The sequence below is a fragment of the Bidens hawaiensis genome, unplaced genomic scaffold (assembly GCF_021521415.1).
Source record: "Bidens hawaiensis isolate Kalapana, Puna unplaced genomic scaffold, B.hawaiensis_p1.1 tig00046690_1, whole genome shotgun sequence".
NCBI lineage: Eukaryota > Viridiplantae > Streptophyta > Magnoliopsida > Asterales > Asteraceae > Bidens > Bidens hawaiensis.
In genome coordinates this window covers 1-70,373 of record NW_027498327.1, presented here as the reverse complement: position 1 = coordinate 70,373, position 70,373 = coordinate 1, and the positions used below count along the sequence as shown (strand labels likewise).

At 34.4% G+C, this 70,373-nt stretch overlaps 1 protein-coding gene, 1 long non-coding RNA gene and 4 pseudogenes across 5 annotated transcripts; 1 reads left to right on the top strand and 5 right to left on the bottom strand.

Moving 5' to 3' along the window:
• Positions 1 to 3,682: 3,682 nt before the first annotated feature.
• Positions 3,683 to 4,937, bottom strand: LOC143596551 (uncharacterized). Its single transcript, XR_013146730.1, has 3 exons — positions 4,764 to 4,937; positions 3,950 to 4,274; positions 3,683 to 3,761 (listed from the first exon to the last, which is right to left on the bottom strand). It is a non-coding gene; the product is annotated as an uncharacterized LOC143596551 (long non-coding RNA).
• A 3,739-nt stretch (positions 4,938 to 8,676) lies between these two features.
• LOC143596548 (protein STRICTOSIDINE SYNTHASE-LIKE 12 pseudogene) lies at positions 8,677 to 10,229 on the bottom strand (annotated as a pseudogene).
• Positions 10,230 to 17,743: 7,514 nt separating this feature from the next.
• LOC143596552 (protein STRICTOSIDINE SYNTHASE-LIKE 12-like) lies at positions 17,744 to 37,035 on the bottom strand (annotated as a pseudogene). Its single transcript, XR_013146731.1, has 4 exons — positions 36,594 to 37,035; positions 35,418 to 35,671; positions 34,833 to 35,331; positions 17,744 to 17,823 (listed from the first exon to the last, which is right to left on the bottom strand). The product of XR_013146731.1 is annotated as a protein STRICTOSIDINE SYNTHASE-LIKE 12-like (transcript).
• On the bottom strand, positions 17,750 to 20,673 carry LOC143596547 (protein STRICTOSIDINE SYNTHASE-LIKE 12 pseudogene; annotated as a pseudogene). Its single transcript, XR_013146729.1, has 3 exons — positions 20,652 to 20,673; positions 18,403 to 18,660; positions 17,750 to 18,325 (listed from the first exon to the last, which is right to left on the bottom strand). The product of XR_013146729.1 is annotated as a protein STRICTOSIDINE SYNTHASE-LIKE 12 pseudogene (transcript).
• A 3,669-nt stretch (positions 37,036 to 40,704) lies between the features above and the next one.
• On the bottom strand, positions 40,705 to 42,217 carry LOC143596546 (protein STRICTOSIDINE SYNTHASE-LIKE 12-like; annotated as a pseudogene). The gene is made up of 4 exons (XR_013146728.1): positions 42,203 to 42,217; positions 41,864 to 42,101; positions 41,331 to 41,585; positions 40,705 to 41,254 (listed from the first exon to the last, which is right to left on the bottom strand). The product of XR_013146728.1 is annotated as a protein STRICTOSIDINE SYNTHASE-LIKE 12-like (transcript).
• A 21,526-nt stretch (positions 42,218 to 63,743) lies between these two features.
• LOC143596549 (uncharacterized) lies at positions 63,744 to 64,435 on the top strand. Its single transcript, XM_077075298.1, has one exon. The coding sequence runs from the start codon at positions 63,808 to 63,810 to the stop codon at positions 64,246 to 64,248; it is 441 nt and encodes a 146-aa protein (XP_076931413.1). The 5' UTR covers positions 63,744 to 63,807; the 3' UTR covers positions 64,249 to 64,435.
• Positions 64,436 to 70,373: the final 5,938 nt, after the last annotated feature.

Genomic DNA, 70,373 nt, shown 5'->3' with positions numbered 1-70,373 from the left:
ATAATTAGGTGGACCGCGTTCAGTTGTGTCAATTCTTTGAATTAGTTTCTGTGAATCATCATGACCAAACTACTATGTCTAATAACTATTTATATGTTCTAATAAACAAATCATGTATATGTGATTTCTCAATTGGTATAAATTATCGCCAGTCAATTTATTGCATATCCCCCGAACCCATAGTGTAGCCACCATTTTCTTAAATTGATTTACAACCAAATCAATATTTAAACTCCTTGAAATCGTTTGTCTATCATAACATGACTATTTAGTGAACAATGAACTATATTATCACTTTCCACTGATTTCCTATGAAGACGACCGTACTTGTCCATACTAGTTATAGGTATTTAAATCTTAAATCATTTGTTTTTATTAGAACATGACATCTACATCAAATAACATAGAAGAGTCTATTCAAGATGTTATGGACTCTCTAGAGCAGATGAAGACAAATCAAGAAGTTCAGAATATGGCTTTAAATCAAATGTTAGAGCTTCAGGAAGCGTTTAATGATGCCCATGACGAATTAATGAGCCAACTAGTAGATGATTTGGCTCAAACAAGACAGTGAAATTTCAGCCAATGATAAATTTGATGATCTTGAAAAGGAGCTTATTTAAATTATATAGTTTTTAAAAATAAAATATTGGTAACTAAAATAAATGTAAATGGTTATAATTTTATGGTAATGTTTATAGGTGTTTTTGGGTTTCCTTATCGTGAAGGTTTTTAAAAATTTTGAAGAATGAATGTTTTTCTGTTGTTAGAATAGAAGGAGAGTTTTTTTTAATCTCATGATTAAGGTCTAAGAATCCATTTAAATAAGATGGGGGCAAGTATGAGGATCAAGCGGTAACGCGCAAGGGGATTGCTTTTTCCTTGAACAGTTTTTCCACTATTGAATATATCTTATTCATGAGTCATAAAAAAACAATTTATGACAGCTAACAAGATATGTTTTTGAGTGTTTTTAGATTCCTTATCGGTGATGGTCTAAGAAAAGAAAGAGCTTCTGGAACACGTTTTCTGATATTTCTTCAATAGAAATGCAAATTGTAATTTAAATAAGGGTAAAGTTTAAATACAAAGAGAGACAAAAAATGAGAAGTGTGAGAAGGATTTGTGACCACAAAAAAACCCCTTAAAAATAAATTCAAAAATAATAATAAAAAATCATAACTCAAAATATAAATAGAAAACGGAAAAACTTAAAAAATAAAAAATTTTCCGCTATCATTCATGTTCAATAAAACTAAAAAAAAACATTACAAAAAAATAAAAAAAAATTGACGAAAAGACACAATGCCGAGATAAAAAACACAATGACGAAAATGAACAAAAGAAACAATTATAACTAAAAAAGACACAATCGATCGGAAAATATAACACAATGAAGAACAAAATATAGCACAATGTTAAGTAATATAACACAATATAAAGAAAAAAGACACAATGTCAATAAAAAAGACACAATCAATGACGAAAATGAACATAAAACACAATGATAAACAAAAAGACACAACGACTTTTTCATTAACCATTGTGTTTTTTTTAAACGAGAAAGACGGTTAGAACATTTTTGTGTTTTTACTTTGTTCGTTTTTTTATTAAATTTTGAGTTATGATTTATTTATTTATATTTTTAAATTTTTTTTAAAAATTTTTTTGTATGGCTACAAATTATTATCATCCTTGTTTCATTTTGTAGAATACCTCGACCCCTTAAATAATTTAAATGAAGATTACTATATAGGATCTATATCTGCGTAACTAAAACTGATTGCAACAAGGAACATCGACTTATTATTCTTCCTTTTTTTTAACAAGTGCATCCATAAGACTTGGTAATCCCAAGCAAAAACAGTTAGTTAAAATAATAAAAAATTCAGATATCTCAAGAAAAGAAAGCTCGTGGAGCACGTTTTCAGATATTTTAATTCAATAAGAATGTAAATTACAATTTAAATAATTCAAATGAAGATTCTAAGAGGAAAAGCCTAAGGTTAATTGGGTCGCGTGGCAACGAGTGATTGCGCGAAATTTCCACTATTGTATGATCTTGAAAGCGAGAAAGGGTGTATGGTGGCTAATTGACTAGCTATGGTGGACGGGGTTATTTGCAGCACTTGGAATTGGTGGAGGGCCCGGGCTAAGCAGTAGAGATGAAAGAACTTAGGGGATGTTTGGTTCATTCAATCTGAATAAACCTCTTTCCCATTCGGTAACAACATAGCAACAACATGGGTCTGAATGATTCAGACACAATTTTAACTATTCAGATGGAAACAAACAGCCCCAGACAACTTTTGCTACTGTGTCGTGATGCTAGTTTGGAAGAGGGTAATGGCCAAATTGGGTGGGAGCTTGAGGCTTTAGGAGGTTTTTCCTCGTCTAAAGCAAAAATAATTGAGTTGTGTTCTACTGATCCGGGTTATAAGCTTGAGTGAAATAATTGGGTTCCTTGAAAAGTGGGTATTTTAGCATGGAGGGGGGAGTTGGATAGGGTAATAGTCTCTTGTTGGCCAAAAGAAATGTTATTGTAGACTCTACGGATTGCCCGACATGTGGCGAGATGGAGGTGACGGCCGAGGATATCTTTGTTTCTTGTGGGTTGGCTCAAGCGGTTTAGCAAGTAATTTCTCTTTGGTGCAAATCCCCTCATATCTTTACGGTTAGCATTCGGGATACCTTGAGCTACATAAGTTTTCAAAATTCGCTAGGAGAAAGGTGAAGTATTTTTATGCGGTTTGTCTTGTCTCGTTGTGGAGTCTTTGGAGGGCACACAACGATATGGTGTTTAATGGTTCGGCGGTGACAGTGGAAGTGTTGTGAGCAATATTAAAAGTCTTAGTTACCTTTGGCTTAAAAATAGATCACAGGGGGGGGAGCTTTAGTCATGGAAGGATAGGCGTAGATTTAAAGTGTGACTAGATGCGTTGTTATGGTGGTGTGGGACAATTTTGGAGTGTGGGCTAGCTCATTACCAATGTGCCTCTTTTTGTACTTGTTCTTTTAATTTAATAATGTTTTTGTTGTTCATTTAAAAAAAAAGTGAATCCACATTATGGGAATAGCTAGAAAACGTTGACTTATTATTCTTCTTAATCCTAACAAGGTTTTGTACCCGCGTGTTGCGGCGCGCAGGCGTGTTTTTGTGTTTACAGTCAGTTGATATACGAAATGCAGCTACCTTTAGTGGTACATGTTTGATCAGTCATAAACCAAAAATGTGCTGCCTAGTTGCACAAAACACATGTATGTTTAGTTTTATTGTTTAAAAAAAACTAAAGAGTAAGGTGAGAGTGGTGTTATAGATATTTATGCAAACAAAAAAAATCAAATATTTCACGGTTCACACTCCATCTTAGGAATTAAATTCTATTTATTTAGTTCGAACACATAATAGAAGTTTAATAAAAGGTTTGCTAAAATAAAATTCTTTATCAATAACATAAAAATGGATTTTAACTTGGTATAAATGTTGTAATACAGATTTCATTATTGTTGGATTTGCTTACAACTGTAAGTTGGCATTCTACCTAAAAAAGAAAAGTCCGGCTACAAAATATTTCATCTATATGTAGATGCTATAGTTTGGATCTTGTTACCCTACTCAAAAGTTTCCAGCTAACTCTGCCGCCGGAGATTCTGAATCCCACCCATCTTCCGCAATTCCTTTAAAAATCGACCAATATCAGCCATGTTGATGTGTGCACTGCCCTGGAAATGAGCGGTTTTTGACTTCGTGCTTGATTAATCTGTTTAAATAGTATATACCCTTGCATTTTAATGAAATATACTAACCTAATGCAAAGAAAACTAATAACCCAAACCAAATTGAGCTATGCCTTTGTTATTAATAACCTCCAGTGGACAACGAACAACCCGCTGCCTTTCATGGTAATATTTGTTATAAAGAAACTGCAAATTATGAATAATTTAGTACCTCATGTGATAAACATGAATGTTCTTATGAGATGATGCAGAACATGATATTAGAGAACCGGTTTGATGAGGATTACACTTGACTTTTTGTTGAAGGGCAAATCCGTCTTTTAGGCAGAAGAAGCTGTAAAGTCAATCCCCGACCCGTTAGTATGTGCAAGTGCATATCATTTTTATTTAGGGTAAAAATGTGTTATTTTGTAATCATAAACTCACATTGATGTCTTACTGCAATCCTCGACAGATATAGATATGTAACCGGCAGTGAAAAAATGCACGTTTAAACATAGTTCGAAGTGTAGCATAATTAGTTGTTATATTCCAAACTGCAAGACCCTCTTGCATCATACAAAATGTTTCAAATAGGTATATTATATGTGACATTGACACACTATATATTAAACCACACATTCATATGTACCAACTGATATTATATGCTCTCTAAAGTCAAGAAAACTGATATTACTAAACTGAGACTAACTAACTATCAAAACATATCTTTGATCAAACTAACACTGAAATAAAAGCAGTGTATATGATGACTATAAACTGAATACACATAGATGGTGTCACAACTTGAGTAAAGAATAAGCAATGCCATTTATATAGAAAAGCCTCCATATAACATATTAAAAAGATCTAAATTACCTCCATACATTACCAAGATCATCATCATTCAAGTTTGTTCACTACAACCAATTGTTCATGATGTCACTTCCATACTAACTTTGAAAAAAATGATTTTAACAGATAATCATATAAAAAGTTTATTAAAAAAAAATAAGAAGGTAAATAATCCTAAAATTAAACACTACCTTAGCCACGAGGTATTCGAGAACGGCATTGAGATAGACCGGAGGCCCGACACTAATACACTCGGCGTTTATGTCGGCTTTAGGAAAACTGGCGATACGATCCACTGCGTCTCGATGTAGCCTTCTTTGCCATTGTAGATCCTAGGGTTTTCCTTCTTCTGGTCATAACTCACCGTAATTGGTTAAAATATGCCAACACACAATCTAGTCAGGAACAAAATAAAGTCCAGAAATTAGAACCCTAATATTACAACAATTAAACATACTCTTCAAAATGGATACAAACCCCAATCAGAACTAAAGATAACAAAAATAGGTCAACTAAAATTAAGTATCAATAACTGAAAGTAAAATAAATTTGATTATTATAAGCCAAAAAAAATAGGTACCTGATTTGATGATGACAACCACAAATGAGAGAGATGAGAAGGTTTAGAAGATTTGTGAATAACGTTTGAGGTTTCTCAAATTGAAAATGTAAAGCAAACAGTGGAATAATAGGTGTGTGGTCCACAATGAACGTTTGATGAATAACATGTGGCTATAAATCAAAGTTTCATAAATAGTGAAAATACTGAGAGAACAAACTTTTGTTTTTAATATATATATAATTAATGCATGCATGCATGAGATGAGATCATGAGATCACTTTAACGAGCTCATGGGCTATATGAAACTGAACGAGCCGGCCCAATCTACAGAAACTGTGAAAGGCTCTACAAGCTCAACTCAAAACTAGTTCGCAAGGGTCCATTATGTCTCACCTTTGCATTATTTGTTTACTCAAGAGTAGATGTCAAATGGACTCAAAACTCAAAACGAGACCGCTAAACCCAAAACTAAAAATATTTGCTCAATAGGGTACGTGACCGGCATTGGCTTAATATTTAAAAGTGTTTTATAGGGTATGGAAAGACTATGTGAAGATGTATATAACCCTTCAATTAAGAAGATCACAAGTAAATGAACGATGGTTTGGGCTGAAAACGGTTTGGAATTTTCAGAAGAAAAAGATGTAGGAAAGTAAATGATATTTTGTGTTCAAGATATCAGATATCTAATTTTTTGAGAAAAAGCAAAAAAAACAACAGAAGAAAAGAAAGAGATCGTGAATCTTGTTTTTTGATATTTTATTCAATAAGAATGCATACTGCAATTTAAATAATTTAAAGGAAAATTCTCAAAATAGTCTAGTTTGGCCAACAATTTCCAAAAAATAGCATAGGTTTTTAAAAAAAATCCTCAAGATGGCCTAACAATTCCGTTGGATCCGACAGAATTTTAACACCGTCCGACGGAATTTGTGGACCTTTAAAATCGCACTTTGTAAGGATGAATGTTGTGTGAATATAGTATGTAAATATGTTGTGCATGATGTAAATATGTTGTGTAGGTTGTGTAAGGTTGAATGTTGTGTAAATATATAAATATGTTGTGTAGGATGTAAATATATATTGTGTAGGCTGTGCAGACAATTCGATCTTACTAAAAATGGTAAATTGACCGGAAACAACGACAAAACTGTACAGAAATGCAATAAAACTTGTAATTATGTGTATTAATAATTAAAGGTCATAATATTTTTGTACTTTTAACATATCATACATTATCACGATCTTACTAAAAATGGTAAATTGACCGGAAACAACGACAAAACTGTACAGAAATGCAATAAAACTTGTAATTATGTGTATTAATAATTAAAGGTCATAATATTTTTGTACTTTTAACATATCATACATTATCAACCTTCAAGAACAGGTTTGTGGTTTTTGCTTTTTGTAACAGAATTGAGGTAAACTCCTTAGATTTGCGAAATATTCATAGAGGGTAAACTATTAGTGATTCAGTTTAGCAAGTACTAGCTTCAGTAGCGAAAACTATAGACATGTCCTGATATTTAGTGAAAACATCCACATGCGTAAAGTGTCGAACGAGGATTGGGTATCAAATTGAATCAGATGTTATCAGTCATGAGCAGAATATCAAACAGGTTCAGGTTGCTGGTAATATAAGAGGCTGCATATATATCAGTTGATTTTTAAAGGGATATTTTAATTTTGGGTATTTTAATACATGTACGAGCCACAACAAAAGATATGACAAAGTTGGTTCAGGAAATTCAATGCTACTACAGTTTAGTTTCGTGTTCATTTACTGACTATTTGAATACGGGTCATAAACTTCACCGTGGCACATAAGTAAGCACATAACTCATAAGCTTATAAACCTTACCTCGAACTAGCCTAGTAACCAGCTACTAGAGAGAGAGAGAGAGAGAGAGAGGACTAGAGAGAGAGAGAGAGAGAGAGAGAGAGGAGATGTATTTATGGATTCAGACGTGGTCGAAGATGCCACTGGTTGATTGGGGTAGATGGAGAAGTTTTACTTTCAATTTTATGTTGAAGAGTTGATGTTGTAGCTTTTTTGTTGTAAATGTCAGCTATATCTCTGTTCTTGAAGCAGAGGGACTCAAGAACAGTATCTTGTATCAAATTTATTTTATTTTTAATAATTTGTAATCTTGTAGATTCTGCTAGAATTTTATATTGATATATTTTGTTTTATATTTGTATATATAAATAAATTTCTAGTTTTTTTTAACTGAGCATTCAAAAAAGAAAACAACGTTAGAAATTTGCGACTGCTTTGCTACAAAAAGGAATAAATAGCAGCAGGATTTGCGACAGCAGCAACGTTCTCAAGATTTGCGCTGCGGCAGCGGTTGCAAGATTTGTGACGGTAGTAGCAGTTGTCGAAAACTTCGGTCGCAAATGTAACTACAGTCAGAAACTGTCGCAATAGATCAATTGTAACATGTGTTTTTCCAATTGCGTTTTTAGTTGCAAAACGGTCGCAACAGAAAATTTGTGGCTGCTTTGTGAACCAATATAAGGTCGCAAATGCCTAGTTTTCATAGTAGTAAAAGTCTAAAATTTGCAACGTAGATAAAAAAGTGTCACTAAAAGTTCTAAAGCTGTAGTGACAGCACAAAGAAAGTGTCACTGTCAAAACTTTTAAGTGGCAGATGAATAACTTGCAACTAAAAGTCTAAAATTTTTAATGGTAGATGATAAAAGTGTCACTAAAAGCCTAAAAGATTGTAGTACAAACAAACACTTAAAAGGATTTTGTGGTAGCTCTTTCAGTGACACTTTTGTGTATGCCGCTCATTCTAACAGGGTTCTTTTGTGGCATTTCTTTGAGAATAAAATGGGTACACCATTTTATAGACTTTTTGAGAATAAAATGGGTACACCATTTACAACCTTTTAGACTTTTTGAGAATAAAATGGGTACACCATTTTATAGCGATTGATTACAGAGTATAATTTTTTTTGAGTTACAAATAATCGTTGTTATTGGGTACCATTTACGATCTTTTAATCTTTTTACAACGGGTCGTGTATCTTTTACAAGGCATACATTACAACGGCTTATTAACTGCTTTATTTAATTAAATACCCGCTGCAGAAGGTCATATTTGTACTAGTGATTTAATTCATGAGTTAAGTTAGCTAAATAGTTGGTGTAACAACAAACATAAACATTATAGAGTAGAATTGAATCATGGAAGATGTTCTTCACCATTATTTTGAGTTACGTAGTGTGTCTAATCATTTTGAGTCTTTCTGTGGTACAACGTCGATCTAAATCTTGAGACTGCGTATATTATATATATACTTCCAACAAAGTTCCTCAAAATAATATGTTACGGTGGTAGTTCAATTTTACCGTAGGAGAAAAAGATAGGGTGTTCTTTGCTTAATAAGCAACTTTCTGGATGAGCAAAATATATACCAACAAATATAGGAAATATGGATTGATGTATATTTGTATTTTGTTATCTATTGTTCATCATGGGAAGCACAAAACAATATTTTTTATAGAAAGGATAATTATGTAGAGCATTGTATAAGTGAATATTTAAGAAATTCAAACCAAATATTTATCTTACAAAATGACACAAAGCAAAGTTTTATTATGATGGTTTATTCGATCAACCTTATTTAGTAGTGGTGGCGCTGTACATCATATACCTCCATGGTTATCTAATTATTAGAGTACACCCCAATGAAGTTGGTGAAACGAGAACCCACATAAAGCCTTCCATTATGCTCCTGAACCAAACTGATTGGTGTATTGGAGAATTCATTATCAAATGGCACTATTTGCAACACATCTCCATTCGAATTAAATCTCATTCCTTGAGGTGTGATGAGTGGCGTTGGTGGATACAATCCAACTGAAAGTGCCACCCAAAACTCTCCAACTATATCTGCTCGCTTTATCTTATTCGGGTTCCCAACATTATTAATCAAAACTTCCACTTGATTTGCTTTGGGTCCGGCTAGCCAGTATTTTGAAATTCGGTCACCAATAAGCTCAGGTACCAGAACAAATGTACCATCAGCACTGACTGCGGGACCACCCCCGCCTGAGAGACCACTGAGCACAACAGATAGTTCTTTAGTGAACGGGTTGTACCGCAATAATCTACCGGTTGAATCGGCAACGAATCCGGGTTGGGTGGTATCTCTGCATCAAAATAGATACTACTCAAATACCGATTTTTTTGTTTGGACATGTGCAGTGCAGCTAAGACAAGATTAGTAGAAAACATGATCCTTAATTGCTTTTAAGTTAATATGGGTGTACCTGATATCATAAGTCAAACTAGCATCAGTGAAATAAACATCGCCTGTTATCAAGTCAACGTCAACACCGGTAGCAAACTTGAAACCACCAGCAAGCTGAGTTGCAAGGCCACCGTTCGGTCCAACAACTAGAAGCCCAAAATACGCATCAGCTATGTAAAGAAGGTTGGTTATGGGATTAAAGCTAAGAGCCATCGGCCTTCCACATATTGGCCAATTATCCGGATTAGTTGTGCCGTCACAAAGTTGCTTGTTCCTGAAAAACAATATTATAAAAGAACAAACAAATACTTAATAAGATTGCATGCATGTGTATCCTATAAATCAAACAAGAATATATATATCTTTGGCATTTTATATGTATATTTGCTTTAAATAATTTAATGAAAGGTTGGAATCCCTTAGCTTGAAGGCTTGTCAGGTAGATGAATATATTAGACATGTTTGTTTATGCGTACAAGAATGAGTATACATATAACATGACCTTGTGGGGGTAGTATATGCAAAAGTGGGGGTAGATGTATGTTTGTTTACGTTTATGTTTGTTTATGTTTGTTTACGATTATTTGATTCGTGGATACATAATCATTTCTGCAAGAGTGGGTTTTGGTAATTCAATCAATTTTATCAAGTTAAAAATCTTAATGTTTCCGTCGGAAAGTTCAGTGTATAAGAGTTCATTTTGGCCGTATAAGTTTGAAAGCTACGTATAAGTGGTTGCTAAATTGATTCTCCGTGTAAGTGTTGAAAGTCAATGTTACACGGCGCATGTTATACGTTGTCTTGAAGCTGCATACATCCATTTCATTTTGTCAATCAAAATGGGGAAATTGGAAAACATTTTGGACTGATAACGTTGTCTTGAAACCGCATAACATTTAGTCCAATAAAGACGGCTAATTGATTAGACTTTCACGATTTCTTTTTGCTGCATATAGTTTGGCGGCTGAATTTGCAATTGGGATATACGTTTTTGAATCTCCGCATAACTTTTGGTCAATAAAGGACGGCTGATGTTAGTATTATGGAAACATATGTCTTGATTGTGTGGGTACACGCTGCTACGAGGTTACACGGGGTTTATAAATTTGGACGTATAAGTTGGTTTGTTCATACACGTATAAGTTTACACTCCACATATCTTTGTCCGTATAAAATTGTTGAGATTTAATCGTTGATTTGCAATTCATCCGTATATGTTTCAAATTGGACGTATATGTGTGATTGAACAAGTTCCGTATAAGTGGGTTATCTGCTACACTTTTGGCATATAAAACGGTTTGTCCGTTTGAAGGACTTTACTTTCACATGCGTGCTGGTTTTCTTGATTTACGAGCAAAATGTATCGTTCAAGTTCGTTTAATGAAGAATAGGCTTTGAGAAGAAACAAAAGGCAAGCGTTGAAGAGAGAATTCGATATGTTTGATATATTGTCTGAAGAATCGTTTGATTCGTTAATCAACCGATACTGCGATCTTGTGAAAGAAATGAAGCATGTCGGGAGTGATAAAAGCGAGTTAGACTACATTGACAGGTTGGCATATACACTCGTTGAGACGCCACCTGAAGTTTGGGGTATAGTTGTTATAGCTATTCAATCAAACCCCAACACATGCAAATTTTCTCAGTTCATCGAAAAGATAAAAAAATCATTTACGGTGTTTAAAATCTTAAGAACCGTCATTATCAGAAATTGAAAACACTCCAAAATTCGATGATGATGGTGATTCAAAATATGATAAAGATTTGATTTTAGAATCATTGTTGGAATTCAAAATTGAAAACAAAGTCGAAGAAGCTAAATCTTGTGAGAAATGAGAGGAGTACAACAAGTTAAAATCTCACTCCGGCTCGTTAATGAATGAGCTTAATCGAGTTAAGAAAGCTTATGATCAACTTCAAAAACGTGAAAATGTGCTTTTGATGAAGGTTGATCAAAATGAGAAAACAATAAACAGTTTCATTACCGAGAATGATTCGCTTAAAAAGGAATTACAAACTGTTAAGCGTGAGCAAGTTAATAAGGTTGCATTCGTTCATGGTACGACATCTGAATGCAAAAAAGAAATCCAATACCGAAATCAATCCAATAAGGATTTCTTTGCTCGAAAAGACAAACGTAAACAAGCCGAGGCACCTTCTTGTTACAAGAATCTTTCTAAGTTTGCTTACATTCCAAAATCAGATGTGGGCAACCAAGATGTTCAGAAAACAGAAAAACAAAAATTTCAAAATTCAAAATCCAAAAATACGAGTTCAAATGTCCAATAAAATATTCCAAAGGGTCCTCCAAAACAAATGTTCAGAACAAAATACGACACCGTTAAAGATGTTTCGAGGAAGCCAAATGTTGAGAAGGTTGATTTGAAAGATTGTGATGGAAAAAGGTTTGAAAAAGTGAAATTTTATGTGAAAAGATCAACGTCAAAGTTATATCATTGGGTTGTTAAGAAAAATGACTCATCCGATCAAGTTGATATTGAAAAAGACAGATCTGTTAAATCTGAAAGTTCCAGGAAATTCAACATTAATACATGTCGAATCTGAAAGCTTAAGGAGGAGTGTGTTAGACTATCAAGACGATACGGGGAGATGATTTGAATATCGAATTGGTTAGTCTAAGCAATATCCGAGGGGGAGTCTGTTAGAGCATAAACGTCTACTCCTTAGACAACAAGACCAGGCGGTATCCAAGGGGGAGTCTGTTAGTGTAACATCCCGAAATTTCTAAAACTATTAGTTATATTATTTATTGTCAGTGAGGAAGATTACTCGGGTTAGCGGGAAAAAATTAAATAAGCAGGAGCTAGTATGAGTCGGGCTAGTGTTGGGTAATGGATATGGGTTATGGACTTAGGTTATAAAGGAAAGATGGAAGGACCATGGGCCTAAGCCCATGATCCATAATTATATAAACCTTAAATCACCATTTAATCCTTCATTTTCTCATATTCCATACACCACCAAAACACACACTTGGCTCTCTCTCATCCTACTTTCTCTCTCTAAGCCGAAACCAAGAAGAAGAAGAAGGAGAACCGATTTCCGACCCGAGGTAATGATAGTATTATGTCGTTTTTACTCAAATCTGTTAGATTAGTCACGAAACGACGAGCCGACACCATTAAACCGTCAAAGTCAATAGATCCGGGTGGGTTTGGGTATAAACCGAACCTAAGATGAGCTTAGGGATCACCCTAGCTTAGATCTGGATCGAACGGGACGAAAAACGGTGAAAATGGTGGTGAAATAAGCGAGATCTCGCTTTTCCGGCGAGATCCCGTTATTCCGGTGATGGCGGAGCCGGAGTTGTGGGTACGAGGATGTCAGAGAATGTTTTGATACTCTGACCTAACCCTAATTCGCTATGTGGAATTAACGAATTAAAGGTAATTCGTTAACGGAGGTTTGACGAACTAGCTCTGATTCATTAAGGAAATTGATAACGAATTAAACCCAATTCTAAGTAGTTCGTTAAGGGAGAACTGACGAATTAACCCCCCGTTCGTTTTGGGTTGAGTTCGTTAAGGGCCTAGTTCGTTAGAAAGGTTCAATTCGTTATAGGATTCAGTTCGTTATGAAGGTCGATTCGTTATGAGGTAACGAACTAGCAATTCGTCATGAGACTGGAGTAACGAATGAATCCCATTTCGTTAAGGATCAAGTAATGAACTAGAAGGTTAGCGAAATGACGGACTAGTCCCTGGACTTAGAAAGATTGAGATAATTGAAAATTAGCCCTTGGACTTTGATAATTGATGAAAGATACCTATAAAGGTTAGCAAGTAACGATTAACTAACCGGTAATGATTCAATGAAGTAAAACCGGCTTAGACGTGTAAGATTAATTAAGTAGCAATGATAATGGCTAGAGTAGTGTTTAACATCTCAATTATTAAACAGTTAGACGCGCACAGCTCAAGAAGGAATAACCATTAACAGAAGAAGTAATCGCTTTCAGGTGAGTTTCTAGCCCCATTTTCCTTGTTATGTTTTCGGGGCTGTGTGCATACTCGACGTGAAGTGTGAATACACTTACCTTAAGTGGTAAGTGTATGCTATAGAAGTCATACAATGTAGTTATTATATAATGTTTGTCGGTGCGTGAACGATCTTCGGATATTGCACGTATCGCCAAGGATAGTGATTTTCAAGAGGTTGTTAGTGTGTATGAATGCTATGATGTGACTTGTTTATTATGTAAATGATGTGTGATATGAAGTGTGTTGTAGACAAGTAGAGGTAGAGTGTGTTAGAAGTGACAAGAGTCTAGTAAGAGTGTTAGTGGCATGACGGTAGTACGTGGTAGGGTAAGCCTATACGTGACTTCGTTATTAAAGTGGCAAAGTGGCATAACGTTATACGTTATTAAAGTGGAAAAATGGCATAACGTTATTCGTTATTAAAGTGGCTAAGCTGTAGGGGTAAATAAGAGGATAAGTGGTAAGGTGAGCAGGTTAGATAGTGGGCTATGTGTCTTCGGATACGTATATAATTGAATGTAGTGGTTGTATGATAAGTTGCTTGATTAACTAGAACTCACTCAGCGTAGCTGACCTTTAGTATGCACGCAGGTGAGAAGACTGAGGAGTTAGCATGAGGATGACACATGGCATGGATTGAACGGCTGTCATTTGAAGATGGAAGAAATGATGTTTTAAATATAATGTTTGTGTTATGGTATCAAAGAAAAGATTTAATGTTTTGTAACGAATGGTTGATGTTTTATATTCCGCAAAAAGTTTTAATTAACTCAGATTTGTAAGAACTGTGTTTATGAGTAAATCCAACGCTAAAGTAGGGCTACCGGTAACGGGGCCTTACAGTTAGATCATTTTTGTCTATCGCTAGGTCTTGGTTTGGTTAAACGGTTAAATGATCTATTATTGTCTGATATGTTGTAAGAAACGTATAAGTTGGTAAACGTATATACGCCACACCCACTTATACGGTCCATAGTGTTTTAGTTTAAATAAGAGCCTTTAATGTCATATTTGTTATCCATTCATTCATAATCCTATAGAGTCATATCTTGTAATCTTGAGAGCTTTCATGTCCATATCAATAATAGAGAGAATCTTTGTGTGAATTGCATGTGTTTATCCCTTTGATTAGTGTTTCCGCCATTAATCATAGTAGAGTAAACATATCATAACGTCGATCCGTAAAACGACTTTTCAATTACATAATTACACGATCGAGATATATATAATAAACATGATTAGGGTTAATCACAATTAGAAACCTAAACTGGGCCTACTAATAAAACCGGCACAAAGGCCTTCATAACCCAATAGTGTTAGCTCAACGATCCCTCACACCTTAACGAAAATTATAATATCAAATATAACTTTGCACCATTTTATTCTCCTTCCACTCTTGTCTATTCTTCAAATTCTGAAGTCATACGATCGAGTTTACTGTTTTAGGTTTATAACTTTATGGTATAGTAGAGTCCTAGGATTTCGTAAGTTTTCATAGAAGTCATTACAGAGAAGACAGATGAAAATGAGAATGGTATAATAGCTGTATGATAAATTGAAAATGATATTACATAAGTTTTTAGGGATGTATAAAATTATCAAAATATGAATCATGTAGCCAATTAAGTTCAAGTTACACATTAATTTGTGTAACAAGTTAAAAGTTGTGGTTAACGCATTTACGGGCGAGCAAGATCTGCGTTTGGCCTGAGAAACCCGAGACACCAACCTGGCCAACCCAAGACTGTCTGACAAAACACTGATTTGGTCTCAGGTTGAAGAATTTGTTAATTACATACAAATTTGATCAATTGAATTCCATAAAATGAGCATGTTGGTTCATATAAGAAAGATATGTGGATAGTGGGATACTAAAGTTGACACAGAAAACTATATAACAAAGATTGGTGGATTTACCATATATGGATATGTGAGGGGAAGAGTATTCCACAACATTTCTATTGAAATTACTCTATGCATGCATGCATGCATGCAAGTTTGTTTGGTCGGACATTTTACACCCTTTTAGCTTTTATAAATAGAAATTGTTAACAAAGTTAATTTGAATCAAATACAAATGACTTTTATCGTGAGAACTGTACAAATAACTAGTAATTATGATAACACTAGAGTAATTATTATTACTCTAAAACTTTTGAACTATAGTGTAATTATTATTACACTATATTATTTGTTATAACATATAATTATTCTAGTTCAAAACTGTAATTACTTTAGTTTTTGTATTTTTAATATGTTAATTTTATTTGTACCGGATCCCACTCATGTTAATAATATATATAAAAAATTTAGTTCTTTAGTTAACTACGGCGACAAATCCAATCCAGAATACACTATATATAGTCTTATATATAGTCAGTATGTGTAACAAAAATTAGAAACATAAACATTATGATAGTTCATTTAACCTTACTTAGTGGTGTGGTACAACACATGGTTGTCTAGTTAGAGTAGACACCAATGAAATTGGTGAGACGAGAACCTACATAAAGTTTCTCATTTTGCTCCTGAACCAAGCTGATTGATTTATTAAAGAATTGTGTGGCAAATTGCAACACAACTCCATCCGATTTAAATATCACTCCTTGAGGTGTGATGAGTGGCGTTGGTGGTATGAATCCAACCGAAAGTGCCACTCAAAACTCTCCGAATAACCCTGCTCGCTTTATTTTATTCCGGTTTCCAACATTATTTAGCAAAAGTTCCAATTTATTTGCTTTGGTCCCAGCTAGCCAATATTTTGAAATTCGGTTACCGGTAAACTCAGGTACTAGAACAAATGTACTAACTACTGGACCACCCCCGCCCGAGAGACCAGTATGCAAAACGAGTTTTTGAATTAATTGATTAATGACAAGAAAAGTAACGGTGTCATCTTGCGATAAATTCAAACGGAGTGGAAATAAAATAGAAAGTTACAAGATAAATATACAATTAGTTGGTTGGGCCTTGACTACAACAACAAAAGAAAATAAGTTGGAGACTCGGAGATGTGCCTTGGCCTGGGGCCAAGATAATCGAGATACCCGGGTTGCCCAAGAAGGAATCGAACAACAAAGGTTCGAAAAGAAAGGGTTATTGGATTTAAATACTTTCAACTTATATTTGTTGGCCGAGAACACTCCCAGCTAACAAAACGTTTACTACTACTTCCAACTTTTACCTTATTTTCTTCTGTTACTCTCAAGCCATTTCAAAAAATGTCACATCTTCAAAAAAACTAAGTTTCACGTTAGCTTAGGAGTGCTAAAAAAATAAGGTAAAAGTTGGGAGTGGTAGTTAGCATTCTATTAGTTGGATGTGTTTCCGGTAAAGGAGTGAAATTTGGGAGGATTTAAATCCAATAACCCGGAAAACAAATTAGGGACGACAATTTGAGGGGAATCTATCTTATTAGACGGCAGAAAGCATGAAACCATCATATTACAATTTGGATTTCGATTTTTGTTTCTTGTTTAGTAGGCTTTTAGTTTTATGTTTCGTTTCGTATGTGTTTCAGTTGATCTAGCCATCATGTGCGGCTAAATCAATTTGTTTCAACACTAGGGTTTATTTTCTTTGGTTTTGGATCGAAACTTATGTGATTTATTTGTTTGAATGATTTGTTTTGTGTGATCTTGATCTTAAACCAGATTCTTTTATAGCGTATATTAGATTATTAATAAACTTAATCGCCTTATTAGTTTTTATGATAAAGTTCATCACAATTTAATACCCTAATATATTTTAAGTTTTAGTAAAAAGAACGAATAATATTTCGAGTTTGTCTAGGAACCCAAAATTGTTATAGAACCGCATGATCTAGTTAAACATTTCGAACAACGTGGGTGTTTAATAATAATTAATAGTTCTATCATCGCAACCCGCATATTCTGATCCAAACGACGTAAGTATATAGTAGCGGGTTTTCTAAAATCACATAATGACGTGTGCTAAGACATTAGATAGAGTGGATGCCCGAACGACGTGACGTCTAGTGTTCATACAAACGGTAGTTAAAAAATCATTGCATGATCATAAGTTATAATTGAATTAAGAAATTATCTTAATATTGGAATTAGTTTTTAAATATAGAATTCACCTTATCGTTTAAGTAAGTTTTTATAATAAATAGTTGAGTTAATTTACGTTTATTTCAAAATACACTCTTTTCAGAGCAATCGTATATGCACTTTGCACATTTTGGTATAATTTAGTTAATACTTAATATGTATCCCTGAGAACATGAACCTTATTTCTGTTTATACTATTATAGTAAATGTGAATTGGTTTTTGTTATTTATTGGATACGCATGTAGCAATGTATAAGTGAATATAAAGATTCCAACCAAAGATTTTATCTTATAAAAACTCAAAGCTTTATTATGATAGTTTTATTCAACCTTATTTAGTGGTGCGGTACAGCACATGGTTATCTAGTTAGAGTAGACACCAATGAAATTGGTTAAACGAGAATCCACATAAAGTTTCCCATTTTGCTCCTGAACCAAAGTGATTGATTTATTGAAAAATTGTGTAGCAAATGACACTGTTTGCAACACAACTCCATCCGAATTGAATCTCACTCCTTGAGGTGTGATGAGTGGCGTCGGTGGGATGAATCCATTCGAAAGTGCCACCCAAAAACTCTCCGAATCTCCCTGCTCGCTTTATTTTATTCGGGTTTCCAACATTATTTAGCAATAGTTCCGTTTGATTCGCTTTGGGCCCAACTAGCCAATATTTTGAAATTCGGTTAGCGGTAAGCTCAGGCACTAGAACAAATGCACCATCGGAACTAACTGTTGGACCACCCCCGCCCGAGAGACCACTAAGCAAAACGTCTGCACGTTTGTCAATTGGATTGTAACGCAAGAATCTACCTGTTGAATCGAACTTAAATCCAGGTTGTGTGACATTTCTACATCAAAAAAGATACTCATGTGTTAAAACAAGAGTAGTAAACATTAATCCATGGTTTGAGTTAATATAGTTAACCTAATATCATAAGTCAAACTAGCATCACTGAAATAAACATTGCCGGTTATCAAGTCAACGTCAACACCAGTTAAAAACTTGTAACCACCAGAAAGCTGAAGTGCAAGCTCGCCGGCCAGGCCCAACAACTAGAAGCCCATAAAAATGCATCAGCTATGTAAAGAAAGCCGGTTTTCGGATTAAAGCTAAGAGCCAGTGGCCTTCCACATTTTGGTCCCATTTCCGGATCAGTTGTACCATCACAAAGTTGCTTATTTCCTAATCAAAATATTAAAAAGAAAAAAAAATAAGATACTACATATACTAGTTTATGTTTGTATTAATCACGTACAAGTTTCATTTTACAAAGTATCACGAACAAGAAAATATGTTAATGCTATATTCACGCTAACGAACACGAACAACCTTAAGCCCTACAACGAACAAAATAACTGGTTATACATTAAACAGACCTTCCGGGTGCAGTATATGCGAAATCCACGAAACCTAAAATAGGGTCTTGCCATTTCAATATCCTGCCATCGTATACGGACGTTATAGGGACCTTCAGTAAACACGAGAAATCTATTAAATGCAGCCGATTCAGGTCCCGAAACCCCTCGAGGCAATTCAAGCTTACTAAACTTGGCAAACTGACCGGAACAACAACAAAAGTGGAAAGTATTGCAACAAAAGCAGAAAGCAAGGATACATTTGCCATGTTTGGATGTGTGTTTCAATAGTATCGCGCATAGCCTTATTTATAGAAAAGAATAGTTGCTTTGGATACGTGATGATGTCGCAACTCGTAACTTGTAAGGGCCGTCATTTGGGATTCTCTATCGTCATTGTGGATTCGCGCTAAACAAGTCGTGTCTAATTTTAGGAAATTTTGGGTACGTGTCTTTAACATTACGTGAATGAAACTGATTAAATTTTGCCTAGGTACTCTACTATTCTCTATTTATATACAACGTATGGTGTTGTGTATGCTTATCTTAGAGGATACACATATATATATATATAACAATGGTGAGTGACCTCATACAGCTTGATCTGTGCTGGAAATGAAACTTATTTGATACTAAAAAAATGTTTTACTTTTTTTTATTCATGTGAATATCTAAAAAGCTTGTCTTCTTTATCATATATAGTGTACATAGTAAAACAAATGTCTTTGTGGTATTTACAAGATATCAATGAATTTTATCAATTATGCATACGTATAAAGGTCATAATATTTTTTAAAGTATACCATATGTCCATATCATACGTGTTGAAGCTAGGACTCGGCTTCTTATTCAGCTTGAAGAGGTTGCCACACCAAGCCAGGACGAGAATACATGTGTATAGGATCGTAAACTATTATTCTCGTGATCGAGCTATGACGTGAAAGTAAAGCCTGGTTAGTGCCCTGCCTTGACTAACAAATTTCTTTTATCCCAACAATTAACATTCAAACGTGTAAACTTTATGACTTTTTTTAAAAAAATTGAGTGCTTTTGTATTATTTTTTAATATAGATTAACTTTTGGATTATTTTTTGTTATGGAAGCATTTACTTTTGGGCTATTTTTGGAGTTGAAGTGGAATTTATAGGAAATCATAAGGTAAACTATTCAACCGGTTGAACCTACTGGTATAACCCGGTTCAACCGATTATACCATTTTTAGCCCAATTCAGTACAATTAAAATACCGGTTTTTAATACATTGCTAAAACCAACATCACGTATGGGCTTGGTTTAAAAACTGTGGTTTGCAATAGAGTTGTACAAAACCAGTTTTTTGTCAAACCAAATCGGTTTGGTCAAATCTTGATCAAAACCAGTTTGACTCAAAGTGGTTCGGTTTAGAAACCGGTTTAGGAGCGTGAAAGATAGAACTGGTCCTAATCGTTTCGGTTCGGTTTAAAATCGGTCTTAACTACTAAACAAGAACCGATCAAAACCATGTTGTTACCCCAACCCTTGCCAAAAAAAAACATTTTCGGACTCTCAAATGTCGTACCACTGATCACTACTAACAACTATTGAAATATATAACTCCACAGTTCCAAACGAACAAGAAGTAACAATCATAGTTCCCGCCAGCTAGCAAACAAACGATTATAACAGCAGTTGAGCTTTCATTGAAGCAAGCGTTACCAAGGGTTCTAGGACCGTACACATGACCAGTTAACGCAAACCCTAACCGAAAGATCATCCAAACGAGCAATAGTTCACACAACTTGCCAATAACCTCTTTTTTTCACTTATGTTGTCACCATACCTGCTGGTTCCATGTTCTCCATGTTTAATCCATATCAATATCACATCCAAGTTCCCTTTGATAAACCAACCAACCCAAATCAATAATCGTTGAACACTCCGATCACAACCATCATGTCTTTAGTTATAACAATAACAAACAAGAACATATTAGAAACAGTGAACCTACACAACAAATGGCACGAGCAGTGAACATACACAACAATGGCACGAGCCTAAATTTGACGGCTATTCTATTGAACAATGTCAAACAAACCGATTTGCTTCTGCAATAGCCGATAAATTAAGTAACTATAAATAAAATCTAAATAGTTGCCTCCGATTGATCTCATGCAGACAAATCTAAACCCGAACGCTGAATTTTCACATAAACTAGTTCCCCAAATTATGGTTTATAATAAACAGTCGAAACCCAAACTAGAAATTTCACAAATCTAAACTTGCAAACCAATCATGCTCCTTGTTCCACAGAACCGTCCAATTTACCCAACCATATATTCGATTATCCGCGACTCCAAAGAAATTTCTCAGCCATGGTCGAACTCGACACCCGATGAAATAACTAATCGCAATCGAGCAAACATTAACTCGATCGGAATTCCATAGTTTAAAACCAAACCCTAATTGACCAACTTGCTAGAACCGGTGGCTAAACAAGATGTAAGCCTCGACCGATTGAAACAAATAACAAAAAAAAGCTCCAAGCTTTAACAAATAAACAAATTAATGGTACCTAATCACCATCAGACTATCAAAGACCAAAAATAAATATGTTGACTACTTGACTTTACATTTTGCAATTTCCTTTGACCAACACCATTAAGACAAATTACACTGGTATCTATCCGACAAATAAAATAAAACTGCAAACCTTGACTTGTAATGGTTCTGAAAGCTAGCTTTTGCTTTCGAACCACGATCCAGCGATTTCCAAGAGTTGCCGGCCAACAATTTTACCGCCGACAAACCCAAACCTAAACCGCAATCTGGCCTTTCATCAGGATCTTCTGTGAATCATCTTAGTGCAAACCGACTGGTGTTCAACGAGGCATGATACCATTTTTTAGGAACAAAGCGACACACGCATGCACAAACGATAAACACGCAGTAATCGTGTAAATATAAACACCACACTAATTTTAACGTTGTTTGGTCCCCGCGAGGGGACCTACATCCAAGGGCTGCAACTAGGTATTTCTTATTAGCTAAGAACCAAGATTACAATTACATGATTGGATATATATATATATATATAATATATATATAAATAATGAACATTATTAGGGTTAAAAACAATTAGAAACCCAAACCGAGCTTCCTAATAAAACCGGCACAAAGGCCTTCATAACTCAATAGTGTTTAGTGTTAGCTCAATGATCCCTCACACCTTAATGAAAATTATAATATCAAATACAACTTTGCACCATTTTATTCTCCTCTTTCACTTTTGTCTATTCTTCAAATTCTGAATTCATACGATCGAGTTTATTGTTGTAGGTTTATGACTTTATGATATGGTGTCTAGAGTTTAGGAGTTCGTAAGTTTTCATAGAAATCATTAAAGAGAAGTCAAATGAAAAGGAGAATGATATAATAGCTGTATGATAAATTGAAAATGATATTACATAAGTTTTTAGTGATATATATAGGGTTGGTATCATTTAAGAACTATAATAAACTTAAGAACTCTTAGGAACTCTAAACAACTAAACATTTTTTTAATTTTTTTTTATATATTAACATTGTTTAAGAGTAGTCTTATCATATTTTATACAAAAAATTTTGATTACAAATATTAATCACAAGTTTACATATAGGGATGGCAAAAATCCCCGAATCCGACGGGGAAACCCGAAAACCGGCTTATTTCGGGTCGGGTCGGGTTTTGTTTTTTCGGTTTCGGGTCGGGTTTCGGAGATTGTTTCGGGGAATGTTTCGGGTTCGGGTTCGGGTTCGGGTTCAGGTACCCCCGCCCCGACCCGCCCCGATATAATATATAAATATAAATATAAATAATATATATATATATATTAAAAACCTAAACCTACTGTATATGCAGGCGCAAAAGGAAAAGAGGCAAAGAGCTACCAATCGCCGTTTTACAAATTACAATCTGCTTAATTAGGTTAGCTGGTTAGGTCTCCGTCTCTCTTAGTCTTTAACTGTTATCGGAATATCGGCTGTCGGCTCAGCTGATAACCATTACCAATCGCCGTTTGCTTAACAAGGAAAGCCTAACAAGGAAAGTGACTGTCGACTGATTAGGCCGTCTGCACCACCGGACCACCCTCGCCGTCTGCACCACCGGACCACCCTCCTCCTCCTCGTTCTCATCCTACCACCTGTAAGATCCCTAATTCTCTTATTATTATTATTATTATTATTATTTCACCTGTAAGATCGTATATTCGTATTGAACTTATTGATTTCGGGTTTTCGGGTTTTCGGGTTTTCGGGTTCGGGGACGGGGCGGGTCGGGGGGGTACAAAAAACCAAACGGGGAATCCCCGAATTAAACCCGACGGGTAATGGGGCGGGTACGGGGATGGTTTTTGGTTTCGGGTTCGGGTTCGGGTTAACCAAAATCCGCCCCAAACCCGCCCCGTTGCCATTCCTATTTACATATGTGTAAAATTTATGTATCAACAAATTTACATAGGTGTAAAACAAAACATGAATATGTATAAAAACTAACTTTCAAAATTGTAATCGTAAAGATAGATATAAAAAAATGATAAAACTACACTCAAGTAACACAAACATACAAAAACGATTAAAAAAAATGTTAGTTTTCACGGGTTTCTTCAAGTTCTTAAATAATTTATGAGTTCTGTAATGATATTCATCCTATATATATATATAGGGGTGGGATCTAGAGAGAACTCATTTTAAAGAGAGAACTAGAGAACTCCTTTTAACCCCATGAATTTTCTTAGATCAAAGGCTAAAAAAATAAGAAAGGGGAAAATGAAAAGTGTTGGGTTTTTTAATGAGAAAGGGTAATATTGGAATTGGAAAAACTTACATCTTTGTTTCTTCCCTCTTCTCGTTCCCTGATGTCTCCCATCAATGATCTAGGGTTTCACTCTTCATCAATCGATCGTCCAGACTCCAGTACATCCAAATCAACTGCAAAAATCAAGCACGAATCTGACAACACTAATAGGTAAGCAAGTGTAATTGTTAAGTTCACATATTAACAAGTGTCGATTAGCCATATTATACACCATCAAGAACAAACAGAGGCTAATTTGACACTAATTAGAGATGAAAACTATTTATTAAATAACATGATTGTTAACATATTGTCAAAACACAATGGGATGGTTGGTTATGAACTGTCCAAGTTAAGTCTTCTAATTTTTTAAGTTTGCACACCAAGTGTTCGATGAATTGCTTGTGAGAAAGCGGAATTGGGTACTAGAACTAATGTATGGTCTCAATATGCATCGTTGGACAATGGGAATACACGAACCCAATCACATCCATTTTTACGCATTATCAACATCGATTGGTCATATTTACATGATTTGTTAAGTATTACATATATGCAGTGTATAATTAATGCATCAATTATCTATCAAAGTACATATATAGTCGATTATATTACATATGTGTAGCACTTATCTATAATATGCATATGTACTCTATTATAATACATGTATACAATGTGTGTCTATTAAATTCATATGTAGTATGTTGTATTACATAGGTGCATCACTTGTATGTTACGTGGATATGCAGTCTAGTGTATTACATATATACAGTAGTTATCTATTACGTATATGCAACACCATTAAAACATGTGTATATACGTAGATTATGTATTACGCCATTCAATAACAGGTCATTTTACATATGTATTACATATATACAGTAGTCATCTATTAAGTCTATTGTAGTGAGATACACCATTCATGTATTAAATCATATAGTGAGATACACCATTAAAACATGTGTATAATATGTGCAGTATAACAGGTCATTTTACATGATTAGTGATATATTACATAGATTTAATACATGAATGGTGTATCTCACTATATATATTTTAGTTATACTGCGCATATGTATTGTTGAACATAGTTATGGAAATATATTTGAGCATGTTTCTTTATACAACATAGACGTATTGCATCTGAAGTTGAGATGATATGTTAGATATTTTTGTAGCTAAAATACATATATGCAATACATATTATACACATGGTTTAATGAACTTATAGTGGAAAATATGAACAAATACAAAGGGTAAAAAAAGATAGCAAAACAGGGGAAGCTGGGTAAAAAAACGGATAGCAAAATAAGGGAAAATTGGGTAAAAAAACATATAGCAAAACAGGTTAAAATTGGGTAAAAAACAGATAGCAAAACAGGGGAAAATTAGGGATTGTTATTGCATAGAATATGAGGGTTGATGGTGTTATTTAGATAAGTTGATACATTATATTCATATAGTATTGTGATTGCATATGTTTGAATCCATTATATTGTATATATATCACTGAAATGAAGGCAACGAAGAAGGTCAAAATGGCCATAAATAGTGAAAATGCACGACGCTCTTAGACGAGGAATACAGGCTCGATGATGTAAACAGTGACGGTATGTTATATATAAATTATGCTTGATATTTAATGCATATGCAACCTGTTGTATCGCATACGTGTATTGCTTAACTCTTGTATGTATACGAAATGTGTGGTATTATATATATGCAGTGATTAGCTATTGCGTGCATATGAGGTTTGTTGTAATACATAAATGCAGTATTTTTTGTTTGTTGTGTCACATGTATGAATTGCTTAGCTATTACATCATATGAACCATGTTGTATTGCCTATTTGCAGTATTAATAAAATATGTTGTATTGCATATATGTAGCACTATAGTATTGCATATATGTATTAGTACTTTGTTAGATATAAATACTAATTTTGCTTTAATTTACAACCAAGATATGAAGATTGGAAATTAAAGAAAGTACCAAAAAAAGGAGTTAATAAGACTAAAGGATGGCTAAATAAAATATGGTCTAGAATACAATGTATCTATCTCCTTGTCAACTTATGCCGGTGCTTGTTGATATTCAAATCATAACCTCAATTTAAGATTATTTGTTTGTATTGCATATGCGCAATGTATATTTTACTTGTATTTTAAAATTGTATCTTTGTATATGTTTTGTTGATGCATGTTTTATACTCAAAATGTAACATTAATACAAGATTATTCATTTGCATTGTGTATGTGAAATATGTATATACTTAAATTTAAGCGAAGAATTTTATGTTTTTAAGCGGTTTAGAGATTGCTGAAATTTATGTCGCATGAAATTTACAATTGGTATTGTGGGTTGTTTTGACCACGAGAAATAGAGTACATATGTGCATGCAAGCATGTAATGCATATATCCAATAGAAACATTACATATATGTAATAAAAGCATATAATGTTGAAATAATGGTGTATATTATGAAGTGCGCGTACATGATGTTTAAAATGCAAGTAAAACAACCAATACACATATGTAGTACAAACATAGAATACATACATGCAATATGCAAATATAATGACCAAATCATTCATAACCCAATGAACCATTCTAGTATAAATACTTAAACAAGAAAAAAAAGTAGTCATCATCGACAAATCAACCACGTTAATTTCTTGTTGAATTCATCAGGTTACTATGCTTTCTCCAATGCATGATTTATTTGTACGCTCATCTCGAAAAGAATTATCCTCCACTTAGTATCTCAAAACCTTCACATATGCGTAGATTTTAATTTGTCCAAAACTTTTAGAACCTCAATGCAAGATCGACATTTATGTATACACACTGAGGTTGTTTGACATTTTCTGAAAATGTATGCAATCCAACATAAATGTAACAGCCAAATAAATTTGTAGTAGAATCCAAAATCTGATTCAACCAACCACTTTAAAAATTAAATATAAACTCTGCACAACTTAAGGAGTGGAAACAAACCATAAGAGTTGCAGTGTAACCAATGGAAAATCACATTTTAGTTTAATACAAGGTACCCAATATAAGATCACATCTTATCTGCACTAACAAAAAAAAACCAAACAGTTCATTGTTAGTTTGTTACCATAATGTTCACGGCATGGGCATAACATCATGAATAGTGCAATTTAAATATTAATTGTTAACCCAATGCTCAAGTCTGCACCATGACTAATATGTTGACATGTAAAAGTCAAGCCAAAAGAGCCTAATATGATTTGATCATACCCCGAGACTGAAACACATCCTCGAATGGAATCTTTAAAATGCCCTTCATTTTGTGAATAATAAAGAGAATATATGCAAACACATATAATGTCAGACTAACTATTTTGTCAAATCAACAGATGTTATTATACTTTATTACGTATGACAAACTAATAGCAAACTAATTTCACTATTCCAACAAATGAATATTAAAACCTTCAAACATTCCAAAACAAATGGCAAACTTATAATCCTTAAGTTAACTACTTCTAATGTTGGTATCACAGAAGACAACGTCAACTGCAACGCTCGGTCAATATAATGATAGCAAGCAATGCTATCAACACATAAAGGATACAAATATCTAAAGACTAGGATTATTCATAACTCATTTTTGTATATTACATAATATGTAATAATAACAGTATTACATACATGCAGTAATTGGTATTACAAAACATATGCAATACTCAATGCTCGGTATTGAACATATGTTATACTAACAGTATAACATATACAACAACGTGATACTGCATATCGTAATATTTATTTTATTATTACATAAATGTAATACTAACAGTATTACATATATGCAATACTCTGTATTACATATTATTACTCATTTGTAATACTCATGTATCTTTTAAAATTGTTCATGACTAATCAATTAAACCATCAAATCAATACATGAAGCAAACAAATTATGGTTTTTCCTTTAGTAATAACTATTTTTGATCTAGAATCGCCTAATTTTGGCTTTTTTTTTACCTAGAATCACCTAATTCATGCTATTTATGCAATATAATCGCCAAATTTTGCAATTACAGAGTAATTATTGATTGTAGAATGTGTAGATAGAGCAATATAATCAGTAACACACATGATTAAGGAAGAAAAGTTAGAATTCAAAAGTACCTTCAGATGTCATGTTCAATTGTTGAAATCAATGATGAAGAGACACGATTGGTGATATATTTGATGATTTAGGGTTCTTAATCATCAAGTTTTAATGATTCAAGATCTGCATGTGTTTGAAGAGAGTCCATCGAATACTGGTTGAAATCAATGATGAAGAGACACGATTGGTGATATATTTGATGATTTAGGGTTCTTAATCATCAAGTTGTAATGATTCAAGATCTGCATGTGTTTGGAGAGAGTCCATCGAACACGTACAGGAAAGTTGTAGAGGGGAAGGTCGTACAAAGGAAAGAAGCCATCAGAAGTGTAAATATGTATTTGGGATAATTTTACAAAAATAACCCTATACTTAAGAGTTCTCTAGTTCTCTCAACGAGTTCTCTCTTGATCCTTTCCCGGGAGAGGATCATGAGAGAACTCCATTTTATGGAGAGAACTAGAGAACTAATAATGAAATATTTTTAATTTAATTAAAAAAAAAATTTAAAATTTTTTTTTCTTTCATCCTTCTTATATGTTGTTATTATTCACCACAAAAAAATATAAAAATAAAAAAAATTAACGAGTAATGCATATATGCAATACACCGACTTTTTTTATAATACATATGTGCAATAGTGTGCAATTTGATATTTTAAATAGTGTTGAATATCATATATATATAGTTGTTTGTATTGTATATTTGCAGTAGTGTTATATTATATACAAAAATTAAAAAACAAATCGATATAGTGTATATGTGCATTAGTGTTGTATTACATATATGCGATAATGTGTTTTGCATACAATTATTAGTGTCGTATTTGCATATATTCATAGTGTGTATTGGATAATGCAATTGTGTTGTATTATATGCAATAAAACACTATTGTATATATGCAATAGGCATTAGTGCACATATGCACTACAGCTACACCGACAAGTTTTTTTTTAGGAACAATATCATCTTATTAGAATGAGGAAAGAACAAGAAATCACAAAATATTTTTTTAAAAATAGTTAAAAATAATTATTTACTAGTTCTCTAGTAAAAGGAGTTCTATCTAGATCCCATCACATATATATATATATATATATATATATATTAATTTGCAACTATCTTTGTCAAAATTGTGCTTTTGAGTGTTATACATAGTGCTTAACAATTGTTACTTTTGCTTTAATAGATGTACTCTTTTCCTTAATAATTGTACTTCATTGTCACGTTTCTTTGAAAGGGTAACGTGGCTTCTATACAAGAAGCTACCAAAGAGAGAGATACATAGATTTGACTTTTGCAAAACCCATTCTTAACAATTTCAATTTCTTAATTCCAACATTGTGATTCTCTGTCATCAAAGCTCACATTTGTGTTCTTCGGTAATCTCTGCTGTTGGTGAGTTAAATCTGGTTTTGGGTTTGGGTGACGCCTACGTCTTTGGTACGATTGCGACGTTCGTGGCTCCGATTTCACTGTTGTCGGGTTCGATTTTGGAACCCTAGGCGACGGTGGCGGAGGTACGACTGTGTCACACCCCGACTAGGTAGTTGCGGAAGCGTAATATGGGAACGTAACTATTAATACTGGTATCAACCACATTGTTTATAAAGAAATTCAACAAACTAATTTACACCATATTACATTGGTAGGTACTAAGTTTACAAACTAGATGAAAATCACATAACCGGTTCGCGTGATTGCTTATTCTTTAACATATATGCTAGTGTCTATGTACAACGATTCACTTCCGTTCTAGCACCGAGCACATAAGCAAATTATTCCAACTTGGGCTCACCGAAAAGCATGTTAAAACGGGTCAACTACGTCTAGTTGGTGAGTTTCAAGTTTCACGAGTACGAACAAAACCAGTATACGAGTTCGTAAAGTTCATAGTAAGTAAGTATGTACGTATGTATGTGTATGATGTTTTTATACTAAGCCACAAGTGAAACCGAAACGAGCTAAAACACATGGCCACCCCCTGCCCATGCACTCCCGTTGGCATTTAACAGCCACTTTGCCCCAAGTATGTACTATGTCTAACACCACATAGCAGAATGTAACAAGTTTAATGACAATGTGCAACTGGGTTAACATGTTCCGGCATACCTCTCCGGCCATGTCAGTTGGGTTTGTCAAACCAATAGTACTATCCACACGTCACCGGCATGAAGTTAATCACTTGTATTTGTGGGACTTTTGAGTGTTAGTACTTAGATAATTCACATCATCACACGTTTTCAAGTATATAAGTATATGTAAACATGCTTTCCACCCCAAAAGTTCGTAAAACAGTTTAGAAAGTGGGGTCATGAAACTTACCTTAATGTTGTTCAAGCTGGTGGTACGTATCAGTAACTAGAATGTCTCGATTATAGCTTGAATCCTATAACCGGTATAGTACGGTTAATACCAGTACAATGCTTAAACTAAATCAGGCTGTATAACTAGTCTGGGTATAACTGTTAGGCCCAGAACATGATCGTAGTCTTAGATTGTGACGTTGTACACCATGAAATGTTCAAAACCAGATTTGGCTTGGTTTCACCGTTTTCTGAGCCTAGCCAAGTTGATCATTTACGTGTTTCGGAAAGAAGGTAAGATCACATAAACTTAAGTAAACATACTGATCGATAAAAGGATTTGATTTATGAAAGAATTTCGAAGTTTCGGTATCTGGATTGATCGCAGGGTTCGTTTCAGTTTTCTTACGGATTTGATTATACAAAACGCGTACAATCAATCCGAATTGTCAGGAATTCTCGTAAAAAGTTCGTTTTTATCAAATTCATCTAAAACCATGATATTTGACCACTTTTGACATTTTGACATACCAGTCAGTTCGTTAAACACAAAACTGCATGTATCGTTAAAACAAATATAATTTAAATCTTTAAATATTCATATATATTTATGCATTTCTATATAAATTATGAGAATTTTTGTAAAAATAAATAAAATCTTTAGAAGTTTATAAAAATATCTTGAGAATTTTTATTTATAAAAATTCATTTTATGTGTTATAATTAACCGATAAATACCCCGTTTATACCAAACGATTCCCGAAAAATCCAATAATTTTTCTAAGTGGTAACAATACCATGAAACAGCCTCTTTAAATTTCCCAGAACTTAACTCTTTGACCAAAATACCCTTTTGTGCATTTTTCGGCTATTAAAATTCGATATAAACGCAATTGCACCAACCATACCTAGCCATCTCCAAATCATCTCAAATATTTCCAGTGATCTTACCACCACATGTTTGGGTTCCAAACAAAGTTTCATAATTTTTCATGAGGTCTAACTATTTTTCCCAAATAAACGCCAATAAACGTTAATAAATTCACCAAATATTCTCCGTTTAACGAAAAATTACCAAATTTGAACAGCGACTCACTTATGTGATCCCTAATGACTCTGCAATGTTTCATAACCTAATAACAAGTACGTCACAATCGAAGCACAAACAGCCCCTAAACGAGTTAACTAGTAATACCTTGTCGGTTTTCGGTAGGTTTTCGGTAGTTTAAACGACTCTCCGGGTCTTGGGTTGCAAACTCAGTGTATCTACATACCATATAACATCAAAACAAGCATAAATCATCCATATAACAGCCTTGTTAATTAGGGTTTCGGTTTTGGTTTCGAACCGAACTTTCGAACCGTAAAAACATTGTATTCATGTTCTAATCCGCGTTTTTGGTCAAAAATTTATATGTTTCAGCTTTGTAAACATGTTTAACATCAAAACATGATTTTACTTGATTTTTATGGTTTTTGAATGGTTAAACATTCTTAAAACTAACCAACAACTAATTTTCCATGTTTAAACCTTACTAATTAAGCTTGAAATAAATGAGAAATTATGAAATACCTCTAAATTTTGGCTGAAAGTTGAAGATGGTCTGCAGAAATGAGGTTTCTCGATTTGGGTTTGTAAAAATATCTCATTTATATTAGTATTTACAAGGTACTAGAAAAAGGGTGGGGTAACCATCCCTTACGTACGCAATTTAGGAGGCCCATTGGGCCTCACTTTTGGCCCAATGGTGCCTCGGTATTCGTGTCACACGTAAACGTCGGTCCAAAATTTAATTCGGGTTCAGTTTTTCGCGAGAAAATTAAATCGGGTGCGAGGAATAGCATGCAAACGTCGTTTTTCGACTCATTTTTGCAAAATAATAAAAACATACTAACTCGTTGTAAAAATCCAAAATATTTTCACGGATTTCTTAGAACATGTCATATAAGTGTTTTATAAATCTTTTCGGCTTAAAGGATGCTACAATGCTCGTTTTGATGTTAACGATTGCGTTTAAGCTTATAGCGTATCAATAAACAAAGCCTTTTTCGTTTAAATGGTTTTAAACGTACTGGAGCCTAAATATCAATATGTTAATCACTATAATATATATATATATACCTCGTATATGACCCCTCAGTATATATACAGGCCATAATCAGTATCAGTCGGTTACTCGTTTAAGCACAACGAATTAACCGATTTATCGTTTACTCGCTACGTAGTGAATATAATATACCTCGTTTTGTCACGAATGTCACAGACTGCGGATCCGATTTTGACTGGTGCCGGGTTCCAAAAAAATTTTGGAACCCTAGGCGACGGTCGTCGGGTTGTGTCTCTCCGGTTGCCAACGCCGATGAAGATAACAAATGACTAGGTGTTTGTCTTTCGGTGAAAACTTACCTCGAAATTTCTGTTGTCAGATTCCGAAAACGGTGGTCGATGTGATATTACTTCTTCATGATCCATTAGAAAAACCGATCAATAACTATTTTAGAAGTATTCACTTATGGAGTTATATAGTTTGTTAAAAGAGATGGTTAACAAAAAAAAGTACCAGAACACATAAACTGATGGTTGTTCAAATTGTGCTGCCTCTAAGTTATCAACATGTTGGTGTTGCTTTCATTATTGTCTAAATTTTTGAATGCTCTATATATAATCTAATTCAATCCTGTTGACTGGATGTTGGTTTGCTATGATCGCATTCGTATAATGGCAGGGCAAGATCTTGACGATATGGTGATGAACTATGCAACCATGAATTTGCAGCCATTTTGAGCTCCCATTTGTAGATTCGAGCCTCTCCAATTGGCATTCGGTTGCTCATCATACAACAACAACAACAACAAAAATATACTAAAAGACCCTAAAAAGGTAGGCAATTGTGGCGTTGTGGCTATCTTGGTTGATGTATATTTTTGGTTGATGGCAGGTTGTGGCATTGTGCCCATCTTGGTTGATGAATATTTTGCTATTGGTATGTGTTGGGAGTTTGGTTGTCTTTGTTTGGCACAAGGTTAATACTTCGAAACTCAATGATTAACTTGGTTGCTTCGGCTTTGATATGTGTGAAGGTATGTGGATACTATCAGTGATCAAGTACTGAAATTCTGCTTGAATATTTTATTCATATGCAGAATGCGTACTATGATTACCGGGTTTGTATGTAGTTTTCGGTGCTCATTGGTTGTACGCAATAATGCGGACCCGAGCCTATTAATTCCACCCATTGAGATCGGTTTATGGCTTTGATGATGGTTCGTTTTTTGATTGACCTGAGCCTCCTTGGGTTAATGATTTTATATGCTTATTTTTTACATCCTACGTGTTTACTTTTTAATTGCGTCATCAGATTCGTTTATGACTGTGATGATGATTCGCACTTTGGCGTGGCAACTTATGTTGTAGCCGGTGTGAACCTGAGCCTATTGTGGTTACACCTTATGAGATTCATTTTATGGCTATGATGGTACTTCGGCTTTTGGTGGGGCAACAAACATTGCAGCCATGATACCCTCTTGAACCTCATGTTGGCAATTTTATTTTAACATTATTAGGGCCATGCCACGATGCATAGGGGTTAGAATAGCCTCAACGTAGCAGATCAGTTCAAGGTTCACATTTCACATGATCTTCACATACGGTATATGTTATTTTCATTTAAATTTTTCTTTGAAGTTTTTTTCAAAGTTCTACCAATGCATTTATAGTAGTTATTTGACTTGCTGAAAGCCGCTACTGTCATCAAATTTGGACGAATGTTGTAATGAGACGATAAGCTGTTGCAAGTATTTCTATGATTCGTTTTTTGCTTCAATTATGAATATTTTTGTTTTGATGACTTTTAATGCTTCGTTGTGATGGGATTTGTATGTAGATGAACAAAGTGGACAATGCAAGAGTGCAAAGTGGTTAATTTTTGTGTTATGTAAAAGATTTATTCCCTCTCTTACTCCACCCTCGAATGTATTGTAGACACAAACCCGCGCAGCGCGCGGGTTATGAAACCTAGTTAAGTTTAAGTTACACATTAATTTGTGTAACAAGTTAAAAGTTGTGGTTAACGCATCTACGGGCGAGCAAGATCTGGGTTAGGCCTGAGAAACCCAAGACACCAACCTGGGCCAACCCAAGACTGTCTGACAAAACACTGATTTGGTCTCAGGTTGCAGAATTTGTTAAATTACATACAAATTTGATCAATTGAATTCCATAAATGAGCATGTTGGTTCATATAAGCAAGATATGTGGATACTAAAGTTGACACAGAAAACTATATAACAAATATTGGTGGATTTGCACAACATTTCTATCTATTGAAATTACTCTACCGCCATTTTTTACCTTTTTAGATTTTATAAAAGGAAATTGTCAATAAAGTTTGGATCTAATACAAATAACTTTTATCGTGAAAACTGTATAAATAACTAAAGTAATTATGTTAACACTAGAGTAATTATTATTACTCTAAAACTTTTGAACTAGTGTAATTATTATCACTATATTATTTTATATAACATAATTATTTTAGTTCAAAACTGTAATTACTCTAGTTATTTATATGTTTAGTATGTTAATTGTATCTGTACCAGATTTCACCCCGTGTTAATAATATATATTAAATTTAGTTCTTGAGTTAACTACGACAACGAATCCAATCCAAAATACGTTATATATAGTGTAACAAAAATTAGAAACATAAACATTATGATAGTTCATTTAACCTTATTTAGTGGTGCGGTACAACACATGGTTATCTAGTTAGAGTAGTCACCAATAAAATTGGTGAGACGAGAACCCACATAAAGTTTCACATCCTGCTCCTGAACCAAAGTGATTGATTTATTGAAGAATTGCGTAGCAAATGACACTGTTTGCAACACAAATCCATCCGAATTAAATCTCACTCCTTGAGGTGTGATGAGTGGCGTTGGTGGTATGAATCCAACCGAAATTGCCACCCAAAACCCTCCGAATAACTCTGCTCGTTTTATTTTATTCGGGCTTCCAACATTATTTAGCAAAAGTTCCAATTTATTTGCTTTGGGCCCAGCTAGCCAATATTTTGAAATTCGGCTACCGGTAGCCTCAGGTACTATAACAAATGTACCATCGCGACTAACTGCTGGACCACCCCCGCCCGAGAGACCGGTAAGCAAAACGTCTACACGTTTGGCAATTGGATTGTAACGCAATAATCTACCAGTTGAATCGGGCTTAAATACAGGTCATCTAATATCTTTACATCAAAAAATATACTCAAGTGTTAAAACAAGACTAGTAAACATTTAATCCATGGTTTTAGTCAATATAGTTACCCGATATCATATGTCAAACTAGCATCACTGAAAAACCATTGCCGGTTATCAAGTCAACGTCAACACCAATTAAAAACTTGTAACCACCAGAAAGCTGAAGTGCAGGTCCGCCTGTAGGCCCGACAACTAGAAGCCCATAATATGCATCAACTATGTAAAGGAGGCCGGTTTTCGGATTAAAGCTAAGAGCCAATGGCCTTCCGCATGTCCGTCCCATATCCGGATCAGTTGTACCATCACAAAGTGTCTTATTCCTAATCAAAATATTAAAAATAAAAAAAATTATGGATATCGGATTTTAATAGTCCCAACTAAATGCAATTGGCCGATAATAATCTCAACTGAGTTTTTTGTTACTAGTGGTCCCCAATTTAAAAATGTTTGCCCTCAGTGGTCCCTCGTTAAAAAGAACTTAACGGCGTTATATTTTTTCCCGAATTTCAAACTAATGTTTTAAGGCTTTTGATCGGAAGGAGGATACGGGTCGATTGATGTAAACTTAGTTCGAAACGGTGCTCCAAAACGACGAAACAATGTTTCAATTCGGGTGTTTGAAGTTTCAATTAACAAAAAATTAAGTTGTTTGAATCACCATTTCGAGTTAATTTTTGCATCAATCGACTCGTATCCTCCTTCCTTAAAAACATTAAAACATTAGTTGAAATTCGGAAATATATATATATATATATGTATATATATATAATGCCGTTAAGTCCTTTTTAACGGGAGACCACCAAGGACAAAATTTTTACAATTTTGGAACCACTAGTGACAATAAACTCAGTTGGGATTATTATCAGATAATCGCATTTAGTTAGGTTTATTAAATTTCAATATCCCAAAAAATAATAAGGTGTATATCTAAAAATCCCCCCAAAAGAAATTTGGCATTTAACTTGTATTTTAAATTTCAATAATTTAATGAAAAATCAAGTTTTGATCATTTAAGCTAGTTTCATTTGTAAACACTTTGTAAAATGAAATGCTTATTTGTTCGTATTAATTTTATTTTGTTAGTTTATGTTTGTATTAAATACGTACAAGTTCATTTTACAAAGTATCACGAACAAGAAAATATATTAATGCTATATTGACTCTCATTTATATGTTCTTAAACGAACATGAACAACCTCAAGCCCTGCACGAACAAAATAATTGGTTATGCATAAAACAGACCTTCCGGGTGCAGTATATGCAAAATCCACGAAACCTAAAATAGGGCCTTGCCATTTCGTTATCCTACCATCGAATACGGTCGTATAGGGACCTTCAATAAACAAGAGAAATCCACGAAATGCAGCCGATTCAGGGCTCAAAACCCCTCGAGGCAATTCAAGCTTACTAAACTTGGAAAACTGACCGGAAACAACAACAAAAGTGGAAAGTAATGCAACAAAAACAGAAAGCAAGGATACCGTTGCCATGTTTGGATGTGTGTTTCAATTGTATCGCGCATAGCCTTATTTATAGAAAAGAATAGTTGCTTCATCGAGGTCTTTGGATACGTGATGATGTCGCAACTCGTAACTTCTAAGGGCCGCCGTTTGGGATTCTCTATCATCATTGTGGATTCGCGCTAAACAAATCGTGTCTAATTTTAGGAAATTTGGTTACGTGTCTTCAAGACTTCAACATTACGAGAATGAAACTGATTAAATTTTGCCTAGGTACTCTACTATTCTCTATGACTCTATTTATCTATAATGTATGGAGTGGTGTTTGCTTATCTTAGAGGATACACATATAACAATGGTGAGTGACCTCATACAGCTTGATCTGTGTTGGAAATGGAACTTAAATGGATACTAAAAAATTGTTTTGCTTTTTTTATACATGCCAATATTAAAAAAGCCAGAACGAGAATACATGTGTATAGGATCGCAAACTATTAGTCTCGTGATCGAGCTATGACGTGAAAGTAAAACCTGGTTTGTTTCATGCAGCCATGCCTTAACTAACAATTACTAAATTTTATAATTATACAAATTGTAAAAATTTGTAAAGTTTTTATTATAGTATTAATCTTGTGTTACATGTTTAAGCGGGAAGCGGGTTGGAACTAGGAAAAATAATTAATAATATGTTAGATGTGGTTGAATATGGTGATAAAAGATAAAACCATTAAAAAGTTGGATAAAGTTAAAATACAAAGTATAACAAAATTAAAAAATGCGAGAACCCTAGTCATTGATAGGTAACACCACTATCTTTACCACCATACCATAAAGGGTGGGGGCGTTCATTCGTTTATATGATTGCTTATTAATTCCAACAATTAATTTCTAACTAATGGGTATACACAATGCTATATGTAGTGATTAAGCAGGTACTCGATAGGCTCAAGTATCATAACAAAATTACTAATACTCCTCCTATTGACATCCCCAATCAAATGTAGCAGGCATATTGTAAAACCAAAATTCGCACAGTAGAGATAACGGTTTAGGGTAACAGTGTTGGGAAAAACGACAACCTAGCCACGAACGGTAAATAAAAAGTGCGGAATTAATCTTCGTTTGGCTAAACTTTTTCCCGACCCGAATGAACCAATGAGAATGCAGACAAATAGGGCAATTTAAAAGTAACAAGGACACAAAAATTTAGCGTGGAAAACCTCTAAACATGAGATTAATGTTTAGAGGTTATTGTTCAAATCACATATATATTGGGGAAGGTTATTGTACAAATGAAATTAACATGCTAAACAAGAGAATCAAGTAGAGTAATTATCATAGAGTAATTACATAATTACTCTATGATGTAATTACATATTATTCTACTTGTATACATAATTACTCTACTTAATTATTATGTTTGGTACGTTAATTTAATGTGTATTTGATCCAAACCCTATAAAGATATATTATACAGTAAAAAAATTACACATTACGCAATTTGGAAATAAAAAGTTGTTAGAAAATCCATAAATCATAAATTATTTATTTGTTATTTTCTATATCAAAACTTAGTTGTAAATGGCTACTTTAATAAACCAACCCGTGGACCAAAACTGTAACATCGTGAAAATTTCGAGTTCAAAATGCCAATTTTCCAAAGTTAAGGGACTGAAAATGCCAAATTCCATACCTTAGAGTTTAAAATGAAAATTTGGTTTTCCTGACCCATCGCGCTATGCGATGGATCAGAAGAGAGACCCATCGCGTACCGCAATCGTATACTCGATCCACCTCGATAAGCGTGCCATATTTCCTCGTAAAACGTGTCTCGAACCTTCATTTGTGTACCAACGTTTCCTTGAAGTTCGTGCCACCCTCCACACACATACGATCAAGAAGGTATTATTGTAATGGCAAGGAGTCTTGATAGACGTGTCGACGAGTGTTGAAGTTGGCATATCAAAGTTGATCAAAGAAGTAAAGCAGTGTCGGAGTGCTGTTCAATTTCGTAGGGTTTCCAATACGCCACTAAGGTTAGGCGTAATAACGAATTCAATATAATTCAATATCATATTAAAGGCTTAAGCCCTAAGTCGAGGTTATACTCGATACCTCGATAAGAGAAATACAAACATAACAAAGAAAAGAATAAAGAAATGTTGTGATAGATAAAATATATATTTGTGTGCAAGTATATATATATTCTTTGTTATGAAATTATTATTTAAGTAATAAGAGTATTCTTAAATAATAAAAGAAAAGATTACGTTTCTTAGAGAAGAAGAAACATCGGGTTTCTATATAAACTAAAGGTTTATAATTTACTTTTAAACTAAAGGTTTTCAAGTAATAAGAGTATTCTTAAAGATTACGTTTCTTAGAGAAGAAAATACGTCGGGTTTCTATATAAACTAAAGGTTTATAATTTACTTTTAAACTAAAGGTTTTCAAGTAAAAGAAATATATGAACTAAAGGTTCATCGAGGTTGAGATATAAAATAAGACTAAAGGTCTTAAGCCGGATCGTGTATCCGACTAACAAATATTTATACTCGTACTATAGGTGCGAGATAAAGAAGGGAAAGACCCTTGGACGGTGAGTGAAGCCGATCCTAAAGAAACAAGGTGAATACGCCCCCAAACTTTTATAAACTTGTTTTCAAATGAGTCAAACATGTTATGTGAAATTGTTTACAAGGAACTACATGTTCCTAAAACCGTTATAAATAAGGGTATAAACCTAGCCCTCAGGCTGTGGAATATGTATGTCTGGATCCTTACATAGGTGGTACTATGCGATGAATGGGCACATCGCACCACCCTTGGTCGTAGGACGCTCTCTTGCAGGGAGTACGACCTTATGTGTATATTTACGGGTACTTAACTAAGTCGAACACTGCGGTGTTTGCCGAGGTGACCTAGAGTAGAGGCTCACATTTATAATGTGTTATTTAACTTTGTTATTCCTAAGCCACGTTGGCCCGAGGCAGGCGTAGTCTCGAGGGGTAATAAAGTAAAAGAAAATATTTTTTGCGTCAGCGTGTTCACCAGCATTCGTTGCTGACGTATTTTCTTACATTTTGCAGGTGAACGAGATTAGCGCTTGGAAGTGTCGAAGTGCTATATTAAATCCGATGGCTCGGATCTTTTGTATGAAACTTTTAATATATAAACGGTGGTGGTTTTGTAATGTAAAAACAAGTAATCTTTTTTACTTAAGTTTGGGAATCTTTTAAAATTCCAACTTTTGTTTATATAAATATTACAACTTAAATCCACAAGTTTTATAAGACTTCCGCTAATATAATGTAACTCTGATTTACTTACACTAGTGGTACCAACTGTTGGATCACATTCCTAGGCCTAAAATGGGGGTGTGACAAAAACTCATTCTAATTTTAAATTTTTGACACAAACAATGTTTGATACTTTAACCGGTTAAAGAAACCCACCCGTTTCGTATTGGTTACTTATAGAAATCTAATATTAATAACTAATGCAATATATTTTATATTAAACAAATTAACATATTTATGATGGTATTAATTCTTTTAAATTAGGATGAAATTATTAAAAATTGAACATGAAATATTAAAAAGGGAAATGTAATTAATATGAGAGAAAAGAGTAAAATTTTGTAAGAATCAACATAATAATGGTATGTGACATTTAGAAAGCTTTATTTATTAAATAGTATAGATTTGTTATTAGTTATCATCACATTTATTGTATAGAAATCAAATCACTTGATTTATGTCTTGTATGTTATTATATAATGTAATCTATCATGTGAATAGAAGTAATCCTTTCCAATTCAAAATAATCTTATAATTTTATATGACAATGTGTAAGTGAATATTTAAGAAATTCCAACCAAAGATTTTCTTATAAAAACTCGTAGCTTTATTATGATAGTTTTATTTAACCTTATTTAGTGGTGCGGTACAACACATGGTTATCTAGTTAGAGTAGACACCAATGAAATTGGTTGAACGAGAACCCACATAAAGTTTCCCATTCTGCTCCTGAACCAAGCTGATTGTCTTATTGAAGAATTGCGTAGCAAATGACACTGTTTGCAACACAACTCCATCTGAATTGAATCTCAATCCTTGAGGTGTGATGAGTGGCGTCGGTGGGCTAAATCCAATCGAAAGTGCCACCCAAAATTCTCCGACTCGCTCTGCTCGCTTTATTTTATTGTTTCCAACATTATTTAGCAAAACTTCTCTTTGATTTACTTTGGGCCCAGTTAGCCAATATTTTGAAATTCGGTTGCCGGTAAGCTCAGGCACTAGAACAAATGTACCGTCACGACTAACTGCTGGACCACCCCCGCCCGAGAGACCAGTAAGCAAAACGTCTGCACATTTGTCAGTTGGATTGTAACGCAATAATCTACCGGTTGAAACGGGCTTAAATCCAGGTTGTGTGATATTTCTACATCAAAAAAGATACTCATCTGTTAAAACAAGACTAGTAAGCATTAATCCATGATTTGAGTTAATATAGTTACCTGATATCATATGTCAAACTATCATCACTGAAATAAACATTGCCGATTATCAAGTCAACGTCAACACCAGTTAAAAACTTGTAACCACTATAAAGCTGAAGTGCAGGCCCGCCGCTAGGCCCGACAACTAGAAGTCCATAATATGCATCAACTATGTAAAGGAGGCCGGTTTTCGGATTAAAGCTAAGAGCCAATGGCCTTCCGCATGTCCGTCCCATATCCGGATCAGTTGTACCATCACGAAGTTGTTTATTCCTAATCAAAATATTAAAAAGAAAAAAATAATAATAAGATACACTAAAATTCCCCAAAAGAAATTTGGCATTTAATTCGTATTTTAAATTTCAATAATTTAGTGAAAAATTTGTAAACACTTTTGCTAGTTTATGTTTGTATTAATCACGTACAAGTTCATTTTACAAAATATCACGAACAAGAAAATATGTTAATGCTATATTCACGCTAACGAACACGAACAACCTTAAGCCCTACACGAACAAAATACGGAGTAACTGGTTATGCATAAAACAGACCTTCCGGGTGCAGTATATGCGAAATCCACGAAACCTAAAATAGGCCTTGCCATTTCAATATCCTGCCATCGTATACGGACGTATAGGGACCTTCGGTAACCAAGAGAAATCCATGAAATGCAGCCGATTCAGGGCCAGAAACCCCTGGAGGCAATTCAAGCTTACTAAACTTGGAAAACTGACCAGAAACAACAACAAAAGTGGAAAGTATTGCTACAAAAGCAGAAAGCAAGGATACCTTTTATAAACGAAAATTGAATATATTGTAGTTTTTGTTATATCATTCAAGGCTCCATATACATGCTTATAAACTAGAAAACAAGGACAAGAAAAGGAAACCGATAATCTAGCCATGACTTAAGGCATGAAAACGGGGTCTAGAATAATATCTATAAAGAGGAAAATACTTTCTATAATAATATTCCCTCTCAAGTTGGAGCGTGAAGATCCCGAACGCCTAACTTGCCGAGTAGAGCCTCCAACTGTTTCGATCCGAGAGCCTTGGTGAGCAAGTCTGCTACTTGATGTTTGGTGTTGATGTAAACCGGTTCCACTTCCTTTGACTCGACTCGTTCGCGAACGAAATAGCAATCCATTTCGACATGTTTAGTACGCTCGTGGAAGACCGGGTTATTCGCAATGTGTTTAACTGCAATATTATCGCAAAAAACAGTAGTTGGAGCTGATTGGACAGTGTCGAGATCCTTGAGCAGCCACCGCATCCAAAGTATTTCACTAACGGTTGTAGCCATGGCTCTATATTCGGCTTCAGCCGAGGATCGAGATACAACCGACTGTTTCTTTGACTTCCAAGATATGGGACCACCCCCGAGGAGGAGAAGGTACCCGGTTCTTGACCTTCTAGTGAAGGGACAACCCAACCAATCGGAATCGGTATAAGCCACGAGATTGTTTCCCCCTGTCTTTGGTAATAGGATGCTTGGCCCGCGGTTGCCTTCAAATATCTTACGACCCTTGTAGCGGCTTCGAGATGACTTGTACAAGGATCCGCCACAAATTGACTTAGGGTACTAACCGAGTAGGTAATGTCGGGACGGGTGGCCTGGAGATAAAGCAACCTCACGACGAGCCGCCGATAATGACTCGGATCAACCCGATCTTCCTCCTTTCCTGCTTCCAACTTTAGACTTTGTTCCATAGGTATTGGACTTTGTCGGCATCCAAGCATACCGGCATCTTCAATAATGTTGAGAGTGTACTTCCTTTGACTAAGTACCATACCTTCTTCCATTCGAGCGACCTCTATCCCAAAAAAATACTTAAGATTTCCAAGATCTTTTATGCTAAAACGTTCATTCAGAAATGATTTTATCTCTCTCATTCTTGTAGCATTATTGCCAACCAAAATCACGTCATCAACGTAAATTAAGACTGCAACATATATCTCTTTCCTCCTGAAAATAAACAATGAGTGGTCAGCCTTTGATTGTCTAAAACCGGCTTCGACAAGTCCTGTGGTGAACTTATGATACCAATTTCTCGAGGCTTGTTTGAGCCCATAAAGAGACTTTCTTAACCGACACACTTTGTTTTCCTTTCCTTTATCAAAACCTTAAGGTATCTTCATGTACACCTCCTCATTCAAATCACCATGCAAGAATGCATTGTTCACGTCTAATTGATGAACCATCCAGTTTCGTTTGGCTGCGACTGCCAAAATGGTTCGAACAGTAACCAACTTGGCAACCGGAGCAAACGTGTCATGAAAATCGATCCCTTCTATTTGTGTGAAACCTTTAGCAACCAAGCGAGCTTTGTACCATTCAATGTCTCCATTGGGCTTGTACTTAATCTTGTAAACCCATTTGGAATCTATGGCCCTCTTACCCTTTGGTAAGTCTTCAAGAGTCCATGTTCCGTTCATCTCGAGTGCCTTTATTTCTCGTTTCATGGCTACCCTCCAGTTTTCATTCTGCACAGCTTGTTTAAAGGTTCTTGGCTCATCGGTTTTATCGATGGCCGACAAGAAAGCTTTGTGAGAATGTGAGAAATTATTATAGCAAACATAGTTAGACATCGAATGTACCGTGGAGGAGCGTTGGTAGGAAGCGGGCGCGGCATGGTCGAGGGACGGTGGTAGTGAGACATCATACCCATCTAGTCGTTTCGATCGAGCACGTTCCCTTCTTTCTCTCGGTTGTCGTTGATGAGGTTCGGCCTCGTTTGATTGTTGGGCCTCAGCTTCACCATTTTCTGGTTAGGAACTCACGGGTCCGATTGGATCCATGTCATCCTCAACCATATTTTGTTCAGCCACTTGTATCTCATCATTGTTCTCATTTTCATTTTCTGCAGTGGAAGTTGGTGTATGATCAATATTTCATTCTTCATTGTGGTCTCCATAGTACCAAGGTGGGAACCCGAAAACACCATCGTCTTTCGACACACGGTTGTGTTGGCCACCTTTGTAAGGAAATGTGTCCTAAATGAACTTGACATCTCTCGAAACAATAATCTTACCCTTTTGAAAATCAAATATTTTGTAACCTTTTGTTCCGACAGGATAACCGAGAAATACGCCCGGCTTCCCCCTTTCTTCGAGCTTGTCACCACTCGTATCGGTATTTCTATAGTAGGCAAGACACCCAAATACCCTTAAAAGATCAAAATTCGGCTTTTCATTGTGGATTATTTCATATGGCGTCTTGTTATTTATGACTTTGAAAGGAAGACGATTGATGATGTGTGCAGCGGTTAACACGCACTCCCCCCAAAATCTCTTTGGTAGGTTGGCCTCGAACCTAATAGAACGTGCCGTTTCAAGAAGACGACGATGCTTTCTCTCCACAACGACGTTTTGTTGAGGCGTGTGTGGACATGTGGTTTCAAGAATGATGCCATTTTCGGCATAAAACTTGGTCATGCGATTAGAGGTAAATTCTCCTCCATTGTCACACCGAATACGTTTGACTAACTTTGAAAATTGGGTTTTGATGTATTGGTAAAAGTAAACAATACAATCGCTCGCTTCATTTTTATGTTTCAATAAAAATACCCAAACGCCCCTGCTATAATCGTCAACAATGGTGAGAAAATATCTTGCTTGAGTGAGTGAAGGCGTTCTATACTTCCCCCATATGTCACAATGCAAAAGCTCAAAACAATCTTTTGTTTTAATAGAACTTATTGGAAACGGCAATCTTTTATGTTTTGCTTTAACACAAGAATCACAAAACGACATACTAGGTTTTGAAGGAAATTCAATAAAATCAAAACGAGAAAGCTTCTCATGTGAGGCGTGCCCCAAACGCCTATGCCAAGTATCCATAGTTACCATTAACGCCTTCCTTTCACTACCCACCATGTCCACCTCGTAAAGACCATCCGTGCATTCACCCGCTCCAATCAACCTCCTCATTGCTAAATCCTGCATCACACAAAAGGTTGGGAAAAAGGTTACTGCACATTGTAGATCTTGTGACAACCGACTAACCGATAAGAGATTACACGTGAATTTTGGAACGTGCAAAACATTATCTATTTTTAGACCATTTGGTAAAGTGCAAGTCCCTCTTCCTTCTACGGGAACGAGTGAACCGTTAGGAATAGAGACCGGCATTTCATTCAAATTCTCACTTTGTTTTCAATCCATTCTTGCATGTGTGTTATGTGCACTGAAGCACCTGAATCAACGAGCCACTTACCTTCGTGTCTAACGTTACCTGCAAAGTTTTCTGTAAAGGGGGTTTCGATCACTTCTTTCTTCCCAACATTTTTAAAAATTGTTGGTATTGCTCGTTGCTTAGCCCCGGGAGAGGGCTCTCTTCAACATAGGCTGCTTTCGGGCTTGGCTTCTCGGTTTTCCCTTTCCCGGGCCACCATTCCGGGTAACCTACAAGTTTGAAGCAACCTTCGCGTTTGTGCCCATCTTTGTTACAGAAATCGCAGTGGCCCTCCTTATCATTCTTCCCCCTCTAGCATTTCTTGACTGCCACTTGTTGAAACTACCGGGCCCATCTCGTTTAACATGTGTTTGGAAAGCTACTGTGTTATCGGGGCTTATTTTTCTTCCTCCGGTAACTGCCTTTTGCAGCTCGTCCTCAGAGACGAGACGAAAAGCCTCTCCGAGTGTCGGGGTTGGCTTCATAGCGAGCAGTTGGGTTCTAATGGTGGAGTAAGCACTATCGAGCCCAAGAAGGAATTCATATAACCTTTCTTTGTCTCTCAAGTCACAGACCATCTTACTAATGCCACACTTGCATCCTCCACAAGAGCATCTCGGCGCGGGGAAAACCGAGCGGATCTCGTCCCAGATGGCCCTCAGCAGTGTATAGTAAGCTGAAACGGAGGTTCCGTCTTGTTTTGTTAGGCTGAGAAACTGCTTTAACTCGTATGCTCTCTGTGCGCTTTCCTTTCCAAAACGTTCCCGCAAGTCATTCCATATCTCTTCACTAGTAGCTGCATATTTCACGCTTGTTCGGATCTCCTTTACCATGGCTGTGGTGAGCCACCCCTTTATCATTGCGTAACACCGGAGCCATGTATTGTAGTTTGGATCGGCCGCCTCCGGTTTTATTAACGAACTGTCAACGAAGCTGTGACATTCGTCAATTTTCAACCTAAACACAACCGATTCAATTTTCAAAACCCTAAAATTTACTAATATCGTAGCGAATGTGTCGGTTTTTACAAATGGTTATAGTATTTTAGCATTATTGTTTTTTTTTTAATATAAATATTATATATTAATTATAAAAAAAGATCAATAGTGTTAAATGCCAAACTCTTTAAAATGGAAACTTGTAATTTGTGTGATTTATTAATTTTATTGGCGTCGGTGTAATGTTGACAAATTTTCATTATTATTATTATTATTATTATTATTATTATTATTATTATTATTATTATTATCAATTTCACAAAGCTTGCAATGTGTAAATGGCTCTATCTTCGCCAGCAATTAATTCCTTTATTATGGCATCAATTTTTCCTACAATAATAATTTACCATAATGGATACCCCTTCTCTTAGTCTTTGTATATATACTTCTATAGAGACCTGGTCATTATATATTTCATGTGATGTTGTATAGGACACACACACTAAATAAATAAAATAAACTTCAAGCCGGCATATCTTTGAAGTCTAGGGTCATGATCAATATATTCAAGACATATATTGAAATAATTCAAGTTGAATCTTCGTTTCTTTAAGGTATGGTTTACCTATTAATGTTACTTTTGTCATATTGTTAAGTGTTAAAGTTATAACACAAATTTTGGATTGAATTGGGAGTTTTCTAGTGTTTGGCTAATGAAAAATGTACAATTTGTATGCTAATTTTATTTTATTTTATTTTTTTTGGTTTGTTTTGGAGTCTGCCATTTTAGTCCCCAACTAAATTATGATTTTTTCTTTCTTTTTATTACTAACTAAATGAAATTTTGTAAATAGTCTAGTGACATATTTATTTTACAAAATAGATTTATATGCATACCTTTGAAGATTTGTAGATGCACATATACAGAGCATAAAGTTTTGAAACTTTAATTTTCTTTTTCACCATTGGTAACTCCAAATGTAGAATGATTTTACTTTATTTTACCATGATTTTCTTTATTGAATAAGATTAGCACATTTCTTTATTATTGCTTTTACAAGGTCAGATCCAAGTTAAATTATAACTGTATTTCAAAATTTCATAATAAACAAATTTATTTGATTATGAGAAAACGGTGCCATAAATATTATTTTGATAAGATATGTATGTAAATAAATTTAGGAAACTTTACGTTTTGCTTTACAAATAAAAATAAGGAATATTTCTATAAAGTATGTATCTTACCTTAAAATAAGAAAACAACTTTATATATTTGGATTAATGGGCTGTAACAAATAGTTTTCAAATTTATAACGATTCCGTTTTTTTTTCTTTTCTTTCTTTCGTTATTTTTTGGGAAACTATTCACATGCTCAAGAATTATAAATATGGTTATAAACGATTAAAATGTTACATGCGGATGTCAAAAGGAAATTAAAGTATTTATCATAACAATGATTATAGGTTTTGGCAAGATTTACTTCTCTCGCAAGGATACATTTTACTTTTAAAATAAGGCACAACGTAACACATGACTTTAATACATGTGTGCTCTGAAATTCCTATCATATGAGTTTACATATCCCCCTTTTTCATCTTTTAAGTTTTGAGGGTGACATGTATACCTTATTTACATTACCCATTTTTATTTCCACATTTATTTAAAACACAATTCAATATATGTTTATGTGTGATTATTGCATGCTCTATGATAATGCTCTATGTGCTTAATTGTTTATTTTATGTTTGGTGGTTGGTATCTCATCCTCATCTATCCTCATCTAGTATGATCATACATTTACCCAAGTACATTGATTTCGTATCAATAAGAACGGGTCCACATCTATTTAGTTGTTTACATTTTCATAAAAATTGTAATACTCATCATTAACATATGAATTGTGGTTTTTAGCTATATATGTATATCAACTAAAACTTATGTATTTTCATCAACATTCGTGTTGACAAACTCTATTTTTATACATGCTACAGGTACAAGTAATTTACAATGATCAAGATTGAAGATATTAATTTTTTCCTTAGGATATTTATCCAAACAATAAATATGATGTAATTGTTGTTCTGTTTATTGAATTGTGTACTTGTTTTGATATTAATGAATTAAATAATTATTGTCACTTTAATTAGTGTCTCTCGAGCTACTGTCCAATCAATACGCTACGCCCCGGCATGTTCCGCCTTTGGTCGGGGTGTGACAGAAGCTTATTTTGTTCTTGGCAAATAGAAAGTTCTCCATCTCTTGAGACCAATCCAGGTAATTATTGTCGTTGAGGGGCTCGTTTACCTGCATTTGTCTTAGGTAATCGGAGGGGTGGAGGTAATATGGAGAGGAGTAATCAGTATTTTGAGTTTGGTTTTGAGTTTTGGCTTTCGTGGAGTCATCTTCTCCAGCCATTGTTCTCGGTGGTCGGTGTGTTAGGGTTTGATGGTAGGGCAGTATATTACCTGCTGTGATACCATATAAACAAAACTTGAATATATTGTAGTTTTTGTTATATCATTCAAGGCTCCATATACATGCTTATAAACTAGAAAACAAGGACAAGAAAAGGAAATCGATAATCTAGCCATGACTTAAGGCATGAAAACGGGGTCTAGAATAATAACCATAAAGAGGAAAATACTTTCTATAATAATACCTTTGCCATGTTTGGATGTGTGTTTCGATAGTATTCGCGCATAGCCTTATTTATAGAAAAGAATAGTTGCTCCATCGAGGTTTTTGGATACGTGATGATGTCGCAACTCGTAACTTGTAAGGGCCGTCATTTGGGATTCTCTATTGTCATTGTGGATTCGCGCTAAACAAATCGTGTCTAATTTTAGGAAATTTAGGGTACGTGTCTTCAACATTACGTGAATGAAAATGATTAAATTTTGCCTAGGTACTCTACTATTCTCTATCTTAGAGGATACACATAGATATAACAATGGTGAGTGACCTCATACGACTTGATCTGTGTTGGAAATGAAACTTATTTGATACTAAAAAATTGTTTTATTTTTATACATGTGGATATTAAAAAAGCTTTTCTTCATCATATATAGTGTACATAGTTAAAAAAAATTGTCTTTGTGGTGTTTACAAGATATCAATGAATTTGATCAATTATTCATATGCATAAAGGTCAGAATAATTTTTTAGAGTTTACCATATGTGTCCATATCGTACGTGTTGAAGGACTCGGCTTCTTATTCAGCTTGAAGAGGTTGCAACACCAAACCGGGACGAGAATGCATGCGTATAGGATCGCAACTATTGGTTTCGTGATCAAGCTATGACGTGAAAGTAAAACCGGGTTAGTTTCATATAACCCTACCTTAACTAACAAATACTAAAATTTATTATTATACAAATAGTTAAAAAAATATTTAAGTTTCTATTATAGTATTAATCTTTTGAGACAACAAAAAAAATAGAGTAAGAAAGTAAATATGTTAGATGTGAATAATGAATACGGTGATAAAACCATCAAAAGGTAATCATGTTTCTCTTAATGGGCTATGAAACTTTAACGAGCCGGCCCAACATCCAGAAACCGGGTCTAGCAGCACGTGATAAGCACAACCTTCCTTTTGTTAAAGAGTAGAATGTGAAATGGACCCAAAACAAGATGGGTGAGCCTAAAACCAACATCACATATGGGTTTGGTTTAAAAAAATGTGGTTTGAAATAGAGGTGTAAAAACCGGTTTTTTTGTCAAACCAAACCATGATCAAAACCGGTTTGACTCAAACTGGTTTGGTTTATAAACTGGTTTAGGAGCGTGAAAGGTGAAACTGGTTCAAATCAATTCAGTTTGGTTTAGAATTGACTTTAACTTGCTTAAAACGGTTTTTTCTCAAACTGGTTTGATTGTTCAAAAGGGAACCAGTGATAGAATCGACGTTCCAAACCGGTTTTTGTACGTCTCTAGTTTGAAATGGGTAAAGTATTAGGTTACCCGGCCCAATTACCCAAAACATAAATATTTGTCTACTCACATTAACTAATGTTTTACCAATTATTACACTTTTGGTAGGTCTGTAAACGAACCGGACATTATGAACTGTTTGTTAACCGTTCAGTAGAAAGTTCATTTATGTTTGTTTATTTAAAAACGAACAACATTGTTTGTAGATTACCATATTAATTAAACGAACAAAGGTAAACACGTCTTGCACTCTTGTTCGCTCGTTTATTTTCGTTATGTTTGTTCGTTTATATTTTATTTTTATTTTTTTGAACATCCAATGTTTATTCTTCATTTTCTTTGCCTCTTGTGAGGCTTGAACCCTAGTCATTACTAGGTAACACCAACACCAACACCTTTACCACCACACTACAAGGGGTGGGGAATTCGTTCGTTTATATGATTGCTTATTAATTCCAACAATTAATTTCTAACTAATGGGTATACACAATGCTAAGTGTAGTGATTAAGCAGGTACTCGACATGATCATGTACCATAACAAAATTACTAATACTCCTCCTATTGACATCCCCAATCAAATGTAGCGGACACATTGTTAAAACCAAAAACCACACCGTAGAGATAACGGCTTGGGGTAACAATACAAGGAGAGGAAAGCTTTCTCCGGTTCAAATCCATCTTGGTGTTAATTATGTCGGGTTCATCTGATCAGGCTACAAATAATGAAAATACTTGTTAGAGGAATTTGGTAATTGTGAAAAATTATCTTTTGATTACGTTTATGCACTTTCTTATATGCCGCCGACAACCCGCATAAAAGTCAACTATACGGTTTTACCAACATTTGGAATGTAGTTAAAGAAACATTGCAATTTTGTATGCCTTGAAAACAAAATTTTGAAATTTTCTCTTCCTTATTTTATTTTTTACAAGTCAACATTTGAGTGAGTCTTATAGTGAAGCTTTTACTCGAGTAATTTGAGTGTCTTGTAGCTTTACTCTTAACGGGTAACTTTAAATTTGTAAAGCATCCACCACGTTTTTATCGTATTAATTGTGTTTATCTGAGTTTTTTTGTTTTCTTTCTTTTTCTTCTTTTAGGATTCTTTTATTTATGTTAGTCCTGAAAGCAATAGCAATGGGTATAGAAGTTGATAATTAAGCAAGTTGTCTACATGATTAATTAGTAGAAATCCTCACTATGCTACTTGTTTTGGTCAAAAAATTACCGAAGCAGTTTAGTGATCAAACTATATAAGGTAGGTAGCGTGTTTTTCAGGATATTACAAGTAGTGTGTGATAAAGCAATACATGGCTCAGGATCTAGCGAGTAAAACCCTTGATCATGGTGAGGATCTACGGCACAAAACCTCGGGAGGGGAAAACTATCCTACTGCCTTAGAAATATTATTAAGTAAAAAGGTGTTGCAAGTCGAGAACTAGTAATTAATGGTTGCTAGAGTACAAAAGTGTGTATGTAGTGAGGTGTGAGTATTCTATTTCGTTCATCATTCCATCATTTATATACTAATCGGTATGATGCAATTAATGCTATTGATTATGGTTAAGAGCCGTTGAAGATGACCGGCTTAGTCTTTACGAACTTCTCTTCTCCATCAATACTTGGTCCTACTAGCCGTGGTGTGATGATTAAGAAGAGTAATTTGCAAGCATGATTGATTAGTGGTGATAACATGTGTAACTGACTCCGAGGATCCCGTCTGTTTAACGAGTCTATAATGTGATCATTTTTCACAACAGTTACAAGACTTATTCCATATGTTTATTTCATGCTTTCAATGTGCATTTACTGCTAATTAAGTAGTCAATGATTACCTACAAAAAATAGTGAAAATAAATAAAGAGTTTAGGATACCTAACCTGTCAGGGATCCCGAACAGTAAAATAATTCTCATGATCCTATGCGAGATTTTGACCCACAACACTACTACCACCTAACTCAAAGTTTTATCGGTATGCATTTTATGTTCAATTGCTAGATCTGGCTCCTCTAATACTTGGTTCCATTAAAATATGACTATGGGAGGATATTAATTAGCTTGTTATATTAATCAAGTTTTGAATTGAGTTAGTTTTTAAAGGATGTAGATAAAAGACTTGAACTTGGACGCTTGATCCCCTAGTTAACTTGGTCCTACATGATCCATAATGCACACACCGTACCCGACCTAACAAGATGCATCCACGTTGAGGGCCAGCCATAGTGGTCCGTTGTGCGTACAACGTAACACTTTATTTTTTAGGGCATTATGGTTTGTAAGAGATAAAAAGACAAAATGAGGAGAGGATGCGAATCCAAAGCAAACAACGTTTGATGTGTTTATATGTCATACTTTAAGGACCAGCAACCGAAAAAGAACATTCATTGTGTACTATGTTTAATAATTTGTAGTATATAAACAAAAAGGTCAAATGTCAAAAAGAAAGGTACAAATGTTTTAAATAGAAAAAAAGTTGCAAGAAGAGTTGTTATAATCTTGTACAACTATGTTTATGTGCACTACTAAGCAATAATAAATGTAAGAATCTTGCGAATTAACATATCACAAATGATTTGTTTTGAAATAAAGATTCAAAAATATTTTCATGTTCAAAGTATTACTTAGTTTTCCACTTACTTGAGTGATTCTTTTATTATAATTTAACAGTATTTTAATGGTCAAACACACGAAGCCATTAATGTAATTAATTCATGTGTTATTTTAATTAGCTAATTAGTTTCAACCTTCAGTTGTACTATGTCAATTTTCATCACACAACTAAACTAAAAACAAACACAAATTGGGTAAGACATAAGCGCAACTCATCAACGGTATCATCTTTGATCATGCATCCACGAATGTATGTTCGTTTAGTCCCCCACGCCACTAGTCCGGTTTAAAATTCCAAGGAATCGGTGACATAAGGGATTTGCGGAGTTAAACTCTTAAGTGTGTGATAACAAAGGTGTAATCGTGTATGTTGTATAATGATAACTGTAATTAGGGTTTACAAGGAAATGGGGTTATATAATGCCACCTCTAGCATTGTCATAAATACATTGTATCTAATATGCGGCGGTAGTGTCAGTGGCGCTAATGATTGGCCACAACAAAATAACACGAGGAGCGGTGATAATACAAATTGATGTGGACTGATAGTGTTTAAGTAGTGGAAGTAACATACAAATATGAATTTTGTAACGATGATGTTTGTAGTTTCACTTTCTTTGTGTACGTTTGTGTACGATATATAGGAAGTTTGGCATCGACTAAGTCCTAACGATATCTAGTAGTTTAGTGATCGCATGCATCAAGGCTCATTTTAACTTTAGTATAGATATTTTTATATACAGACAAACAAAATCACTATTTTTGTATGTGGGTAACCCTTTGTTTGAACGTGCCCACTGTATAACATATCCATCCGGTACCGCTTTCTGAATTTGAAGAAGAGCAACTCAAATGGGTTAGTTCCAAGAGACAATATTAAATACACATTAGAGTTGATGGCAGTTTAAAGCATATCCACAAAACTGGATGGAAGTAAATATAATTAGTTGGTTCAATGTAATTAATTTTCACTTAAATTGTAAACCAATTTTAACCTCTCGCTTTAATTATCTTTCTATTTGAATGAACAAATATTTTTTTTTAATTTGTTTTTACTTACAACAGTAAAAATTTTTAATAAAAACAATGTTATTGTTTATATTATTTTAAATATATTTTAATAATTATTTTTTGGTGTGTTTGTGTGTGGTTGTTTTATTAATTGTTTATGTAATTTTAAATTTTTATTTATATGACTTTTATTATTTTTATTTTTACTCTATTTACTATAACTTATTTTATTTTTAAATAATATTAAATAAAAAATAAGATACATGAAAAAGTATTTTAGTTTATATAAAGAAAATATAGTAGTAGATGATTATATGAAATATAAGGGTGTTTAAAACCGGATGTAGTGTTGGAGATGAAATGAGAATTTTTGATGTCCGAAAGTGGATAAATGAAAATTTAGGAGGTGTTTGGGATTGCTTCTTAAAAGTGCTTATGACTTTTTGGAAAGACAAAATATCCAAAATGCCCATCCAAAAGCACCGGAGCTTTTAGGTGCTTTTGGAGGGGCATTTTGGATATTTTGCCTCTCCAAAAAGCAATAAGCACTTTTAAGAAGCAATCACAAACATGCTCTTAATGTGATAACTGATATGGCATGTTTAGTTTCTTTTTATTCGTCCACCACTGTGGATGCTCTAACTTTAACAAGTTGCCTATAAATGCTTAATTTTCTTAAATGATCAAGCATGTAAAAATAAGAAGTAACTAAAAATAAATGGACCAATCAGTGGTATGGGCCATAGTATAAAAGAATGTAACACGTTTAAAAAGTTGTTAAAATTCATATGTCCACATAAATTGTTTTACTATAAAATTAAATTATTAATTACGCAAATGGTCTCGGTGGTTATTCAAAAGTATCAAATATGGACGTTTACTAATTTACTTTTTGGGTTTAATGCATTTACTAGCACAAACTTAACTAATAGCGACTAAATTCGTGTCACTTTGATTATAAATTGTATGTGTATCGATGTGTACAAATTTATCTTTTTATTTAGTTATGGTACCGTAATAAACTTAACAGATACCAATCGAATTTGTTAAGCACATTTATAATGCTTGCAAGGTCAATAAGGTGATTGCGGTTGAATTTTTGTTTAAAAAATAATAAAAAAGAGAAAAGATTATAAATCTTTACAGCTTGCAATGGTTTGTTTGTCGCATTCACATTGTCAAAAATTCCCCATAAAAAAGGAATATTGTAATTTGTAACACTTTATTATTTTGTTCATCACATACTTCCAAATGGGCACACAAATGAAAACATACTTCTAATGACGTCACTTTGTCGGACTAAATTGGCCTAAAAATTTACCAATTATTTTAGTCAATTTGGCTGTTTTTAGTTGAAAGTCTTTCCCATGCCTACTTCGATTACAACGGATCGGTCGGTGGATAACAAATTAACAATTAATGAAACACTCGATCTCCACTTGAACTCACTTTATAATTATTTAATTAATCACCTAATCATCAAATTAAATATTGGTTTTAGATTTTAATATTTGTTTTATCATAATCTCAAGTTCTCAACGAATATAGTAATAATCTTTGATTGAAGCCTCAATCTCTATAACGAAAAATAATAACAATAAAAACTTGGTTTTTTTAAAACTCTAGCCAAGTAAAAACAAATTAAGGGAATAACGTGTTGTTCAAAAAAATGAAAAAGGAAAAAAGCAGGGGCGTATCCACATAGAAACAATTGGGGACGCTATTCTGGATATTAAAAATATTAGTGTTATCTATACTTGAAAATCTCGATTACACCAATTAAATTTTGGTTAAACCCCTCGATCGCCCCATGAAAAAGAAAACCTCGATCCGCATCGATAGGAAAAACAGGCTCAATTTAAAGTTTGCAATACCTGTTGGACATTCAATTACCGAGACTCTAAAAATTAGAGGGTAAATTTTAAAAATAGGAGTATATAAGTTGTGTTTGGTGCTTGTTTAATTTTAATTCTAAAGCTATATTTCACTAACGAGCTTCATGGTTTTGTTTTTATATATTACACCAACAAGTTGCAAACTTTTTAAAAGGTTTAGTGACTAATGAATAACATTGGCCAATGATACAGCATTCATTTAGAGAAAAAGGTCAAGACTCAAGACCCACCCACCTTAAAATCAACATACCACCCACCTTATACTCTACTATTATAAGTTATATTCTGTTAAAAAAACAGATTAATATGCATGTAACCTCTAAATGATACATGAGTTGTCGACTTTTGTTATGCTTTGCTCACTTTTTCAATTTTAGTCTAATTACATAAAGTTTTTCACCTCTCCTAATTAAGCCAAACTATTCTTACATGTATAGATAAACTAATGCACTATTTAGAACCCACCACCCGAGTTATTAAAATGATTGACCGATTCAAAGACTTCATTCAGCAAGTGTATACATCTAATCAGGTAAGGGACTCCATGACTGTTTCAGAGATTTCCCTTTGTTGAAACAAACACACTTTGATGCTGACCGATTTAAAGGTAGTCTTTTGATAAAAACTTCTAAAAAAATAACAATTGCATTATTAGTTGTTCGGTCCAATACATTTCCCTTTTCTTCTGAAAGGCATCAAAGCAATGACTTACGTGTTTACTGCTAGCTCAGTAGGGTATATCCTTATCTGAGTTCAAATCCTCTAATAGTGATCCTAATTAAGGTCCAATACCTGCTACACAAACACTTTTAGCAACAATAGTGCATGTACAAGTTACTTTCTACCCAAAATGAGTGAATAACAAAACTCGGTATTTTAATTATGCCTTTTCTAAGTAACTTTAATATACCTTTATGCTCCATTGTTTCATCCATCAAGAAACACAAAAAAAACATTGTCCAAACAACACAACACGCATGAACTCTTGTATTTAAATTAGTCACTTCAATGTCACAAATTGAAGCGTGAGAACCGAATTGACATAAATCAATCTTTTATCTAAAGTGAGGGGAACTAGTTGAAATTGATAGGCAAACCAAAGACAGTAGAACATGTTATTGCTAGCCTACTTCCATGTGGTTTCTTGCTTTTCCAATTAAGAAACGTATATTATCTTACTTTAATGTTGCTATTGCTTTAATTTATTTTTTAATTTGCAAGAGCCATTAACTTTATTAAATATTGGCGGGGGGGGGGGGGGGGGGGGGGGCATTTGCATACATCATTAGATATTTTAGTGTAACTGGATTGACTTGTCAATATATGTAAATCATATACATTAACAAGTCAAAAGTTACGATGTGCATGCCCTTTCGAGTTAATTATTATGTTAGCTAGGAGCAAAGCCCTAACGAATGACAGTTCCAATGGGGCAGCGCCCCTCCCCCCCATGGCAGCGGCCCGACATCCCCCTTGATAGCAAGGTCCTAGGCATAGCAATTTTTCCGACTATTATTGCTATGTTAAAGATTCATTAAAAATGAATTTTCGGAATTTGTCACACATAAATTATAAGCCAAACTGAACGGATTTTTAATAAAAATCGAATTTTAAATTGGTTGAAAATTTACATACCCTAATCATAGATATATGATCAAATTTTATTATTATTATTTTTTTGTTGCACTATTTGGTTCAAGAAGTTGTCTCTCAAACTATATATGAAGCTCTGATGTCGTCTGAATTTTATCTGACTAAGTATTTGGAGAACCACTAAATAATTACAATATGAAAGTGTTATACGACTCTTAGATCATCCAAGTTGTTAATCAAGAAATTCCCCGACATATATCTTATAAATATATATTATTTTCATAGTTTTGTGACTTTGTCTTATGGTACAACGAAAAACTTGAAAAAGTTGATTTTTCTTTGCAAGATGTAGAAAAAATAGCATCTAAATCTAAAAGGTACATATAGCATGTCCACCTTGCCATATATAGTATTAACGTATACCTCATTTTAAATTTTGTTTTCGTTTCATATAGATAATGTGCTTTTACGAGAAACATACTAAAAGCTCAAGTAATAACAAGGATACAAGAATGCGTATATGCTGTAAGCATTAAGCTAACTAACTTTGATTGGCTTAATGGTCCACCATATATAAAAAGATAAAATAACTTTGATGATTTTAATGTAGTTAAATTATCTTAGTTAGGTGACTTAATACCAAAGAGAAATATAGATAAAGTTGAGACAAGTCAATGGTGTGTAGTGCATGTTTGTTGAAAGCTATTATAATTTGTCATCCAAGAGCGAAACTGAGGGTTCATGAAGCCTCAAGATTCCAAGAGGATATGATTTCCTAGGCAGGGTCCGAGTGGCAGCTCCCTTAACAGGGTCCATAGTGGGGGTCTTACTCTTATGCAACGAGTAACTAGCAAAATATTTAAACTTGATTATTATATTGAAAGCCTTTAGAAATTTATTTTGATTCGGAATGATTGGTTGATTTGTTCGTAGTAACCGAGCAACATTGGGATCAATCATCAATAGAACCTTTCCATCAGTAGCAACTATGACTAGCAACAAATATATTATTGATAGTAGTTGGCGAGTGACACTAACTTTAACTATGAGTAGCGACTAGGCATCTATCACTAACTATGCACTAGTTGTAGTAACTTAGGCAATAAACGATAGTTGAGATATCTCGCTAAACAGAGTTATCACACATTTTCGCCTAATTCGTGTACAAATAACTTTCAATCATTTTGGCCACTAATAGATTGTCGTTTTAACTAAATGTTGTGATGATTCTCCAACTATAAAGTATAAACCACATGTGTTTAGTCTATTTATCACACACAGTTTTACAACATAAACAAATATATATATTCACTCTTGTTACTCTTTGAATAATTCAATTAAACATTTGGCGAGTAAAATCGAAATACCTTAATCTGGTAGTGATTTATACACAATTTAGAGAGAGATCCAATACAATTCCAAACCATAAAAACCTACTTTACACCCAACCAACAAATGCTAGACTGCTTCATGAAGCTTGAATGGTGGAAATTTGAACTAAGATCAAGTAGCGTTTAATTAGTCAACATGTCCGCAGGTTGATCAAATGTTGAGACGTCTGAATGTGTAATTCTTTTTGCATATATATCTTTTTTCCATAATATAGTGAAAGTCCACTTTAACATGTTTGTATGAGGCAATGGGTTACAAATAATTAGCAGTGTAGCACCAACATCATTACAAATTTACTAACATAAGCATGAAGGTGCTTGAAGATGAAAGTGGCTCCCAAAGAAAAGACTAACTAGACTATATGAGCAAAAGTATTGACTAGAGCGTTGTAAAGATGACAAAGTCACTGATGATATCCGTGTATACATGCAAGAAAAGTACCAAAAGTCGACGAAAGCTATTCTGGCAAATTCTTAAATCATGTTAACTAAAGAAACAAGATTGTTACTATAATGCAATTGTATATGCAATCATATTAAAAAATAATAGTTTTTACTAAACGTTAGAGAAGTCGTCTGTGTACGTTCTTCATTTATTTATCTTTTTTAAATAACAGTTATATATTCAATGAAAACAACTAAGGGAAGTCGGGTAAAAGTACAAAAGGAACATATTGCAATAGAAACCACAAATAAATAGATCTAACCCATCTAAAATTTTTGGGGAGAATACCAATTTGACATAAAAACATCCAAACGATTTACAATGAAGTGGCAGGTAAGTGGACAACATGTTACGCCGCAACCCCTTTTTGGATAGCAAACCCAATCACATCTAAATGGACACGTCAACAAACCGTATACATAGAATAAAGCAAGAAGATGGAAACAACACCAATGTGATCAATCAAGCTTCAACTTGGATTGAGAATAATCCAAGATAGTAGATGGGTTTTGATGTCTTTGATTATATATCATTCCCTAGCTTGGACAAAAATCTTTGCTTAAGGTCATTGCATTGTGCACTTCCCACACATGTCATTCAACTAATTTTGTTGTACGTGTTATTCCTTATGACAAGTGACAATTACAAATATCTTAGTTCTTGCAATTTTGGACAATGAGTCAATTGTGTAATGGATAAGCCTACCTAAATTTTCTTTTTCGCTAAATCGTTTTGAAGTCAAAGAAAGGTAAAGAAAACAAAATAAGGAAGGTGTCTTCATTAAATTCTTTGAAAAGAGACATGATGAGGATGCAGAGAGAAAGGAAATAGTGAGACTTCTCTTGTTGGCAATTCTTCCACTAGCAAACATCTTCCTCTCATATCAATTTCTTGCATTTAATTGATGATAAATACAAATATAAAAAGTATTATTTTTATGTTATTTGATTTTTGTTTTTTCTGACTAAATATGAAAGATGATCTTCAACTAGGACGGTAGAGAGAAACACGTGATGAATTATATGGACATCTAAGGACAATCTCTTCATTGTTTTCTTAAGATTGTCCGAGGATGAGTACGAGTACGAGCCAGTAACTTAACTATATAAAAGCAAAAACAAGTGTATTTATATGTAACAACAATTTAGATAACATGCCACCGCTATAGACAAATGTATGAACAATTAATATAGTACATATGAGATGTGAGTTAAGCGCTATCGGATCTTATTATTGTTATTATTATTATTTAACTATGCTTAGATAGTATTATATAATGTACAATATATGTATAACATATGTATTAATTTAATAATAAATTTAGTAACGTATAAATTCATCTAACAATATATACTTCTAAGTGAAAACAAGGAATAAGCATGTCTACATAAAATAAGACATAGAGGACAAACAAATAACAACATATTAGTCATTTGGTCTTGTCTACAAGTGTTTTAGCCATGTTTAATGGCCACTCTTTTTACATGCGTTCACACACACTTAATTCCAAACTTAAAATAGACTAATATAAGTATCTAACTACTAAATTGAGTTTTGCACACACTTCATTTTCGTCTCTCTAAGAGCATCTAAATGAGTACCTCTCTGATTAAAACGGTGAGTTTCGACTCCTGTGGTGTTGAGGTTTGGTGATGTTATTTAATATAATTAGATTAGATGATATGTGTGTGTATATATATAGAGTTTTAATGGCCACTCTTTTTACATGCGTTCACACACACTTAATTCCAAACTTAAAATAGACTAATATAAGTATCTAACTACTAAACTGAGTTTTGCACACACTTCATTTTCGTCTCTCTAAGAGCATCTAAATGAGTACCTCTCTGATTAAAATGGTGAGTTTCGACTCCTGTAGTGTTGAGGTTTGGTGATGTTATTTAATATAATTAGATTAGATGATATGTGTGTGTGCGTGTGTATATAGAGTTTGAATCAAATACAAATAAAATTAACACGCTAAATGTAAGAATTAAGTAGAGTAATTATATATACAAGTAGAAATAGTTATATAATTACATCATAGAGTAATTACATAATTACTCTATTATGTAATTACATAATTGCACTATTTGAATCTCACAATTAGCATGTTAATTTCATTTGTATTTGATCCAATTCATATACACACACATCTCAAAGAGAACGATAGCTCATGGGTCGTGAGTAGATGTGGCATCCATCAAAGGAACGTCTGCGGCATCATTTATAATATGCCTTTAATCTTTTAATATATATATATATATATATATATATATATATTTTATAATATTGTAACTTTTACAACTTTATATAAAATCGAAACTCAAGTTTTCTAATACTCATCTTTTATAAATATATATATATATATATATATATATATTATTAAGCTTCTATTAGTAAATTTATTAAAAAAAATAATACATAAATAATACAATAAATGATCTATTATAATATATAGTTTGTTTATAAAAAAATAATTTAATAGATGGTGATTATGTTCGAAGTATAAATTGCATTGTTGATTTCGCGAGCTAATTGAGTATGTTTTTAAACACTTAATTAGCAGCCTCCACTAGAGATCGATGGTTCCATGCTCTAACTAAGGTGGTGTTTGTTTTTTAAGTGGTAAAATGTCTGCAGTCTGCGAACCACATCTGCAGGGATCTGTGGCAGAAGAGGTGGACCAAACCTCTGCAACATGCAAGAAAAAGACTGTTTGTTTTTTAACGTCTGCAGACTGTTAAAAATTATTTCTGAATGATATAAACAAATAATTCATAAACAAACCGAACCAAACAAACTAATGGTAATCAAACCTATTAAAATTCTTAACAAATCAAATAAAACCACAATTGACATTAATCAACAACCAGAACCTAAATTAATATTAATCAACAACAAAACCTAAACATAAACAAATCAAACCTACTAAAAATGCTTAAAAAAACCAAATATATAAACAAATTTGTGGTCCATTTTCTGGTGAGAACATCACACACATGAACAGAGTTTGTGACACCATCTAACCCTAAAATTGAAACATTTAACCTAATCAATCAATTTGGGGACAATTATACAAACTCAAGTAAACAATCAATCAATGAAGGATGGATGGATGGTTACGGATTCCAGGGACCGAAGACGAAGGTCCACCGCCAACAGCAGTGTCGCCGCCAAATAATATGAGGCAGTGGCGCCGCCGAATAATATGAGGCAAGGAACAGCGTGGGAGGCGGGGTTGTGTAGACAGGGCGTAGCAGCGGTGGATGGATGGAAGTGCAGGAGGAAGGTGGCGGAGGAGCGGCGGCGAGGTGGAGCAAGGTGGTGGCGGCTGAATCAAAGGTGGGAAGGGGCTGACGGGATTTGAGGGTTGAAGAAGAAGATGTATAGGTTTTAGGTTTGAGAGAGCTAAGGGAAATAAAAGTTGAGAAGAGGTTAGAAGTAGCATGAACAACACTTCTGGGAGAAGAGGACGGGCAGAGGTTTTTTAATGAAATGTCTTCGGAAAAACAAACACACTGCAGACCACAACGTCTGCGCCTGGTCTGCGCGGCGCAGACAGAAGTGGTCTGGAAAAACAAACACCACCTAAGTCACTCGAAATCCTATTAATGATTTATAGTACCAAATTACCATTAATATATACTTATACAAGTCCTAATTCTTATTGGCTTAGATAATATGATATGATAATTTAAATCCAAATTAATACTAACCAAAGACGTCATTCTCTTATTACATTTAAGAAGCAAATGGTTTAAGGGTCACATGCATTATGCATAGACTCTTTGTCACGTCAAGACATATGCATATATTGTCGATCTGTATGTATACATGTTCACCTGTATATGCATTTATTTAGCCATACAAATGCAAGCTTTCACCTTTGTAATAAATGAATAGTAAATATGATTGGATATTCACTGAACAACCCACCCCCTCTTCTTTCAATATTCAAGAAACTTGTGTTAAGTGTGCCTTTTGCTTTTCAAAAAAATATTATTAATTTAATTTCTAAAGGTTTCCTTTTCAAATATTTTCTTTTTAAAGATTTGTTTTGACAGCTGGTGATGGCATGCAGGTAAATTAAATCCAGTGAAATTATGACCTTATTTAGATTGCTAGATAGGTTTTAGAAAATGGTATTTAATCCTGATGTTACTATATAAAAAGAATAAAATAAATTTATTTTTAGTTTTTTTTTACTGTTTAAATCTTGTTACTTTTTTACAAGGGTTTTTTCATTTTTGTCCAACTTCCAAAAGGTATGTCTGTTCTTTGTTGTTTGTGGTTTTATATGTGGGGTGGGGTGGGGTGGGGTGGGGTGGGGTGGTAAGTGGGGTTGGGGTGGCTAAGATCCAGCTAATTAGTTTGTATTTATATATAAAGATGTATAGAAGAGAATAAACTCTTCTTATCTTGAGTTCTTTCTCTCATATTTTTCTGTTTTTGTTTCTTAATCTATTCAGTTGACTATTGTTGAAACAGGCACAAAACATGGACTCATCTTCCAAAATATATGGAGATGGAACAGAAGAATGTCAGAGCAGTGAATCTGGCTGGACAATGTACATTGGTTCTTCCATGGATGATGATGATTATGATATTGTTGGTAGTGGTAAGAAGAAGAGTATTACAATTGTCAAAGATGAAGATGAAGATACAGATGATTCTATGGCTTCTGATGCTTCTTCTGGTCCAAGTAACCTACACCTTCAACCACCATGGGAGGTACAAGATAATAATAATATTAATAATAATAATCAAGAAAAGTATAATAAGTGTTTAAACAAGAAGAACAAGAAAACATCAGGGAAGAAGAAAGTTGGGTATGAAGAAACAAGAAAGAAAGATGAGAGTTTGGTTAAAGAAAAGAGAGGTGTGATTAATACTGTTCAAAGTGGCAATTGGCCGTGGTTTTCGGGTAAACGAAAGTAAACAAATAAACGAGTTGTGGGTGCTGGTGATGGTGGTGGTGGTGGTGGCCGTGGTAAGCATAGGCTAGTAGCTAGCTAAAGCTTTTGACATGAAGTTGTCCTAGAAAGAATTGTTAAATACTAGGAATCATACTGTTATTTTTTGTGTATGGTTCTGTAAATCTAATGAAAGATCCATCATATGTTTATGTTTATGTTCTTTGTCTCTTGGTTTAGATCATTCATACTTGTTCATTGTTACATATCTAATTATAACCTAGTTATCTCCGAAATCATATAAAATAAAATACCGACCATGTTAATAAAGATTTAGATTTAGTAGTAAGATTAGAGAGCACATGTGTTACTCGTTGCTTGCATGTTACAAAATCTAGGAATCACTAACGCAAAGTACTCGAGCATACTGATAAGTGATAACACAAACAGTACGATCGAGTATGTGTTCGCGATCAATTTTGATGAATATTCAATTCCAAGGATCAAATAATTGAAAAATGTTAAATGGCTTGAGTTCTAACACGTCAACTTGTAATTATAAACAACAAAGCCAACTGAAAAATCATACCTTTTGCGTGTATGGTTTTGAAAAATATATTAATCCATACATATTAATGATACTTGTCCAATGATAATGATCTTCTCTATCTCAAAATAGAAAAAGAAAATAAAAATAGATAATGTTATTTTCAAGTGAGAATCTAATACATGCATGAATGAGTTGTACAGTACAATAACAGAAACGTGAAGTGGTAGAATGAAACACTTGTAAAGTTGGTAAAGCACATGAGATGAAGGTTGGAAGAAGGTAAGGTCTAATTATAAGCCACAGCTCAAACAGCCAAGTTCACAGATAGATCACACCATAACCATTTCATGCTGCACATGCTTCATTCCTTAATTGTCTTCATTAATTTATTTATTGGTTTACATTTATTATGAAGGGTCGATGAATGTTTGTAGTGATGGGCGTTAATGTTTGTCACTAAGACCATCACTTTCATGACCTTGCATGAGACGTGTACAGTTGTCATTTCCACTTTGGTAGGGCGGCAAGGTGATTAATGTATATAATAAAAGGTCGATGGTTTAATCTTTATAGCGTGTAACATTTAGCTGGTCTAAAAAAATAAAAAGACATATACAGTTGGTTAATTACTAATATATAATTCCACTATTCAAAGTTTTACTTAATACCAGCAAATATTAACTTTTAAGTTAATTCCATTGGTGTTGGAAGGACCTTTTGGATTGGAACCAATAGCACAACCACTTGATTGAATACTTTTTAACCGTCTTTATTTTGGCTGGTTAGTTGACACAACCAGTTAAATTAGAAAGGTGATTGGATTGGATTTCTGGATTTTATATATTTATATTGTTTTAAAAAAATTAATGATTCATTTACTACTTAAACTTTGTATTTTATTTATTTCAGGTTTCAAATTTAACGTTATAAATCTTCGACAAATAGTTATAAAGTAGTCTCATATGATGTTTTACATCACATATACATATATAAAGAATATTAAATAGATAGATAAGCGACATGTCACTAACCGCAACCAAAATGAGATTATCACCGATGCCACGGGCAGTCATATGACTCATATTTGTCTCTTAAAGTGAATACAAGTTTTTGTCTGAGATTCCCACATCATTCTTTTTAGTTTGTCGAGCAGTAAATGTGCCGACAGACCATCCGTCGTTGATAAAACTATCCACTAGTAGAGACGTACAAAAAAACCGGATTTGATACAGGAATCTTTTTGTAACCTGGAACTGATCATACCAAGTAACCGGTTAGAAAAATTACCCAAACCTCTAGTTTCTGAACCAATTTAAGATTTTTAGGCCAGGAACAAGTTTGTAACTGTGTATTGAGGAACCGATTCTAGGAATCAATGATAGCCGGCCGGTGAGGGATCTGGCCATTGCATAACAACTTTATAATTGTTTTATTATTTTTGCCTTTTTTGAACTTTTTTGTTTTATCTTTTACCCCATGTGTTAGTCTAAATAAGTATTAGATGTGCTAGTTTAATCACAACTCTAGTAAATGTTTTCTATTCTATCTTACAGATATCTCGAAAGCACTATCAAGTGACCTTCGAAAGTGGGCATCTTTCCATTGGTGTTAGATCTTCATTGATCACACAACTTAACCGTGCTGAAAATTAGTTCGAAAATGAGGCACATAACAATTAGGCGCCAGTTTGCTTATGTGAAATGTCAATCTGTCAACGAAGTTCGATGCAACAATTGTGGCGGTGTTTTTTAAGTCGGAATCGAACTTCAAATTGGAAAAACGTTTAGAAATGTATTGCAAGGTGTTTAAAGGCACTCCAACTCAAAGTGAAACAACAATGTCAAATGATGGAAATATTTGAAATTTTAACATAATTGTTGTTCGGGATAACATGGCAAAGTTTGTTATTAACGAAGGTTTTTTGTTCAACAACCCGAGCGTAATGACTCTCATGCAAAAAAAATATTCAACTGTATTCGCACATGTATGTCAAGCTACCCTTAGATTTGATAGTCTTAAGATGTGGAAATATGCCAAAAATACGACGTTAGGATTGTTTAGGTATCAACATATCGAAGAATATTTATTTCAAATTTTGACAATTGTAATAACAACTTATAAGTGAGAAAACGCAGTTTTCGTGGTATTGTTTGACAACACCTTGAATAATAGTTCTACCATTGAGTTCACTATTGATGAGATTCGGGATCTTATTCTAGGCGAAGACGTTAGGTGAAGAAATTCAGGTGAATCATTAAGTGATTTAATGCATGTTGCTAGAGGAAGGAAAAATAATAAAGGTAATGGGAGTGGGAACAGGAAAATGAGTCAGTCTAGGACTTGGAAGGATGTGGTATGTTGGAAATGTAACTAGACAAGACATTTTAGGAATCGATGTCCTAATGAAAAAATGAGAAGAAAAAAGTGAAAGAAGTCAACACTGCAGAAGAATACTCAACTGATGAGGCATTAGTTCTTAGTTGTGAGGGTAATGATGATACCTGGGTCATGGATTCTGGTGCTTCATTCTATGCTACCCACAACAGTGAAGCATTGCAGAATTTGAAGGAATGTGATTTTGGTAAGGTTAAACTAGCGAACAATGATGTTCTTAATGTTATAGACATTGGTGACACGAATTTAGTTACTTTAGCCGATTCATGGAACTTCAGGAATGTCATAGTGATTCCAAGCTTAAGAAAAAGCTTATTTATGTTGGCCAGTTGGATGAACAGGAACATGAGGTTAAATTTGGGAACATGCAGTGGAAAGTTGTTAAGGGAAATCTTGTCATTGTTCGAGAATGAAAGAGGGTTCGTTGTATATGGTTAGTTTATCGTCTGAGGGAGTGATCGACCTAGTTCAGAAAAAGACCAAAGTCCGGTTCACAGAGTCTGGTGGGTAGAAGAAGATTTATTTTGCAGTAGATAAATACATAGCCGCAAGTCAGATTCAGGATGAACGTGCTAAAATAGGTTCAGAAAAATCAGTAAGGGGTGTTCGTGGCAGTGGGACATCTAGTTGTCGACAAGTCAAGCTTTAGCCTGAGTTACCAGACAATGGGTTAAGAGAACTTATATTCCAGCTGTTAAAGTCTCTCCAGATGATTACTTGCTAAATATGGAGAGTGTTGTTTGTTCTCAATGTATTATAGGATTCGACAGTTCGTGTAAGTAGGAGCCTGTAGGGACAGAGAACTAGTCATTGGTAGTTGTAGCCATAACTAATGTGTTGGAGCTCGGAGGAGCTTCAACGGGCCTTCAAGTTAACTGATGAGAAGGTGCTGTAATCACAAAGACGAGAAAGATTACAAGAGGTGTAAACGATCATCAGTAGGCAGTTTGAAGATTATCAAGCCTCCAATTGGGAGATTGTTGGATTTAATATAGAGGCTCGATTGTTTTTGAACCTCCTTCAAGAGAACTATGGAACAGAATATTAGAATAACAAATGGGTTGGCCCGTTTTGTTTTATTTATAGCTCATATTAGTTTTCTTGTTGAACAAAGAGAAAACCTTAATGTTGTATCTATTTGTATTTAGTCTTGTACTTGTAATTCCTCATCACATGTGAGGTATATATAACAATAATAAAAATATCCTGGTTGCGGCCCGTGGACGTAGGTCAACCGACTGAACCACGTATATCTCGCATGTTCATCTTCGTCTATTATTTCGCTTACAAATTATTTGTGTTTGTGTGTGTTTTGCAATACCCGAATTCCTAACAAAAACAAAGTTTATAAGCATTTCATGACCTCTTGCAAGAAGTAAACTAGTTATTGAATCTCCAGTATCGATTTATATTATTATCAAACAAATTGACGATATTTGAAAAAATGCAACTACGTTTAATATCATGTGAGTTCTTAAATTAGTACTTTATCAAGTTTTTTGTCTTCAGAATTATCCGAGTTACGAATTATGAGGCTATATATTTTTGTAATGATGCAACCAATAAAAAGGTAATTTATAAAATTAACTAATGATATGTCTTCTATTAGGCCGAGCGTATTGGGCGACACTTTAGACGAAAATGGGGCGATAAAATGGTAGAACACCCCCCCCCCCCCCCATCCCCCGGCGATAATTAGGCGAAAAGGGGCAGAGACGGGGTAATCTTGTCGCCGTGCAATGAAGAAAAATAATAATATTATAATGAAATGACCATTGTTAATCGGTCAAATTTAAAAAAAAAGAATTAAACAATATATATATATATATATATATATATATATATAAACATACAACCTTTTTCTCCATTTTATACACAAATCATACCCAATTTCTTACAAAAAATAAACAAAATGAATCCTAAAAACAACCTGAACCAACCGAACTACCAACTCCCTGGTTTCGGTCAAGCGCATGGTTCGTAATCGAGCCAACCGAACTACCAATTCCCTGGTTTTGGTCAAACGTATGGTTCGCAATCGAGCCAACCGAACCAACCGAACTTACAATGGAACCCGAGGAACCTGAACCAACCGAGCTATCCGTATCAATTTTCCGACCCGAACCTAACATGTACGCCAACTTTCTCAGCCCCCAAAACACTATACCGGCGTTCGGTTCTACACCGCCGGAGTCGGAGCCGGTGACGGTACCGGATACGCAAACGTCACGGGCCTCCGGTTCAAGCAAAAAGCCGACCTGTAAACACAAAAAAAAAAAACAACCGGGGGGAGTCGACGACACAACGTGATCCATACAAGCATTGGAGTGAGGAGGAGGAGGTGGCCCTTGCAAGGGCTTGGATCGTCATTTCGGAGGATCCCGACGTCGGTAAGTTTTTTAATATTAAGTATTTATTAAAAATGTATTTAGTGTTTATTAAAATGTATACCAATTGTGACAAATAATTTTAATTTGTAGCTAACTTTCAAGCCACCGGGGTGTTTTGGAAGAAAGTATTTGAAACTTGGCTCGATGTAACCAAAAAACCCGAAGACTACAGGGGAAAAGAAGCGGTTCAAGCCCACTGGAAGGGGCTTAACGCCGATTGTCAAAAATTTGCCGGCATATGTAATCGGTTGCAGGGGCCCGGCTGCGTAGCGGGCATAACGATGGAGACATTATAACTCAAGCCTTGAGCGACTTTCGAGCTCAGGGCCAAACTGTTGAGCGCCCCAGGAAACCGTTCAAGTATTTGAATTATTGGAAAAAACTACGCGGTTGCGCGAAATGGGTCGGGGCACCAACCGTTCCCGTCGCCCGACGAGCCGGCTCATCCCGACCCTCAAAAAGGTCGAAGACGTCGTCGTCGACAAATTCGAGCACACCTAACACACCCTCCGATGCTCGTAGCTTCTTCCTGGAACACAGTTAATTTGGCCGAAGATTTTAATATACCCGACGACGATGAGGTAGAGGAGTTGCCTCGACCACGCGGGAGATCGAGAAAAAATAAGGGGGAATGTTCGTCGTCAACACGATTCAATACGGAGCTCGTTGAAATAAACGAGTTGGTCTGTCGTTTGGAAACAAATGCCAACGTAATTGGAGCCAACTTTCGAGCATCCAACAAACAACAAGAAAAGCTGAACCTGACGTTCGAATTAAAACAAATGAAAGACGACTACGAATCCCTCAAAGCGGAGG

Excerpts from the sequence above, each read along its gene's own strand:
- LOC143596549 (XM_077075298.1), top strand. The coding sequence starts at position 63,808 with ATGGACTCATCTTCCAAAATATATGGAGATGGAACAGAAGAATGTCAG.